The sequence below is a fragment of the Microcebus murinus genome, chromosome 1, assembly GCF_040939455.1.
Source record: "Microcebus murinus isolate Inina chromosome 1, M.murinus_Inina_mat1.0, whole genome shotgun sequence".
Lineage (NCBI taxonomy): Eukaryota > Metazoa > Chordata > Mammalia > Primates > Cheirogaleidae > Microcebus > Microcebus murinus.
Window position 1 is genome coordinate 50905023 of NC_134104.1, and position 72089 is coordinate 50977111.

The window sequence follows — 72089 nt, forward strand, 5'->3', positions numbered from 1 at the left end:
CTTGCAAGGTGCTTTGATGAAAATTCCAAACCTGCCATCAGCATGTGGCTAAAATAGCTATCAATTAAGAAATGCCAGAGACAACATTGACTCTTTGTATAGTTTCTAATTTCATCTTGCATGCAACCTGACATGGTTGCCAAAACAATACTGAAAAGACTCTTATTTTTATAGGCATCATGACTTTTATTTTATATGTGAGAATACTGAGTTTCAGGAAGTCTTTCTCAATATCCAGAGAGTAAGTGTCAGAATTGGCTGTAAAATTCAGGCGTGACTCATTTGACTCCAAAGCCACATTCTGCCAGTCTTCCTTATATCCTTAATCATTTTTAATAAGACCCATTGAAATGTCTCTTAGGCTTATTCTTTCTGTGTTCCCACTACCACCTCTTACTTCTATATCCTCGTCAATTCATATGTTGATCCCCAGATTATGTTCTTAAGCAACCTGCTTCCCCTCAAAATTTCCCTCACTATACACTATTTCCTATTCAACTGTTGCTTGACTAATTTATTTTAAATTTTTCTCCTCTCATCATATTTTTTGCCCAGTCAACAAGCTACAAAATAAGTTTGAATAATTTACTTAATGATCGATTTTGTCATCTTTAAAATAGGGATGATAACATAATCTATCTCATAAAGTTGCAAGTATAAAATGGATGCTTATAAAGCATGGCTCTGTTCACAGAGTAAGCATGTAACACATTTTATTTATTATTTCATTTAAAACATATTTTAGAACTAAAATAGCCATGTCTAATCTCATTTTACATAAAAAGGAAATGAGAGTTAGACAAGAAATTTGCTTCACATCAATGAAAGATTAGGATCAGATCTAAGAGTAAACCCTGACCCATTAAAACCAGCACTAATACTTTTTTTACCATAGAAAAATCATTTGATTTACCTTTCTTACCTACTTCTTTCCCACTATCTGTCATCATATATCATGATGACAAATACATGATGATACATGATGACAGATAGTGGGAAAGGCCATACTTCACCAAGGTCTGTTTTTTCACTGTCCACTCTAAGCAATGTGCACATTTGTACAACTTAATTTTTGCTTTTTCCACTTTGGAAAGCCTTCTAAACCCTTTCTAGTTATTCATGCTGTTCAACTTTCAGGTCCTGTTCAAATGACGCTTGCTTTAATATATTTTCCACAAAAGCCTTAGGTCATAACTACTCTTCCCTGTCTGACTTTCTCTCACGTTTATTTTCTATTTATACCTTGTTTGTCCTAGAAATGTCTCATAGTGTGCAGTACTGATTTTAATTTTACATAAGGAGCTGTTAACATACATATGTGATTAAAGCTTAAGTATCTATAGCTGTCCTGCTTTGCTGAGACTTTGTCATCATTATCATGGCAAGACTCAGTTTATTTTCCCACATGTCATTCCAGACAATTTTGGAACAGGCACATTTGTGCTTCTGGGCTTTTATACAAATGTATGAGAGAGATTTTTCAGGATTGTTTTTTGCAAGTGTTCAAAAGTCAGACTTTAAGTTCAGAGTTGTCATCAACTGTACTACTAAAACTCAATTTACTGCTTTTGCTAATTTGCTACTTCTCTAGAGATTTCTGTAATGCTGAAAATGTCCTTCAAAGTGTATTTTCCAAAGTGCCTAAGATAGCTGCCAGATTTCCTAGACTTTTTTTCTTTCTTGTTTCATTGTTCTGCCCCTATATTTTCTCTCTTCATTTTATCTTTGCCCGAAACAGTGGAAGAGTTACATAGACTTCTTGGAAGTTCAGGGGCAAATTCCAGCTCAAGTAGCTAAGAGAATACCGCCTTTCTGTGCGCAAGTCATCTCCCTGATACTTTCAACCAATGTCTTTCATTAAATCCCAGGGAAATTTGCTGCTCACTGTTTTATGCTGATCATGGGTCAGCCCAGGACTACATTGTTTTTAGAAGCCGAAGGAATGTGTAACTGAAAGTCATCTCTGTTAGTCTTTATGGTGCAACATATTCCATCTTCTATTCATAGATTCATTGTTTTAATTTGTAAACTGTTGTGAGAATTTGTTTACTTATTTTCATTTTCTGCCAATTCTAGATCTTGGAATAAGCAAATTTCAATATTTGAATAAGAGTCTGAAATATTAGCATTGGCTTTGAGTAGTGGTATTATGATTTTATAATATATTATATGATTTTTTAAAAATAAATATGAAGTACTCTTATAATCAGAAAAAAAGTATTTTAATTTTGATAAAAATAGACTTTTCAAAGTTATCTATTTAAAGTAGTATTTCATCTTATACATTTTAAATGTATCTCAACTGTTTCTCCTTGTTCCAATATTTTTAAAGGTATTCTTTGGTACAATGTTCAATATATTAACATTTGACAAAATTGTTCATTTTCATCACTTTTACTCATAGCAGGGTTAGAACTGGAAAATTTAAATAGAGACACTTTTATGGCTCCACTTTTTTTATGGTTTCAAGACACCCATTAATTGCTTCAGTGTCATCATTGACTCACAGGAAAAGCAGTTTAATGTTCAGAAGAAAAAAGCCATTGAGTTGCCCCATAGATATTTTTTCATTCATGGCAGAGACACATATTTTGAAATATGTGTCTTCACTTTCAATTCCTTCAAATGATAGGAATTACAATTGGGTTTGGCATCATGGGAAGCTAGCACTCACTTAACTCTTCGTGGAAGAGACAGTAAGCCACAAACCTGTATCTCATTAAACCGAGATGTAATGCATCCCCAATGCAGTTTCCACTTATCTGGTTTCCTCTGACGAGCTGGATTCCCTGACAAGAGGAGAAGTGTGCTGTAAAGCAAGTACGAGTGGAAGAAGATAGTTGTCTTAACCAATTGTGGCTAAATATCTTACTTTTCCAAATTTAAAAAAAAGCATCTGAACACTGCTAAAGTTCCTCTTAGAAACCTGGAAGAGTCCTGAGCAAGTGAATGGCTCTGAGACACAAAGTAGCTGAATAAGGCTATGTTGTATTTCCCTAGAGCTGATGTTTCCAAAAACATACAACATTAATCTTGCCAATTTAAGGTAAATTCAGTCACAGCAAGTTTATCACTTAATATCATTTGAGCAACAATTCAGTGAAGCTGCCATTTTCCTAGGTTAAACTCTCCAGAAGTGACTACATACGATCGTGGCATTAGAGGACTATGGATCCAGAATTGTCTTCTGTCCATACTAGCTGCCACTGAGGGGAGCATTCCACTTGCTTTCCATCATCATATGTTTGCACCTATTGTTGTTGCCCAAGTGTCCAAGATTGCATTATATTCACTATCCGAACCTGCTTTGGACCTACTGGCTGTCTTCAGCCATTTCCAAGGCTCTCACAAATGCTGTAGAAACATTCCAAATGTTCTTTTTCACCACAGTGAGTGGTGCTGGCAGTAACGTGCTGCTTGTGTGCCCACCCACAAAGCAGGTCTCTTGGCATTTGCAATTTTGTGAGATTTTTCTAGTTTTAAGTAAATATTCGATTAGATATCAAACTTTGCATTTGCTATTTCATATTCCTTGTCCTTAAATAATCCTCTCCCTAATAACATATGCTTCAAGCCCTCTATGCCTACCTATGACTAGTGATATCATCATAGCTTTTACAGATGGTTGAAGGCAAACTCTATGAGAGCAAGACTTCTTTTTCTCATTGCAAAAGCCTGTATATCAAAAGCCCATACAGGATCTGATATATAGAAAGAGCTGAATCAGTATCTATGGAAACAATGAAGGTCATTGTTTTAAATCTCTGTTTCCAAACTGAAGAATCCTAATGTTTTATTTGTTCCCATTCAGTAGACTTGCTCCACCCAGTTTCCTGTATTAGATTTCCCCACAAGATTTTATGGTGTTTACATGGAAAAAATGTAAAAAGAACAATTTCTTGGAAAACTCTGGTAATTTAAAAAGGCCTTATTTTCTGCAGTAGTGAGGATTCAGTTTAGAAAATACACAAATACAAGACATCCAGAAAAGAACATGGTGGGGTGGGGCAAACCTAAAGACAAAACAAGAAAGATATTATAAGTAAAAGAAAAGTAAGAAAGGGCAGGAGTTGAAGGGAAAGATGGCTGAACTCAATTTTCCTTTTCACCTTAAGAGAAACTCAAAGAGAATATAAAAAATCAGCTCTCACATTTATCCAAATAGTCAATTCTATGTTATTTCGACAGATAGATGTTTGAAAACCATCATCCTCATCTTTAGATAATATTTACTGAGTGACAAAAGCACCCTGAGGGATAAACAGTTAAAATGACAGGCTAGTGCATTTTATAGAGAGGTGAAAGGAAGCACAAACCATATGTTTTGGAACTGAAATACTAAGTTGAGCTGTGAGGGATGAGAAACAGGGCCACAGATGTTACTTGTTGAAGCTGAGCTCAATGGACCAGACTCAACAAACAATGAAAATTTAAAATTTGGGGCCACTGATATTAACAGTTTATGACTTAAGAGTTTTAAGCTTTTGAATTGTAGCTCCCATTTGTCCAACTTTAAATTCAGATCATGCTTTAGAATTTTTTTTGAGTGATAGTTATAATAGACACAAACTTATATAAATAACAAAACTGAAGCTTTAAAATTTCAAAAAGAAACCTTTTTAAAAAATCACTAGAGTAAATTGATTCCTCCCCCCTCTCCATCCCCAGACTCCTTGCAGTTTCTTGGCACTTTAGTATCTCTTTCTTGGTTCTAAAGGAGTTTTGTCCATATTGCTTAAGTAAACCATCATCTCCATTTGTGATTGTAGAAACATTCACAGGAAAAGAACTCTCTCCGCAAGTCCCTTTGTCTCTCGAATCCCATATTTATATGTATAAATGTGCATGTATCTATTTTGATGTATCTATATGTTTAATAGCCTTGTGAAGCTCAGGTTTTATTTAATTTTATAATTTTTCTAAATATACAGTATCTTTCTAATGATTTATTTTGTTCCTTTAGCTAGTTTATTTAACCCATTTATGATCAACAATTTCTTAAATTTTTATCAAATCAACCTTAAGTATACAAAAAAAAAAAATTGAAACAGAAGCATTCTAATCATGAGATGTTCAGAACCCATAGGTTAGCTTGGTTTTGTTTCAGTAAAATGCAGCTTAATAAAATGGAGATAACACTATCTAGTACTACAAGGTCTCAAGTGTAAATCAGGTAATGACAAAGAAAATGATGTATTTGGAGTTATTTGAGGATAAGGCTGCACAACATTTGAGACATCATTAATGATGATTAAGTTAGAAATAAGTGCTAACCTTTACTGAGTATCTACTGTGTTCTCAGGACACCGTGTGCTAAATTCTTTACAGGCATCCTTGTATTTAATCTTCAGAATTCTAAAACATAAGCACTATTAGTGGCCCTGTTTCACTGATAAGTAATTGAAGCAGAGATAGTTTAAATAATTTGTCCAAGGACATATTGTATGTACATTTTATATTCAGTAATTGAAACTTGGTCAACCTAATTTCAGAGAATAATTTCTTAAGTGCTAAACAAGTGTTTCCCAACTTGAGATATCCAAATGAATTCAATTATATTAGTAGTTATTTTTGTCATCTTAGTGCGCATTAGAAAACTATAGTACATTTAACCCATGATATCACAGATGATTTTTGAACCAAGATTATAACATTTATTTTTTAAAAGAGAACTAGTTTAAACATAAATATTCAATGACAGTACAAGTGACACTCACATATGGTAAAATCAGAAAGTGGTATATGATTGATTGAGTTTGGGGAAATTCTGTAGTAACCTATTGTGCATGTCTAACAAGTAGCATAGTTAAGTAGGTTCTATTCAGGACTGGGACAAGGGGATTGGCGAGTTTATTTTCAGTACCTTCAACATTTCAGGAATTCTTTATTAACTCTGTGTCCTCCTAATACTCTTTGGTTATAAAGGTACCATTCTCTATATATTTGGAATCTTCCCTCTCTAAATTTATTTGACCTATGTTCATTCTTTAAATGCTATGCTTCCTGGGAAACTATCTAATAGGTTTCCTCTGTAAGTTAAATTTTTTTGTAATAGCAATACATTTACTACTTAAACCACAGGAGTGAATAATTACAGTTATTTCAGGCATTGTGTCACAGCCAGAATGTTATTTCCAAGTAGAAGGGCTGGATCCTTTTGATGCTTCTTAAATTAGACCAGGTAATTGTGACTTCAAACTGGTTGTGAAGGTGACTCTCCTTTCATTACCAATAGGAGTCACATCATTTTGAAGTACAGTTGACCCTTTAGCAACACAAGTTTGAACTGCATGAGCCCACTTACATGTGGATTTTTAAAATAAATATATTAGAAAAATTTTTGGAGATTTGCACAATTTGAAAAACTCTCCGATGAAATATGTAGCCTAGAATTATTGAAAAAACTCTCAAAATATTGAAATATAGTAAAAAAGCATGACACAAATGCGTAAAATATTAATATATGTATATAGCAGGCTATGTTATCATTTACTACCATGAAAAATACGTGAATATTATAAAAAGTCAAAATTTATCAAAACTTATGCACACAAATACTGACTGTATGTGGTACCACTCATACTGGAGTGAAATGTAAACAAAGGTAAAGATGCAGCATTAAATCATAACTGTATCAAATTAACTATAGTACTAACTGTACTACTGTAGTAATTTCATAGCTACCTCCTGTTGCTATTGCAGTGAGCTCAGGTGTTGCAAGTATCCGCTTAAAAGGCTGTAACGCTAATCATCTCTGTGTGAGTAGTTCATCTCGCCAGTAAATTGTATATTTCAGTTAAAAAGTGATCTCACATGGTTCTTGGTATTTTTCACTGCATTTGGTGCAATACTGCAAATCTTGTATAACGCCATGGGACCCATATGAAGTGCCACTAGTGATGTTGGAAATGCTCCCAAGAAGCAAAGTCATGACATTACCAGAAAAAGGTTGAATTCCTTGCTACATACAGTAGAGTGAGATTGTAGCTGTGGTTACCCATCATTTTAGCCAGATGATTTATTTTGTAAACAAATGGTGTGAACTTACAGTATCAATAAATTCAGCACAGTACTGTAAATGTATTTTCTCTTTCTTATGATTTTCTTAACATTTTCTTTTCTCTAACTTACTTTATTGTGAGAAGACAGCATATAGTACCTATAACATAAAATATGTGTTAATCTACTGTTTATGTTATCAACAAGTCTTTGGGTCAACAGTAGGCCATTATCAGTTAAGTTAGGGGAAAGTCAAAAGTTATATTCAAATTTTTTATTGTGCAGAGGGTCAGCACCCCAACCCCCACATTGTTTCTTGTTCAATGGTCAACAGTATATGTTTGTTTAATCTCATGACAAAGAGAATTTTTCCACTTAAATTAGGAAATTGTTTCATGACAACTTCATTCAATTATTTAATTTTAAACCTTGTCTACAACTGTGAAGATGTATTGAGCATCAGTTGTGCACCAATCACTATTTTGGGCACTGAGGATACAAAGAATACAGGCATAGTCCTTACTCTTAGATATTTTATTGAAAGAGAGAGAGAGAGAGAGAGAGAGAGTTCTAGGATGAGATGGAGTGGGAGTAGCAACCAGGGCTAGGAGAGAGACAAATAAACAAGTGATTATGTTGTAACACAATAAGTTCTATGGTAGCATGCCTAGAGTGTCTCTTGTATAGGGAAGGAGCATTATCTTACCCAGGCCAAGGATGCTTGCAGAAGGGTTAGTCTTCAAGAAGTAAAGGTTAGCTAAACAAACATACAAACAAACAAAAGAGCATTCAGGGCAGAAGAAACAGAGTGGGCAAAGTCATGGAAGACAAAGAAAACTTGTCATCCTTCGAGAAGAGCAAATAAGTCATTATGTTAAAAATTATCTTGAGCTGGGATTTAAACTCACACACTTCCCTCTATGCCATGTGATGCTGCTTTCTCCTTTCAGGTTACAACCTCAGAGTATAGAGATGTAATCAGAAAGTGCACCCCTTGACATCGAAGTTAATAATCCTTAATAGAAAACTGATGAAACCAACTAGTACATTTAGTTAATGACTCACTATTTAAAATCCCCAAATCCCTCAGAAAGATGTTAATTTAAAATGTAATGAATGTAGCATAAGGTAAAATCCACATGCATTTAATTATTTATTCATATGTTCAGCAAATATTTATTAAGGACCTACTATGTGTTGGAATTGTGCTGGTGAGAAATGCAATTATGAGCAAGCTATGCCCTGTGAATCTGAACACATGGCAATTTTATGACACAGATGGTCTGCTTTGAGTCTAAACCACAAAAGACAAATGGCAAAACTTGTTTAGGGTAACCCCAGCCTTATGTCTATGAATGGTTTGCCTTGAGGTGCCCCAGTCTGCGCATGAGGTTTATCCCTATGGTTAAGGTGGGCACATATCACTCTTGATTAAGAATATTTTGTAAAATCATCCAGTATCTTTATTTTGACCCTTTGCTCATTAAAAAACTTTCTGATGATAATTTTGGTTTTCCATCTAGGAATTAGATATATTCACAAAACAAGCAAAAAGAGAGAGAGAGAGAGAGAGAGAGAGAGAGAGAGAGAGAGAGAGAAAGAGAGAGATTGAGATTTAGCCTGAGTCTATTTCAGGTTATAATAGATGTGCCTGATCAACCAGGCTCTTGTGGTTTAGTGCTTATGACTATTGTTTGAGGGCTCATCACCACAGTAGGAACTGATACAGGCCAAAGAAGATGAAACATCCAGTCCGAGGGAGTCAGCAAAAGGGGCAGGTAGTCTCTGTGGCTTATCCACTCAGGCACGGCCTTTCCCTTTATCTTATATTAGTTGCACTAGGAAGTTTGTTATGGACATTTATATAAAGAAAACAGAATAGCACATTAAACCAGCATGTACTCAGAATCTATCATTGATAAATACAGTAATATATATCTCTAAACGATATCTCTTTAAAATATAAAAACACAGCCTTAATGCCAGTTATTACATAAAAATTTGCATTAGTTCTTTAATACCATTGAATATTTACTTAAATGTTAACATTTCTAATTGTTTTATATATGTTATTTTTCTTACCACTTATTTGAAGCAGTATCAAAGTAAGCCTACACACTATAGTTGGTTGATATGGCCTTTAAGCCTTTTCTTAATCTATAAGAATTTCCTTCGATTTTATTTTCTCATTTGTACTTTAAATGTTGGGGGGGGGAACCTAGCTGCTGATTGCATCCCTGTAGTGTCATTTGACATGTTCATCAATCATCTTTATTTTCATTAAATTAGAACTTAGATCTAAAGGTTTCTTGGCAAAATCAAGTTTCTCTTTCATTTAATTTATGCTTTTGATAAGATTACTTAATAGACAAAATGCCATATCAAGAAATACATAAAGCCTGATCATCTCTCTTTTTTGCAATGTTAGAAGCTATAGATGCTTAATACCTAGATTTTAAATCACTTTTAGATGAATCAACCTATATTTTTAACTATTTTTCAAGGAAATTCTGTGTTCTTATACTACCATCAATTGAATACAGGGAAGAATATTTTTTAGTGGTATTTCTTCCACAAAGAAAGAAATTGAAAGAAAGAGAAAGAAAGAGGAGGGAAAGAGAACAGATAGAAATATAGTACAATTAAAAAAATAACCATTCTTAGAAATATTATTTACAGTAATATCTGGCAAATTATTTTATTGATGGTATAGAAATCCCAATGAATATAGGCCCTTATCTTGATACACATGGTAAAGTATACAGATATTTATATATGTTTAAGTCTCATAAGAACTCACTACTATGCAGATTATTTTGCTGGTTTGGAAATTGTTTCTATTTATATCTGCTTATGATGAGATAGAACAGCGGGGACCATGGAAATGTCCCGTTATTAAGGTCACACAAGGAGTCAGTAGTAGAAATGAGAATGTAGCTAATTTACTTACTTTGACACTATTTTACATAATATGTTAAAATCTTTCTTAAACTAAAGCAAGAAGTACAAAGAGGGATACAGGGAAGGAAGAGTTCAAATTGGGTCAAATGTTTTTGTAAAGAAGCTTTAAAGGATAGTTAGTACTGAAAAGTGACACACATGTTGAGAGGGAGATTGGAAGGCATTGAAAAATGGAAGGCAATGGAGTGGAAATGGATAGTGGTCTAGTTTGGATAGAATGTGGTGGACTAAAACTGGGTGAAAAGATTGAGAATGTGGATGGAAGCCATATATTAGTGACGAAGTATGCTGCCTTTGGATGTACATATTCTGGAGTGTATATTTTAGTCCAGCCTCTAAGTAGCATTGTGACTGCTAGTCTGAGTCCTCTGAGAAGCACATGCCAATACAGAATTAGAAGTGCAAGGGGTTGACTGGGGGAAATGCCTGTGAGGGAAAGTGGGAGGGGGCCAGGGAAGATCGGAAAAGCTGTCAAAACCATCATATACATCTGAAGCATGTGAGGGAGAAGGAAGGAAAGAAGGTGTTAGACTGCAGTGTAACTCAAGAACATTTCAACAAAGTTTACAGGGAGCCTTTGAGCCACAGTTGTTCATCAGAGGACTCTTGTTTCTCCCAGAAATGAGCCTGTATCAATATCTCTGCTGCACTGTGTCATTGGCTAAGGGCAACCATGGGCACTGTGACCTCATGCACACATGGGGGGGTGGATTTCAGAGCCAGTAGCTGAAAACATTTTCAATTAAACTCCCCACAGTGAAAGCCACGTTTTTATGGCTGCCAGAGTGTCCTTGAGAAACTGACTTTCTGAGTCGCAGTTCTATACCTTAGCAAGGGGAAATACAAATACTTATTTCATAGGGTTGTTGACACCATAAAATGGATAAAAAATTCTGATCTGACATCAGTGACTGATGATAATGGTAAATATAAGGGTAATAATTTGTATTTAATTGGATTAAAGATCATGGTGTGTATAAAGTCTTCTTAGCCCAAGGAGAAGGCACCGTTTCTTGTGGGATTTAGAGGTTAAGCAGTTTTAAATAAGGAGAGGTTATTATGAGTCTTGTATGGAATGTATTTAATAAGGAAACATCATCCAAAAACTGTCATATAAATAAGGTAATATAGTTGGAGGTATCATGAGCCTAAACTCCAATGTTGGCTATAATCAGGGAAAGGACTGGAAAAATAAGTGAAACACTGAAGAGAATTAATCTCTGGATAGGACATCTGAATAGATGTATGAGGCTAGAGGAAAGTAGCAAACTTCATAATGTAGATTTGTCTTGGGAATGTTGATAAGGTGGTTAAAAAGAAAAGGCTTAAAAAGATTAAAAAGTTTAAGTTTAGACATTTTCAAACCACTTAAATTTTAGATTTTTGGAATTGTGATATTAGCAATTTAATCATACCTAAAAATAAAGGTCAGCATCCTAGGCATAAGTTGGATTGGGAGTAAATAGACTTTGAGTCTAATCGAATATGGAATTAAATTGTGATTAAGGAAATACATACAGTTACCAAGAAAGCAAGTACAGAATAGAGTGAACCAACACAAAGCCAAGGCTTTCATACACTCCAGAATTTAGCTGGTGCATAGGGATAGGGCATTGGGAGTTAGCAAAAGTGAGTGGAAAGGGAAAGTTAGAGGAAAAAAGAGTGAATTTAGAAATATAGCAGGCAATCAATGGACACTGGCTAGGAAATATTTCAAATAAAACTTGGACTTTGGTATTGAAGAATTGAAGAAGAAATAAGTTTGCTAATGAAAAGTTATTTGGTGATCTTTGAGAGAAAAAATTCTGAGTATATAAAATGTCAGCTATGTGGAAGGGAAGACACCAGGGACATATTCATTTTTAAAATTTATGAAAGAAAATGCAATGTGATAGAACAGTAAGTAGTTTAGAGGCAGCAACATTCACAGAAAGTTGTTTGTTTTTCTTCTGGGGGTTGCTTGTTGTTCATTTTAAGCATATTTTCAGGCCAAAGGAGAGGAAGTGTAATAGTTGGATGTGACAAATTAAAGAAATATAAGTATATGTAATTTTAAAGAACTTGTTTTATAAATCAAAGCCCAAGAGAAGACAGAAAAATAAATAGGATTACAGCATAAGCAGAAGGATCAACCTTGGTTTAAGGAAGAATATTTCTTTCTGAGAGATAGTAAAATGGAAAAGAGCAAGAGAAACTGTGGAGTGATTTTGGAAATGAAAAAGATGGAAGATGAGTATTTTTATGTGGAAAGCCTTAAATTTCTCAGTCAATTAGGAAGCAATATCACCACCCCTCTTGTAACTGGTAATATAGTTTCTTTAACTTGGTAAATTCCACTGTCAAACATCCCATATCACGTTTACCCTGCTGGTGTTCTTAAAGTGTCTCGAAGATTTTCTACTAATTCCTGACAATATTAATGAAATTACTCCATTAAGATACCATTTAGGCTAATATTTTATTGATTTAATTTATTTAGATTGAGTCTGATTACTTAAGTATCATAGTAATCATCTTGGAAGCATTTGAAATAAGGAACCCAATTAATTTAATAAATCATTTATTTTCTCTTGCAGTCCAGATATAACAAAAGAATCAGTTTAACTCATTATTATGGACTTACTAGCTTACTGTCAAATGAAGAAATGGCAACAAATAAAACTATCACCAATAAAGCTTTTCTCTAGAAACAGTATTCTGGAAACATGATCATGTAATTCACATTCACAAATCGTAGAATAAGGATGCATAGTGATAGCATTATTGTTATTTTATATTTAGATTAATTCTTACTTTGAAAAGAAACTGATTTTTAAATAATTTAAACAGTTGATTTCAATCCCACATATTCATAAATGAATATTATTATGCATTAAGTCACTTTATCATCCCTAAGAGCTATATTTATTAAGAACAACTGTCAGGAAACGGGTACATTGATCATGTTCCTCTTAGTATATGCTCCCAGGAAAACTTAACAGCAGCTATGGGGTAGAGGCATAATAGAAAAAGGTATTTATAGAGACTTTGGTATAACTTTGACCTTTTCAAACAAGAGTCATCCATGCCAGTCTTCACTAAGGTTGAGATCCAACCAAGATAAAGTTCAAGTGAACAGAAGGAACACATCAGCTTGACAAGATTACCTTCAGTACATTTGTTGTCATAATTTGCAAACCGATTTGGCACATTTTCCACTGTCTATTTGACAAATTGGTGGCTTTTGCAAACTTCATTTCAAATGCCATACATGTGCCCAAAGTCATAAAGTATCACTGCTTTCCAATAGTTTTGAAATAAACACTTAAAACTGAATGACATGGGGAATGGAGTTCAAGTATTTTTTCCTAAAGACTTGAGAGAAATGATGCCTGGTAACCCACAAATGGTAATTCACATGTGAGAAGTCAGATCTAGAACCCAGGGGAAAAGGTAAGTGTAAATGCCGGAGGAGGTCAATGATGGGGACTGCCTTTCATTTTAGACCGATAATCTGGACATCACTGTTGTTGTTGGCAGCTGTCATCAACACTACTCCACATCTCTGCCACTACCCTCGGAGAGACTCCCCTTCACTCTTCTGGGACATGTCTTACAAGTATCCAAACAAGTAGTCATCTAATTAGAATGGGCATCAGAGTCACAAGAAAGGTGGATTCTGAATCATACTTCTGATATGCCCTAAGCTTCTTGGGAGAGGAAAAGAGATGTTTCACCTCAATTCTTTTTGTTTCTTTGCAGCGTTATCACAAATACCCACAAGAAAATGAAAATGAGTCTACAGCAGCACCTCATGGTCAGTAGTGTTTTGTCTAAGAAAAAGGTTAATCTTAATATTAACTTGTAAAAGACATTATGAGCATGTCCCCTTATAAGAGGACATTAGGAGTAGCTGGGCATATATTCTTACCTTGTCTGTTTGTGACGTTGACAGCTGGTTTCATAGTAACTCTCAATATCTGCCCAGGCCCTTCTTCCATGGAGCTAAGAAACTAAAGGCATCAAAAAATCAAAGACCAAAATGCAGTTTCTTATATTTGGGATATTATATGCTCCTTTTCCTTAAAATGAAAACACATCTGCAATAGTTCATAATTTGTTTTAAAAGAGATGCAGATGGCCTGCTTAATGGATAGCTGTTTGGAATACATCTGGACTATATTTTACACATGCATATGTACATGTGTATTATACACACACACACACGTGTGCACATACTTATATTTACACTACTGAACATGTCATCTTAGCTAACACTCTGTCATTAACTTTCTTTTTTTATAATTTCAGATTTAGTAACTAAGAACCAGTTGACACCCATAGGCAATATTTCTTTATGGTACTCTGGGGGAGTTAGATTTATTAAATTGCTTTTAAATTATTTTCATTCTTGTTAACATATTGAAAAAGAAAAAGGAGAATAAAAGCACACTGAGCTACACCAATTCCCACTTTATGGTCCAAATAGTTTGTTGCAAAGTTACTCTAAGACTGCTTGGTTTATTTTTAATTTGTTTTGTTTGCAATTATGTTTTTGGCCTTCATATGGTTTTATTAAGTGTAGTATTATCTGCTTTGCCTGGCTCCTTAAAGCAGAAGCTTGACCATAACAAAGTGAGTGTTGAGAAATATTGTTAATATCAAGATATATACACAAATATGTGCTGCCATCAGCTTTTCTCACCACAGGAAAGTATTTAGGAAAAAGAAGCAGAGTGCCTTGTTCAAAGCCACTACAAATCCATGGCCACAAATGTCATTATTATTGTTATTTTCAACTCTGTCATCTCTACCTTGCTTTTCCCTTTCTTTGATTCTCTTATATTGCTTTCTCTTTCTCTAATTCTATCACAAATTTCTGTTTTCCTTATGACTGCTTTTGTTTGTTTTTCTTTCTTTCCACATCTTCTTGTCAATTACAATCCTCTGCATTTTCTTCAACATACTATTATTTTTTATTGTCTTATCCTTTCTGCTCATCCTGTTCTTTTAGCCTAAGGAGATACTTCTTTGTATTTTTTTCCATAGGGGAGAGAGTTAACTGATTTGTGTTCAACTGGATAGAAAGGATAAGAGAGGAGAGGAAAGGAGAAGGGAGGGGAGGGCAGGGCAGAAGCATACGGTCCTTTCACAGTATTTAGCTTCTAATACACAAGAGCCAATCCAACAATATTTGAATCTCCCGGGAGAGATAGAACATCTTCATCATCAACTCAGTTCTCATGTGTCAGAAGCTCTCTGATGTACACAAAATTTTACCCAGTTATTCAATTCTAGGTGTCCCTGTGAATGGATTTTCCACATCAAACTACAGTCCCAAATCAACTGACTTTAAGATAAAGATCTTATCCAGTGAGTCTGACCTAATCATGTGAGCCCTTAGATCTGGGTCAAGAGGTCAGAGACATACAAAATCCAAGATTCAAAGTCAGAAAGACAGGCTGCTGCCATCCTGGAGGAAAGCAAACACTACTAAGGAACTGGGGGTGGTCTTTAGGAGCCAAGAGTGTTCCCTGGTCAACGTTTAGTAATAAAATGGGAAATTTCCTACAACTATAAGAAACTGAACTCTAGCAAAAACCTTAATGAGCTTGAATGTGGACATTGAGCCTCATAGCAGAATGACAATGTGACTGACACTTGGTTGCAGCCTTGATTGCAACCCCATGAAACCCTGAAGAGAAAACCCAGCTACACCATGGTCATGTTCCTGACCTACAGAAACTGCAAGATAATACATTTATATTGTTTTAAGCCATTACTTTTTTTGTTAGTTTATAGTACATTAATAGAAAATTAATGCATTCTTCATATACAGATTGTAACAGACCAAGAGCTTATTGGAAATAATTGCTGTTGTTTGGTCAGGCTTTCATCTGCTAAAATTATTTTTAAGAAAGAAAATTTGATTTTCATAATTCCAGAAAGAAAGGGAAAAAGGTCTCAAAAGACCTGCTCAGTTGCTTGCTAATATTTATATGCATAGGTATAGTCAATATAGATGCTGAAAATAATGTATTACAAGTCTCTTAAATAAAGAATTTAGAATACAGAAAACTATAATAAGCAATTTATTGTTATAATGTCATAAATATTCATTGATCTTAACTTTTGGATGCTCAACAAAGGCATTGGCATTGCATGTTTTAAAATTACTATTTCTAAGTGCTTTAATGGAGAGCTTCAAAATACTGTGAAAAGGAGAAAAGTTGGAATGGAATCACCAGAATCCCATCCCCTTATTTCTTATTTTTATCTTTAATGGGGGAAATACATGCCCACTATTTGATAATAAGGGACAGAATAATGAAACCTGGAAAGGGATTCCATTCTTTGAAGTTTTTTCTAGAGTAACATTTGCTGTTAACAATTGCCTTTCCATTGTATGATATGGATGACATCTCACACTCATTTTCCCCTTTCCTCTTCCTAACAGAAGCCTCTTTACTCAGAGATTAACAGTATATCTAGCCCTTAGGAGGGATGTGGATAAGTTTAAGACAGCTCATGGCATTCCCTAGATTGAAGGTGGACATGTGAACTAAGTTTTCCTAATTTGATGGAGAAGAAATATTATCTATGCTTAAGGGAGAAATTTCCCCTTTCTTTTCCTGATAGCAGTAAATGAGAATTAATGTCACTCTGATGGTCACTTACAGCCATCCTAAAAACCCAGGAAAACCAGCCTTGCAAGGTAGCTGATACTAAGGACAGCAGAGAGAAAGAAGAAAAGGACCTGGATGGTTGAATTAAATTGGGCCTCTTTTTTTTTTTTTTTTTTTTTTTGAGACAGAGTCTCGCTTTGTTGTCCAGGCTAGAGTGAGTGCCATAGCATCAGCCTAGCTCACAGCAACCTCAAACTCCTGGGCTCAAGCGATCCTCCTGCCTCAGCCTCCCGAGTAGCTGGGATTATAGGCATGTGCCACCATGCCCGGCTAATTTTTTCTATATATTTAGTTGGCCAATTAATTTGTTTCTAGGGTCTCTCACTTGCTCAGGCTGGTTTTGAACTCCTGACCTCAAGCAATCTGCCCTCCTCGGCCTCCCAGAGTGCTAGGATTACAGGCATGAGCCACTGTGCCTGGCCTTCACTGGGACTCTTTATTACAACACACCAGGACCCCATCCTGCCTCTGGACTTCCAGTTCTATTAGATAACACATTTCTTTATTGGTTAAGCCACTTTGGCAGGGGGTGGCAGTTCTGTTGTCTGAAGCTCCAATATCCTAAGAGATAATGTGTGGGATCAATGTTCACCATCAGTATGCTGTTTAAACATCAGCTGAGCTTTATTCTCAAATGTAAAGCATTTTGAAGGCCTGTAGAATTTTATCTCTAGTTTCCCAGGCAACTATCACATGTCACACGGATGTGCCGAAGCACACAGGTAATATTCCATCTCATCACCTCAATTTTAAACTCAGAGAAAGACAAATGAAATGGGTGCCAATAAATCCTTAAGGCTGCAGAGATAAAAGCAAAGCATGAAAATCCAGGAGACAACCATCTATTGTGCTATCTAATCTTTCCTTTTCCACTTTTTGTTTTCATTTCTCTTTGATAATGCTGCTGTGAGAGATCCAAGATTAGATATAAATTCTCTTGGAGGTTAAGTCCTTCCCTTTGCATTGGTTTCCTAGACACACTTGACCCTCACACACAAGAAACACTACCTCCTGCAGAGAAAAGATTCAACAATTCCAAGTCTGTCATACAAGAGCCTTTGTTCTCTTTTCCCTACATCATAAGAATAAAATTCAATCTTGGACCTAAATAGATATAATAGACTTTGATATAAGTCATTTAAATGCTAATACTCTTACTCTATAAACATATCTTCAATAGGGCTAAATGATGAAAATAAAACTGAAAGATTAATTTCTGTTATTATAGTACTGCTGTTCTTCATCATAGGCAGTAAGTTGGAGATGATTTCAGGCCAGAGATGGTAGCTTGGTTTCTTTGGATAGTAACTAAATGAGACTTTCATTTATGTCACAGAAGAATCCTCCTAAGACAAAATATCCAGAAAAACTGAAGATGTTTACATACCCAAGAGCTACTGAGCCAGAGCCAGTGAGTGAGAGTCACCATTCCTCACCTGGCCTGTTCATAAGCTCTGTACTGGTTTCTTGGATTGCATTCCTTGCCTGTCATAGTTGTTGTTCACACAGTAGCCAGAACAATCCTGTTACAAGGAGACAGAACATGTCATTTCTGCTCAAAAACCTCTAACCTTTCATCTCACTCAGAATATCATGGCCATCAATACCCCACATAATATGACCTCTTTCTATCTTGTTTGGCTTTATACCCTGCCTTTCTCCCCCTCTCAAAGTCCATCCTGTCTTTCCTGGCCACCATGCCAGTGAAAATGCCAAGCATGATTCCACTCACCCTCTGCACTTGCATGTCCTCTGTTTGTGAATCTCTTCCCATGCAGTCAGGTCTCTGTTGCAAAGTCCTCATCTGAGTGTCGCTCCTGACCAGTCTGTGTAAAACAGCACGCTTTACATCACTCTCCATCCCCTCACCATCATTTCTTAGCCTTTTCCCCTCACAGTATTTGTCATCACTGGATATATTACATAATGCTTTATTGTCTATCGCCCCCAACTGGAATGTGAGATCAGGAAATTCCCTTTGTTTATTGCTATATCCCAGCATCTAGAACAGTGCCTAACTCCTTTGTTTTGAGCATTCACAAAGAAGCACATACATTTTAGATCATCTCAATTAAAAGCAAACTGAAATATCCCTTTTGCAGAAAGCTCAAGACCCTACTCTTTCTTAAAAATATCATCTATGAATTACTTGCAATTTGATATATTATCAAATAAAAGAAGTTAAAATTTGCATGATAGCACTTCTGGACACCATGGCTACAGCTTTCAACTTTGATAGAATTGATTATACTGTGATCATTTTGGGTCTTTCTTGAAGCTCACTCATAGGACATATAGTTAGCATTTTCATAATGTCAATACTCTAGTTAAATTTTGATCATTGAATTCATCTACTTAAATAAGAAAATCTAATCTTTGAAATGAGTTAACCTCTGTTCACTTATCCAGCAAAATCAGTTCAAATTATCTATTGTCAAGTTACCTAATGTTATCATATTTTCAGAAGTTTGTTTCATTTGAATTTTCAGAGAATTTTAAATAGATGTTTCCAAATGACACAATTTATAAGTTGCCAGGTTTTGCTGTTGTTGGCACCTCCATTACTTCTATAGGTATGTGTATGTATGTAGATGTATGTATGTATGTGTATGTGGATAAATAGGTATAAATATATAGATATACTTATTTACTCTCTATAAAGTCCTCAGTTGGACTACTTAAATGTTATTGGGAAAAATTAAAAAGACATGACATGCCGGATTCAATGACTAGGGAAAGAATATCCCCATACTGGGGATACTGTGCTTAAACAGAATCACTTCAAGTGGAAAGTTGAACTATTTGGAGTGTTCTTTGACTTTTGTCAATTCAGAGAGTTTTATAATATTTTCCAAAATTTAATTGCAATCTCCATTTTACCAGTAGAAATTCATCATACAAAACAGGAAACTTCACAGAACACAGACTCTTTTGATCTATCTGAAATTAAAGTCCATGCCCAAAGCAAAAATTTGACCCTAGTCAGTGGGGAAGATATTCCAATAAAAAAACTGTCAACAGGAGCTACACTGTCAGGGGAGAAACACAGGCTTTATTTCACTTCTAGGATAAATAAATCCAGTAGTATAGATTTCTCTTAATATATATATATATATACATATATATACACACATATGTATATATATATATATATATTAAGCTATGGTCTAAGACTATAGAGCAAATGAATGAGAAACTTAAGGTTAAGGCTTGAGCCTTCTCTAAACACTTATACCATTACAAGAATATGTTGTGCCTCCAAGCCCCAAAATAGAAGTCACATAGAGAAGCTGGTGCTCAATGGAATCTAACGTTCAGTGATGATGTTGACTCTGAGTACGCATATTCTCATGCACTAAATTCGTATTTATAGATTGATGCCTGCTTCATGTTAAGCACTCTTCTAGAGGCAAGGAAACCAATGTCTTGTCACTCAAGGAATTGATATCCAATTATCTAACGAAACGCAAAGGTTTAACCAATAGTACATCAGGCGTCTCAGGGAAAACATACGTTAACAGGAGACTTAATCTCATAAGGAACCAACTAGAATATATCTACTTTTGTACCATTTAAAAAATTCTGTAAGGATCATGAGGCTGTGGGCAGAGGGCATGGGGGAGAGGCGGTGTGCTTATAAAAATGCAGATTCCTTGGCCCCACTTGCCACTGAATTAGAATTTGTCCAATTGGAGCTCAGATACACCCTCTAGTGTTGAGAATTGGAAAGGAGCAGAAAAGGGAATAAAAGGAATTTCCAAAACACTCCCCTCTGCCCTTTCCACTCTGTCAGTCTGAATCCAAGCCCCTCTGGAGCCTCTCCTCCCTCTAGTTCAGAGAGCTGAAAATGTGGTTCAGCTTGATGCAATAATGATAACTATAATCATACAAATTGCATATTCCACTCGGCATGGTGCCGCACGGAGAATTGATGGCCTTGTACAAGGCAGTCATGTATCAAAGCTTGCAGGACCTGTGTAGAATTCTGGAAATGCCAGTGCTCTCCTTCAGTTTATGTTCCCTGTAACCTTGTGGTCTCTCTCAGTCGCTGTACCAAAGAGCATGTAATCCATCAAAAGAGAAACATCATAAACTACCCCTCTACCCTCCAAAGTACCTTTCTCTCTCTCTCTCTCTCTCTCTCTCTCTCTCTCTCTCTCTCTCTCTCTCTCTCTCTCTCTTTCAACTTCTGATTTCAAAATCAAAGTTGGAAGGAGTTTTGAGATAGTGTGGAATGCTTGGGACTCTCATAATCCTGGCCCCTTTGTTTCTGGCCTCAGCCTGTCCCTGCCTAGTTTTTCTTATCAGAGTGATTTCCTCTCTTCTCAAGACACTGCAGCTGGTCCAGAGAGCAATCACAAATTACAAAGAAATTGCATTGCAGGTCAGGATGCTTTTCTATCAGATTTGTCAGTCCGGTTCAATTTACAGTGCCTGACAAGATCTGTACTCTAGCCTCTGAATATGCCAGCACTTTTGCAGCTTCCGTCTGTGTGTGAGAAGACACTGTGTATGTGTCTTCTCTTTAAGTTTGTGAGAGAGGAGCAGTAACAACCAAAGAGAGGCACAGGAAAAAAGAAGGGGAAAAAAATCTGTCGTGGAGATATGAAAATTTAGAAAATGTAATCAACATCTGATGTTCCTAGCAGTTTGAGAGCAAGCACAAATTTCATTATTTATGCAACTATTTCTGTTACCTCACAGTGGCTCTTAGAGTAGGATTAGCCACTGCCAGGGAGACAGGGTCTTGCACAGTTTCTGAGGATGACAAAGAGACCCTCATCATGACATTATTAGGATGTAAAGCCCAGCTATTTTACTGGACATGTTTTCATTTTTATGCATACTGAATCTGCTAATGGACTGTCATGAGTTCTTTGCTCCTTTTAATTCAATATTCTTTCACTTTCATTTTCAAGATCAATCTCAAAGTGAACTAAATTATTATATTGTTATTGACATTCAAGAATCAAAATGGACACTGAGCACTTACACACTAACACACCTTTACTTTTGGTGTTTGTGCATCAATGTTGTTTTTATAGGTAATTTCTCAAAATGAATCAAGTCCTAATTCCACTGTGATTCACATAAGAAAGTCATGGATACCATTTATATGCAAGCACTGTGAACCAAGGATATTTTTAATTTATTATGGAAACAAAGGCACTAATCATCCCTGTTGAAAAAACACTGTTTTACAGTCAACACATGCCAATTCTACACTATATGTAACTTATGTAAGGTATACATAATATTAAAAAAATGAGCGCAACTATACTTACTAGAAATTAATCATCAATGATTTTGAAAGCCACCAAATGTCTATCCCAAAGAGTGATTCCTCATTCAGAGGTAATTACTATTTTCAACTTTGTTTTTTATCATCCCATTACTTTTTTCTATAGTTTTGCCACTTAACGTGTGTATCTCTAAACAGTATAGTATTTAGATTTGTATGTTTATTAACTTTTCAATAAACAGAATTATACAATTATTTTGCCATTTACTTTTTTCATTAATATAATTCATGACATAATTGACAGAGTAAATTTCATTTTCACTACAGAATAGTATTATTATATAAAATCACCCTTTTTGTTTATTCCATTTTTAGTCAACTACCATTTGTAGTGCTTCCAGTTTTTTTATTTTGTTTTGTTATGTTTTTTGCTATTAAAAATACTTAGCTTTTTCATAAGACATTGTTTCATGTGAAACAAAATCTAGGTTGTAATTAACTCTTAAATTCACACAAAGGAATTAACTATACTGTGCAAGATTCATTGTTTGACTCTCCTTGGGAGGTAGGCCACAGATGTCTCTTTAGCTTTGTTTATTATTGGGGAAATTGTCATGGGGTTTTGTGAGGCAGGCCCCATTTGTTTCCTATTTACCCTCCACCCCTGCCATCACTGCAGTTTGGATCTAGCTTCTCATTCTTTCTTACTATGCCCCCTACCCTCAGACCTCGGAATTCCCAACATAGCCAAAATAAATTATTGCATATAAGAAATGAAAATATGACCTGGCAATCATAAAGAAAATAGTAAGGAAATCCTTCTGTAATCTCTGTGTCCAGCTTATTATTTCATAGCAGGTATATTAACATATATGCTTTTACTTGAAATACTTGTGAAATTTGCTGGGGAATTTCAGTTTAGAAAGCTTCAGTCAGTTTCTCAGCAGCAAGTGTCCACTTCTGATTTATTTAGCTCCAGCTCCTGTCTTGGATGTCTGCTGCGTCTCCATGTGGCTCATCTACTTTTTCCCCTTTGGCTACTGAGCTTTACGGACCATTTCAGGAGTTTTATTACTACAGCAAAGATCGAACATATTGCTTTATCAGTCAGCCTCTCAGTCAGACAATGCTATTACTTGTATGGTCCCCGCACTACTGAATCTCACAGATGAGGCAGTAATAGGATGCTCTCTATTCTCCTCTAACTCCATTTCACCAGTAAGAAAGAGGGAGAGGGAGAAGTCTTCACCTTGGTCATTCCATATGTAATTCTTCTACGTTGAGTTTAATGGCTTATAAAAGGCTCTCAAATTTGATTCCTGGTTACTAATCCATCCTATCTTTTCTACTTACTGGCTGTGCATTCTTAATCAAATTAGTTAACATAATATAGTCTCAATTTATTTATCTGTAAAGTGAGATATAAAATAATACTTAATCATTTAGTTTTTGGTGTGTAACAAAAGTTCAGCAAAAGTTCAGCAAACCCAAAAGTTCAGCAGCATAAAACAATAAATCATTTACTATTTCTCATGGCTTTGTGGGTTGTCTGGACTGATCTGTTTGGGGGAACTACTGATCTCAGATTGGCTTTTTTAGACATATACACTCACGTGGTAGACTAGCTGAGGACTAGCAGGTCTAGGGGAGTTTGGGTTGAGTTTTTCAGTTCTGATGCACATCTTCTTTCAGACTAGCCTCATGCCAGTGGCAGGGCTCAAAAAGTGTGAGGCTTTGGCTCAAAATTGGCCAATGTTACTTCTGCCAAAACAATTCACAAGACTAGCCCAGAATAAAAATGAATGGAGACTACAAAGTTACAGCACAAAGAGTACAGATAGGAAGCCATCACTTGGAGCCCTCAATACAATAATTCTACCCAATAATATCAATCTCTAAGCATTGCTGTGGGAATTAATCCACATAAACTTCTTTGTGTAGTGTCAGGTACATAATAAAAACTGGTGAGAAACTATCTTAGTATCAAGGACTGAAATACTTTGTCTTCTAGTTCAAAGGAGCTTTGTTAAATAAAAGAGTAATGACTATTTTCCTCTATTACTGGCATTTAAGGAAAAAATTTTGAAAACAATTATCATTGTAAGAAATGAAGGCTCCATTCCCAAGATCCTCTAAATTAGAAATCAGCAAATATTTTCTGTAAAAGGGTGAGTAGTAAATAGTGAGCTATACATGTCTGTCACAACTATGCAACTCTGCTATTGTAGCAATAAAGCAGTCATGAATGGTATTGCCAACAAACAGACACAACTATGTTCTAATAAAACTTTATTTAAAAAAATAGGTGGTAAGTCAGATTTGGTCCACAAGCCATAGTTTGCTGTCCCCTGATCCAAATGATCTAGTATATTAAAAACTGAGATTCTTATAAAGAGCATCACTGGTTAGTATGATTTACTTTGGAATTCACTAGTGTTCTATTTCTTTTTTTTTCCCTGAATGTTTTTAGGATGTCATTATTGAAATGAGTATTATTATGAAGCACATCACTCCAAATATCAAAAAAATCAATATCTAAAGCCTATCTGTTATATTATTTTATGGCTATATTTATGACTGAGTTATTATACAAACTTAACCCAACTTACTTTGATTATATAAGAAAACCCAAATAGCAAAATGCCTTTAGATTGTTTGCAAATAACTTCTTAATAATATAGCTTATTCAGATGAATGATAAAGTTATCCTGCATTAATACATATTATAAATCATGTGTTTTCATTTGTAACAGTAAATTATATTCATATTTTGATGTTATTATTTTGAAGTTGAGAATAATATGACTTTATAAGTATAAAGGTATAACAAAATGTGTGTTTTCAAAGTTATGAACATTGGCTATGGATAGTATTTGGTTTCTTAAAACACAGAAGTAATATTTTTAGATGCTTTAAATTAATTGATATTGATTTTAAGGCTATGACAACATAGGTCATCATAAAACATAACATTGGATATATTCATGCATCCATGTGGTAACAAATTTGCCTTTTCACATTTCTGAGAGCCATCCTTGGGACAAACACTGGGTTTCACCAGGCAATGACTCCTTGTTTATGGTGAAAATTGGATGTATATTCGGAGATGAAAAATCACTAACAAAATACTGAAAATCCTCAAATATGTGTTTGGATAAAACAAAACATAGTCATCTCATTACAAATATTTTTGCACATTCCATGGTAATTACTACTATTTCAGAAAAGTTGTCTTATATTTTCATTTATAAATGATCTCTAAATATCCCTTGCTTAACAACTCTTTGTATTCCTGATCATATTTACCACAAAATTATGTATATTCTTTGTTGTTTTCTTGGTATTTATAATCTGTGTGGTATCAGAACTAGATATCTTTTTATTGCTTTTAACTTGTTTATTTTTAATTTTCACCATGCCAACTGCACAAATGATTTTAGGATACAGAAATATATTGCTCTTAAAAACAACCCCTTATGTAATACTAGGGCACACAGGTCTTTGTGCTAATAAAAATAAATGGAGGAGAAAAAATAAAGAGGGATCATTCTTCCAAGAGTTTAATACAATGATTATTATATTTGAAACTTAGTTTTGTTTTGAACATAGTGGGAATTAAAGCAAAAATAGAACCATGGTGGTTTATGTATTTTTTCATCATAGATAAAAAGAAATGCCAAATTCTACAGTATAGACACATTTTCTTAGAATTGTATATTACAAGCAATTTGACAGATAGTTTTCAGAAGATAAAAACTTATTCATCTCTTAACTCTCTCCTACTAGTATTACTAAAAGCCAAGAAAATAATACAAAAACATGATTTGGTGAACTATGAACTTGACTAAGAGTGTCTAAACATAATTTCTGGTTATCTCAAATGATACAAGGATAGGACTTTGAAAGTATAACAAGATAAATGAATGGATAATAGCCCTTATACCTTATACCTAATATTTTATTCTTAATTAGTAAATTCTTTCCCAAATATCATTGATGGACACCTTGCCAAATATAAATAAGTTCATTATCACCATATGATTATGACAGTCTTTCCTATAATAGAAATCCAGAATTATCTGCTTATTATATAGTAACTTAAAACTATTAAGTTTAAAAACACCAACTAATTTTTAAGGTTTTTGTGTGATGCCAGAAGCTATTGAAAATAAAGCCAGTATATAAATTTGTGAGCTAAAGTGTCCTTTCTGTCAAAGGGGAATATTTTCTCAATAATTTGGGAAAGATTTTTGTTGTAAGCTGATCCTTCAGATTTATTTTAGGAGTTTCAATCCATGATGATATGCATTGTGTTTATCATATTTTTTAAAGATATCTGTGATGATTCTAGATGAAAATAAAATTCTTTGTACATGAGCAATAAGAATTTCTCATTTAAGTAAGCAGCTAAAATGGCAGAATTTTTACCACATTTTGAAAGATCTGAAACTCTACTTCTTTTTCCCTGTGTCTTTTAAAATAACCAGCCCTTTGCCTAGTTAATGGCATAGAAAGACACATTGTCAATGAATTTTACAGATCACCTATCTTTCACTTTCTCTCATTAATAGTAGCTGACATTTACTGAGCATTTAGTAAGGGCCAGCTCTGTGGTCTAAGTGCTATACATATTTTAACTGATTGAATCTGAGCTACATTCCTGGAAGGTGAGTACGATTAGGATCATCTTTTTTACAGATAAAGACAAAATAGTCAATAAGTCAGTTCAAGGCGATACAGCTAGTAAGTGGTAGAGCAAGAATTCTAACCTAGGCAGCCTCATTTCAGAACCTTCTCTGAAACCATTAATCTATTTGTTTCCCAATCATTTAAGAAACAATCAAGACAAACATCTGGTTCCACCACTTACTACTAGTTGTGTGATTTTAATATGGTCACAGGGACTAACTAAGCCTCAATTTTCTAATCTTTTAAAAAGATGCCTAATATCCTCACCAAAGAACTGTTTATGGGTGGAAGATAAGGACATACACATAACAGCCATTTGTAAAATTGAAATATAATTATATAAATGTAAGGAATGTAAGAACTTAGAAATAATTGTTGTAATGGCTGAGGGAAAAAACTCTGCCTCTTAACTCATGAAAGGTGGAGGGGGCCAGAAAGATAAATTTTTCCCAAGTGTCTTTTCTACATATGAGATGATAGACTCAAAGGAAGCAAACCAAAAGATAATTTAGTAAAATCATAAATAATTGATTTTTTCCTAGTTTTCTTGAAATAATAAATATTTGTGATTTGACCAATTATGCTTGCATGTCTGTATGTAAAATAATTATTAATAATATGGGAATGAAATATAAAATGCAAAATTCAAGTACAATGTTTTAGGAAAGTTGGTAGAAATAGTACTATTGAGTGCCTGGAGTTGGGTTGGCATTATGCTTAGAGAGCTTTATAGAGCAGATGCATCTTCATCTGAGGGATACGATTAGAAGAAGAAAGGAGGGAAAGACATTTGGGCATAAGAAATGACAGGTGGGTTGATTCAGAAGCTTGAGTGCATAAAGCATATTGACAAGCAAGTCATCTGGTAGACATGGATATGACATTAGTGGGAGAAGAGAGAGTTAAATGGAGAGAGTTCTCTAGAGAGTACTGCATTTTATGTTGTAGAGTATAAGACTATAGTCAAATATGTTAAAAAAATTAAACATAATTTTTAAAGAAAGGATATCCAAAAACGGAAATAATGAACCCAACTTTACTGTGCAGAATTGTCTTTGATGAAGAAGAGATGAAACTGTTCAAATTACTTTGTAATATGGTCATTAAAGCAGAATTTTCTTATTGAAAAACAAAAATAACAGATTTAGACCTGGACTTTATTCAAATGGAAAGACATGAAAAATGATATGTTTCGAATCATTTTCATTTTTAATCTACATATAAAAATTCAAAAAATATAGACAAGGGAAGTGAACTTAGTGTAGCATTTCCTTTTAGAAAAGTTATTAACTATTGATGATCTGAACTGTCTCCAAACAATATAATTTAAAATAATTTGTAAGAAAAAGGAAGATAAGCATTTCACAATTATTACTAAAGAATTTAAATACTACATTTCTTTAGAATTTGTTTCTTCAAAACATTATTATTACTCACAATAATTCTATAAGATAGACTTTATTATTCCTATTTTAAAGAAGAGAAAGCTAAGCCTTAACTAAACAAGTGATTCATTTAAAAGAAAAGCATAGAGTAGAACATGGATTTAACCTTAGTATTTTGACTTTAAATTTCCAAAGTCTACAACAATATTTCAGTGCCTATATTTGCGAATTAATGAAATTAATGAATCCTTTGAGGCCCTTGAATTTCTCAATTTCTGAAAGCAAAATAAATCACTAAGTAAACAAATAGTTTTCTTTTAAAAAAGGATGTTAAATTTAATTAAGCATTGATTGACATTGATTTTAAACAAAAACATCATTAACTGGTACTTAGATGCTGTTATTTAAAAAAAAATAAAACCTTCCTTTTCTGCCTATTAATTTTATTTTTATGTTCTTGAGTTGTTTATAAAATAAACAACTTGTTGCAGATCAAGGGAGAAAATGAGTTTCCTCTCCCCCACAAATGCATTGTAAGTAAGGCAAATATATAAGATTACCCTCAGATAGTTCATTTAGAAAAATCAATGAACCTAATGAATTGGTTGTCTGGTTTAAAATGGCTTCTGGCAAATAGCCTTATAAATTTCCATAAAATTATCTATGACATCAAGAAAGAGATGCACATTCATAAAACCTAAATATTATGATTATCATACAATGTACTATTGGTACATGAGAGTTATTTTTACTAATATAAATTAGGAGAAACTAGATTTTGGTGAGAAATGGTTTTCCATTCATATTTGCCTCATGAAACATAATGACACTCCCTAGCTGAACGAATGTGGAAATACACTGCAAGCTTCTCTCTGATGTATAGCATCTTGCTTAGAGAGCCAGGGTCTAATCCACCCAAAAAACTGCATAATCATCCCCTGCTGTACAACTTCTAGACAGCAAAATGAGACAAAGTAGACCTCTGAAATGCCACATCTTGAGTGGCAGAGTCTTAACAAATAGGGTGCCGCCGATGGGGCTAGAAAATGAAAAGTTCTTAAAGTAGAAAATGGCAGTGATTGTAATTTTCCATATACTCTCCTATACAGCATGCCAGAAGAATCGCTAGAAGGATAAGCAAAAATTCCCACTGAGAATGTGAGGCTTGCTAGATGAAATAACTGTTTGATATGAAAATTCAGTGAAGAACTATACTAACCTGTCTTCAAATTGTCTGTTTGAGAAGGGGTTTTAATCAGTCTCAAATATTCATCCCCAAAGTCTGCCTTGCAAACACAGGTTTGAATATATTTCTCCTTATTAGAGAAAAAAATCAATATTTAAAACACATCAATGAACAACATGGGACCTCTGAAGGAAAAATCACACCATTAAAGTCAGGGCATATTGTGCCTTTGTCTTCAAAACCAACCAACCAACCAATATAAATGATTTCCTGTAGTGGTTCTTCTACTCCTAACTGAAAACTTGGGCAAGTAACTTATCATTCTATGCCTCAGTTTTCTCATCTGTGAAATGTCAATGAGAATTGGCCTATATCATACTCTTAGGATTGAAGGTGCTAATACACACAGAATACATAGAACCTTCTAAATCCTTAATATATTCTTGTGCCCAATTGTCCTTCTCCCCATCCCTTTCTTCTCATAGGAAACAAATTATAAAACTTCTTATGATACTAAAAGATATAGCCACCCTAAAAATGAATCACAGATCTATGAGAAAAGAAGAAGCTATGATACAAAAATAATAGAATAACATGTAAAAAATTAAGAAAATTAAAGCTGGATAATAAGATATATAAATGTTGAAGGGACTTTAAGAATGCCATGGCAGAATTAAAATAATCAGATAAGAGAGTAAAGAGAAAAATTAATAATGTGGGAACTGAATCAGTAATTAATTTAACATTAATTCCATTTATATGTATGGAATATGTACTATGGGCTTAGCATTGTACCAAACTCTAGGGATGAATTTAGAAAAAAAAAGAAAAAAGGCAATTAAGACACATTCTTGCATTCAGGAAAATAGGGAAATCTCTCTCTCTCTCTCCCTCTCTCTCTCTCTCTCTCTCTCTCTTTCTCTTCCCTCTTTACTAATTTACCTACTGAGAAGAAATAGAGTGATTAGTTTCTGGATGAGCTGAAGACACAGATTAGTAACAATAGAGGGCTACAAGAAAAAAATGTCTTTCTCACTGATCTTGAAGCTGAGACAGCATGAGGTTGAACTCATTGTAACTATTTTTTGACCACAAGGAGAGAACCTTTCTGAGAATCAACCCAATACAGAGGATGGAGAGGAAAAAATCCAAAGAAACAAAAACAAACAAGGTACCCTGGATGTCATCATTGAATACTCATGCCTGAGCTACTTGAGACATTTTCGTTTGCTGGCCATTAGTCTGTCTTCCTTTGAAAAGTTTCTGTTCATGTCCTTTAACCACTTTTTAATGGGGTTGTTTGATTCTTTTCTTGCCGATTTTCCTGAGTTCTATAGAGATTCTAATTATCAACCCTTTAACGGATGTGTAGCATGTGAATATTTTCTCCCATTCTGTAGGTTGTCTGTCTCGTGATAGTTTCCTTGGTTGTGCAGAAGCTTTTTAATTTGATCAGGTCCCATTTATTAATTTATGTTGTTGCTGTGATTGCCTTTGGGGCTTTCTTCATAAGTTCTTTGCCTAGGCCAATGTCTGTAAGAGTTTTTTCAACATTTTCTTCTAGAATTCTTACAGCCTCATGCCTTAGGTTTAAGTCTGTTATCCACCGTGAGTTGATTTTTATGAGAGGTGAGAGATGTGGATACTGTTTCAGTCTTCTACATGTGGCTATCTCTAATCATTAGGGAAACGCAAATCAAAACCACAATGAGATATCATTTAACTCCAGTGAGAATGGCTTTGATCAAAAAATCACAAAACAATAAATGTTGGTGTGGATGTGGAGAGATAGGAACATTCATACACTGCTGGTGGGACTGCAAACTAGTACAACCTCTGTGGAAAGCACTATGGAGATACCTTAAAGAGCTACAAATAGAATGACCATTTGATCCAGCAATCCCATTACTGGGCATCTACTCAAAGGAAAAAAAAAGAAACATTCTATATAAAAGACATCTGCGCTAGAATGTTTATAGCAGCATGATTCACAATTGCAAAGATGTGGAAACAACCCAAGTGCCCATCAATACCTGAGTGGATTAATAAAATGTAGTATATGTATACCATGGAGTTCTACTCAGCTACAAAAGCAATGGTGATCTAGCACCTCTTATATTATCCTGGATAGAGTTGGAGCCCATTCTACTAATCGAAATATCCCAAGAATGGAAAAACAAGCACCACATGTACTTACCATCAAATTGATATTAACAGATCAACACTTACATGCACAAAGAGTAGTAACATTCATCGGGTATCAGGCAGGGGGTAGGGGGGAGGAGAGGATGGGTATATTTACATCTAATGAGTGAAGTGCACACCGTCTGGGGGATGGACACGCTTGAAGCTCTGACTCAAGTGAGGCAAAGGCAGTATTTGTAACCAAAACATTTGTATCCCTGTAATATGCTAAAATTAAAAAAAAGTTAAAAAAAAAGAAATATTCAGTTACATGAAACCATTAATACATTCTCTTTTTGCTTAAGCCAGTTTGGATTTTCTTTCTTTCTTTCTTTCTTTCTTTCTTTCTTTCTTTCTTTCTTTCTTTCTTTCTTTCTTTCTTTCTTTCTTTCTTTCTTTCCTTCCTTCCTTCCTTCCTTCCTTCCTTCCTTCCTTCCTTCCTTCCTTCCTTCCTTCCTTCCTTCCTTCCTTCCTTCCTTCCTTCCTTCCTTCCTTCCTTCCTTCCTTCCTTCCTTCCTTCTTTTTCTACTGGCAACTGAAAGGGTGATAGTGATGAAGTATGGTTAACCATGCATTTCCAAGATCATCGAGTTTTAACAAACATCACTAAAGCAACAAACAAAACATCTGATGTAAAATATAAACATACTCGTTTTAAAAGCCACAGGGGGAAAATGCATATGCTTTGTAGTCTACGAACATACAGTGAGATATTGAATTAATAATGTTATGATTCTTTAAGGGTAATTCAAAATTGCTACTTATTCCCCACCTACCAATCATTCATTTATTTAAGAACAATCCTATAAATTTTCTTCATACTTTGAGAAAGAAGACTCAGATGGAGCCAATTTATCAAGATTTATTTATCCCAAAGTACACCCATCCTGCTGAGTCTAACTGGCTCATTCTCCAGCAGGCTATATTTCTCCATTCTATCGCAGGCTGAATTTTCCCATTGAAAATGCTGTAGGACATGTACTTATCCCTACCTCCAGGATGGTTTGAGCACTGCCAGATTGCGATATGCTGAAGACCACAGTATAGGTTAGCAGAAGGAGGCTGGGTACAAGTGATTTGTTCAAATGGTCAATGAAGTTTAAGGTTTAAACAGAAACAGTAAGTTGATGCCATCCAAAGCATAAGCAGCAAAACTCCAGGGAAACCATTTGAAAAGTATTGGGAAGAACATCTTATCAAAATCTCTTTCCTAAACACTGAATTTTTACATTACTTATGTATCATTTTAAACCTTTTAAGTCCTCTAATAAAATGCAAATCCTTTTGGGAGATGTAGCAGTTCAATTCACTACAGCAAATATTGATAGGGTACACCAGGCATTTTGCTGGGCTTGCTCTGGGGATAGACACTAGTGAGAAAGGGGGCCTGAGAGAGAGGAGCTTGTTCTGGCAGACAGTCTAGTCCACATTGGTCATTGTTTGGATTACACTGACGAGGGAAATGGATTCAGGCTAGAGTGGGACCAAAAATGATAGGGGGGCCCAGAAGGGAGGGAAATGGTAAGCCATGGACTATACGGTTTTGCTAAAAGCTGCTCTTACACAGTGAAAAATAATTCTTCAAAGCATTATGCAATTCTTTCCTTTGATACGTTGAGGGAAATTTTCCAACACAAATTCCTCCTGACGTTGTGATTCTGGCCTCCTGTAAAGAGATCCCTCTGTACCCACTTAACCTCTCATGTTGCCTAATTTTCCTTTCATTTCTCCTGCAGATATTTATCAGGCACTGCTACATGCAAGTCAAAATATGCTGGCTTTATTATCAAAGATGGAGAGTCAGAAAACAATTTTCATGCCAAATAGCAAAATATGGTTGAAAAAATTTGTGTATGTATAATGTGAACAAAATGATTCCTCTGGAGAACCTATGAGGTAAGTTCAGCTTTGATTCACAACATCACTGTTTATTTTACACTGAAACAATTCCTCTATTCATATATTATTATGGATATAATCTAGGTTAAACTTCAAAAAATTATAGTATTTTCCCTATCAGTCTTATACTTTTTTAAAGGGTAGAACTATTTTATTAGTGGTAGTCATCAATCCAATTTCTAGTCTCTACAAGGTTTTCTAATCTTGAGATTTTAACAGATGAAAAACATAAATACTTATTGACAGTGGTAAGGGCCAGACATCATGCTGGGGGCTTTTAGGGATTATTACACAATATGCTTTATATATTTCTATCTTTGAAAATGTTACTCTGATATTAACACAACCAGAATATGATATAGTCTATGAATTTATCATTAGTTCTCACCTATCTTGTTCAATGTGGTATCAGAAGAGAGATCATCCAAGGTACTATTTGTGTACCTCATTATTAAGTAATATTTTAAAAAAATACTTTTAAATCTTGTGAAATGTGCTTAGTGTTATATTTTAGGCTTTTGTTATTTTAGCTATAAAATAATCCATAATAATGATATAAAAATTTAAAAATATAGGTAAATTATATAAATAGATATAGTTATAAGCAGGTATAAAAAGGCCCTAGTAATTTTCATATATATGAAGTGTCTCCAAAAATTCAGGAAAAATTTGTGCCATGAAAATATTATGCATGGATTTCAAAAATTTTTGGCACCAATACTAACTTGTTATAATACATCTGAACATGATCTATTTTGAGGCACTAAGAAGGATAAGAAAACAGTTTGAAAAAAGCCTCTATCAGAGCAACATGAATTCTGCTAAAACTGAAGCAAAAACAAATATCAAATTTATGATGAAACTTAGGTAAAAGAGTGGTGAAATCATTGATCCTTTACCAAAAGTTTATGGAAACAATGCCCCAAAGAAATCAGCAGTTTACAAATGGATAACTCGCTTTAAGACGGGGTGAGATGATGTCGAAGATTAAACCCACAGCGGAAGGCTATCCACATTAATTTGTGAAGAAAAATTCATCTTGCCTGTGCCCTAATTGAAGAGGACTGATGATTAGCAGGAGGAACAACAGGCAATACCATTGACATCTCAATTGGTTCAGCTTACACAATTCTCACTGAAAAATTAAAACTGAGCTAACTTTCCACTTGGTGAGTGCCAAAACCATTGACACCCGTACCCACTGTGGACAAGAGCAGAGCTTTCAATGGAAATTTTAAACAAGTGTGATTAAAAGCCCAAAGCTTTTTTTGAAGAATGGTAACAGAGGGTGAGATGTGGTTTTACCAGTACGATCCTGAAGACAAAGCACAGGCAAAGCAATGGCTCCCAGGGGAGGAGGGATCCAGTCAAACCAAAAGCAGACTGGTGGAGAGCAAAGGTCATGGTGACAGGGTTTTTGGGGGGTGCCCAAGCCATTCTGCTTGTTGACTCTCTGTAGGGCCAAAGAACCATAACATCTGCTTATTATGGGCGTGTTTTGAAAAAGTTAGCCAAAGCTTTAGCAGAAAAATGCCCAGAAAAGCTTTACCAGAGAGTCCTTCTCTACCAGGACATTGTTTCCTCTTTCTTCATTCAATAACAACAATTTTCCAATAGTTTTGATGGGCAGTCATTAGCCATCTACCTTACAGTCCTGATATGGCTCCTTTTGACTTCTTTTTGTTTTCTAATCTTAAAAAAAATATTTAAAGAGCTCCCAGTTTTCTTTAGTTAATAGAGTAAAAAAGAATGCATTGACATGGTTAACTTCCCAGGACCCCAAGTCCTTCAGAGATGGAACAAAGGGCTGATATCATTGCTTTTGAAAGTGTCTTGACTTGCATATACATTTATATGTTTGTATGTCTGTCTGTCTATCTATCTATCTACACAGATGAAAGCAAGAAGACTTTTATCCCATGCTCATTAATGTCTTTTGGGTCTTTAGCCAATTTATGAAACATAATTTTATTGAGTATTAGAAGGCCTATTGTCCTCTTCAGGCCATAATTAAGTCATATTAGTTTTAGTTGCTTTTTAACTTGATAACAGATTGGTCCAGTTGCTAGGAGCATTGTCCTGAAATCTTATTCTCCATATATCCTCAAAATAAAAGTTTTTTTTCATCTTAGGCATTACATACTCCTCCACATCTGCCCTGTCTCTCCTACTTCACTCACTACTGAGATGTGTGCACTCCTAGTGCACCCCTCACTACTGAGTCTCTTGATGATTCTGTTCAGGTTCAGCTAACTGGTGGATAAATGTTCAAGCAAGGTCTGTAAAATTCCACATTAGGAAACATCAGTTTTTTAGACAATTGGAGTGGAGCAGAGCTGTCCCAATGTCCAGCTGTTTCACTATAAGCCATTATCAACCTAACAGTCTGAGTTCCCAACAATCTCATTCATGACTCTGTTCTACCAGCTTCCCACAGGTTGTGCCGCGGGACTCTGTTTCCATGATGTGTCCTAGTACTGCCATTGCCATTAATTCAAGTACCTTCCAGATTGCTATAACCATGTTAGGCATAAATTAACAAGACATGGCCTCTAGCAGCTAGGTCACAGAAGGCGGCAGAAAAGACATTCAGTCCATACAGAAAAGTATATGCAAGATTTTGAGCATCTAGTAATAGCATTCTTTGACAAAAATTACCCCCATAATCATGCACATTCCTGTTCTAAAGTCATGTCCAAGGCTAATCATTTTCAGCTCATTAAATTGGTTCTAGCTTCTCACCGAAAACATCATTCCAGACTCTGCTAAAAAGTTATCTAGGCTTGCCACAAACTCAGTTTGGGGAAGAGTTGATTTCTGGAGTTGTGTTTGGACTATGGACCACAGGGAACCCCACAGTATCCCAGTTCTCTTGTTTCTAAAGCTTCCAACATCATGTTCTAGTGTACTATTCCTCTGAATATGTGTGGTGAGTCGAGGTGGTGGTAGTTACCACTAATTGTGAGCAAGATGACTTTAAATTGTATGATGTTAGGACACCAAATTAAATTATGTTCTTTTTCTTCCATCAATACTTTTGACCACTTAAGTTCATTTAATCACTTAGACCAGTGCCTAAATGCATTTGATACCACTCTAATTCATATTAGGAAATGAGAGGGGTTTCAGAGAATTAGACAAATAAGTACAACTTACCAGTATTATGATACATTTTTATTGTATTTTATGCATGGTTACATTTTACATTTAGCAATAATGCTGGCTTTCTATTCATAGTGTTGGTAAAAATTTACCTTTTCAATAAATTTAATTTTAAATGTGGATATATTCATACAATAGGATAGAATACTCAGTGATGAAAAATAAACTATTGACACATGCAGCAACATTGATGTGCACAATATTATGTTGTGTGAAAGAAGACAGATATATAAGCCAATTAGTGCATGTTCTGTTTATAGAGAACTCAAACAGAGGCAAACTACAATGAAAAAAATCAATAGTCTTTGCCTCTGAGAAAGAGGAGTTTGACTGGAAAGAAGCATAAGAGAAATTTATAGGGTGGTGGAAATGTTTTCTATCTTGATTTAGTGGTGTTTACATAGGTATATAAATTTCTCAAACGCATATAACTAGACACTTAAAATCCGTGCATTTTAAGACACATTTTAACTCAATGGAATTAAAATGAGAGAGAGAGAGAGAGAGAGAGAGAGAGAGAGAGAGAGAGAGAGGAAGAAGAAGAAGAAGAAGAAGAAGGAGGAGGAGGAGGAGGAGGAGGAGGAGGAAGAGGAGGAAGAGGAGGAGGAGGAGGAGGAGGAGGAGAAGGAGAAGAAGAAAGAGGAAAGAAGAAGAAGGGAGAGAAAGTTTTGGCCAAAAGAATAGTTGTACTACATTGTATTATTCCAATTTGACCAAGACTAGGAGCCATCTTTTCCAGACCCTCCTTCCGTGTGTGGTGGACAGAGGTCCTGCACAATTCAGAAGGCAGATGCAAAGTCATTGTTCCCCAAAGGTGGTTGTGGTTGGACAGCACATCTGTCTATCTCAGAGGTGCCCAGCAAGTCCCAGGATGCTGTCACTCTCCTTTGCTCCTTGCCCAGATCCTCTTCTTGAATGCCAGCCTTGGTGACCAACAGCAGCCCAGGCGCATGCCCAGGCACTTACCTGTGCAGCCCAGTAGCTATTTCCCACTACGTAGCTGTAGCTATGTCCATAGACTCTCCACAAACTTTCCCTTTGCAGAGCCACTTCAGAGGTGAATATATTTCACTTCTCACTTGTTCCTGCTATTATGTTCTAAGTAAGATACAGGACACCCAGTTAAATTTGAGTTTGAGACAAACAATAGAAAAAAATTTAGCATAAGTATATTCGCATTTTGCATGGGGCATGTTTATACAACAAAATGTGTTATTTATCTGAAATTCAAATTGAATGGGGGTGTTCTATACTTTTAGTTGCTAAATATGGCAATGTTATCCTGCAGGCTCTGACTGGATTCCTGTACTTGTGCATCTGGTGGGATGGTTAGTGCCTATATCTCTCCCCCTCAGACCTTCACTATCCCTGATTGTCACACATTATTGTAAGGTCTAATTAATATAAGGTCTAATTCATGTCAGAAATGCCTTATTTGTACAATTCTTGTTGTGGCTCAGTTCTTCTGACTGAACTCTGACAGGTGAGAGGAGGCCAATTTAAAGGGAAAGTTTAATTAAGTGCATCCTAAGAAATTTAGCTATGACTGACTTCCAACAAGTGATGCAGCAGCCCTAACTTTTCATATTTCACTTTCTTTGCCATCATAGTACACAGAGAGGTTAGTTCAGCATCATGTTTACATAGGCATAACTCCAGTTTGGTTTTCCTCAACTTTAAGCATATATAGCATTTCTAAGGTGCCTTGCCTACACCTAGAGGTGGCAACCTGCTATTGTCATGAAAAGACCATGGTTTTAGAGTCTAACAAGCTGGGGAGCAATTCACTTACTGTGTCATCTTGGACACATTAGATAACTTCTTTGAACTTTGCTTTACAAATCTTGATAATCCTACTTTATGTAGTTAGTATGAGAAATGTTTCATATATAAAGTTCCTAGCACAGTGACTACCACAAAGTAGATATTATTTTTCACAGGGTACTTTCCTTGGTGGAAGACTTTCTATTTCTATCTTCTAAAACATTTGATTTTCATAATCTGGAAGCTTGCACGTCTTGCATAACTACCTTTCAGCCTTCTGGCTCTAAGAAATATATTCAAATTACTGAAGCCTTTCATTCTGTCATGAACTTACAATGCCCTTTCCTCTCTTAGAAAGCAGGGACACTCTGGCATTTACTTTAAGACCTTGAACCTTAAGATATTAAGGTTTTTAATACCTTTGGGCTACATATATATGAGACATTTGATTTTGATGACATGTTTGCATTTTTAGGATCACAGAAACTGGTTGTTTCAGATGATTTCAGTTAGTGGTATTTTGTTTAAATCCCCAATGGAGTGGGAGAACCATTATAAAAACCCAAATTTTTGTCTTTTAATTTTGGCAGAAGGAAGAAAAGCAAGTCTGTAAATAATAAAAATTCAGGGTTGATATATTGCCAAAATAAGAAATAGATGAGTCACAATAGCAGAAGGAAGGTTGAATTAGCCAGACATTTGATGTCATTAAAGAATTATTATTTTTAAGTGACATAATGGTATTATGTTTATGTTAAAGCAAAGAATCCATACCTTTTACAACTTAAAAATAAAATGAAAGGCTAGAAAGCATTCTTTCATCTGAAGAAATACAAATATCTTGTTCAGATTAATGTAACATTGGTATAACCAGAGAAATTAAGATTCTTGGTTGCCTTTGGGAGCTGGAGATGAGCACCCTAGGTGAATCAGAAATAAAGGTATACAACTATTATGTACCCATAATAACTAAAAATAAAAATTAAAAAAGAAATAGTCATGATCCAGCAATCCCATTACTGGGCATCTACCCAAAGATCCAATGACACTCTACAAAAAAGACACCTGCACTCGAATGTTTATAGCAGCACAATTCATAATTGCAAGGCTGTGGAAACAGCCCAAGTCCCCATCAATCCAAGAATGGATTAATAAAATTTGGTATATGTATACCATGGAGTACTATTCAGCTCTAAGAAACAACGGTGATATAGCACATCTTATATTTTCCTGGTTAGAGCTGGAACCCATACTATTAAGTGAAGTTTCCCAAGAATGGAAACACAAGCAGCACATATACTCACCAGCAAATTGGTATTAACTGAGCAGCACCTAAGTGGACACATAGGTACTACAGTAATAGGGTATTGGGCAGGTGGGAGGGGGGCGGGTATATACATACATAATGAGTGAGATGTGCACCATCTGGGGGATGGTCATGATGGAGACTCAGACTTGTGGGGGGAGGGGGGATGGGCATTTATTGAAACCTTAAAATCTGTACCCCTATAATATGCTGAAATAAAATAAATAAAGAAAAAAAGAAAAAAAACCAGAAGTGATGACAGAAACAGTCTTGAAATGGGGAGAGACACCACCTTGTGAAAATACTTTGGAAATGTTCCTGATCTGTCCTTTCATTCTGCCTCTTCCCAGCTATGTCACGAGTCGAATCCTCATTTGTCTTATCATCCTAACCCCCCAATTTCTTTATTTTCCCAACTCATTTCTCTAGATAAAGTCACAGAGCTTCTGCTCCTACCACTTTCAGCAAAGTTTCAAGAACCATTTCATATTCCCCAACTCCTGCCTGCTCCCGATTCTGCGATGTTTTTCTCCCTGGGGTTTTGGGGAACATGCCAGTATCTTTAATCCCTCTCTCTACCTGTTCCTATTATAATCCCCTACTTAGTTAATTGAATGGCCATCCACCCAGTTCTATCTATTCTAATCCAGTAAATTCTCTCAGATGCATTTATTTCACTACTGCTATCATCTTTTGCCTGATATATTGAGGTAGTTTCTTAATAAACCATCTTGCTTTCCATATTTTACCCAATGAATCTATCATTATATTGCTGAAGTCATTAAGATGTGTTTTTAAAAGTTATTACTCTAACTTATTCTTTTTGTAGTTCTTCAATACCTCTAGAAAGAGATCAGATTTTCTTGAGCTAAAATATAGATGTAGGGATTGTCTGTTTATCATCTACCATGCTTAACCCTTTGCACTCGCTTGCCTTTTTCATTATCCACTTGACATTATCCACACACAACATCCAAGTAGAAAGGGTTAATATGCTATAATTTCATCAGTTCAGGGACCTTGTATGTGTCCTTGACTGATGTAATTCCAACACCTAACAATGATGACTAGCTTATAGTCATCACTTACTAAATATATTAATATGTTAAATAAAGGGTAATAGTAATATTAATAATACATTAATCATATGTTAGACACTACATTTAACATATTACATATAAAATCTCATTCAAATCTCCAAATAATAATTTAAAGCAGGGTATTTTTATTATCCCTATTTCACATATGAGAAAACTGAGCTATAGGGAAGTTAACCAACTTGCCCAAGTTAATAAGACTACCAAGTAATTGAATTGATTCAATTGATTTATTCTACAAATATTTGGGAAGCATTGACTCTTTTCCAGGCATTTTGTTGTTGTTATATTAGTGATAAAGAAGTAAATAAAACAAAGCCCCTGATTTCATGGAAGCTGGAATGTTAGGGTAGACTGAGCAGGAGGAAAATAAGAATGAGAGATAATGGGATTTGCAGACCATAGAATTTCAGTATTTTAAGTCTCATTTCTACAAGCAATTATTTAAAACAGTTATAAATAAGAGGTCTGTGGGAAGTATAGTTAGCAGGATCTATCAGAAACAATATCTCAATGAAGCTATTCCTTCTTATAGCTTTAGAAATAAATTACAGCCAGGTATTCCTTTGTACCTATGCTGTGAGAGAGAGCCTCAAAACACAGCAACCATACAAATAAAAGAAAGATGCAGCCACCAGAGCAGATCATGGCCCCCGTGATAAGAACACAGAGACAATCAGAAAGTTTTATTTCCTTATAAATGCAATCAGTTAGCAGAGAATTGTTCCTCCTTGATCAAACTTGTGTCTCCAGGATAACGTCCCTGTTGGCTTTTTAAAAAATAAAATTCAGTGGACATATACATTAGGAAACAAAATGACAACAACAACAAAAAACAGACTTTGAGACTAGAAGTTGGGTGTCAGGAGTTTATTTAGGAGGTGATCCCAGGAAGCACAGTAAGGAAGTACGGAAATTAGTTAGAAAAGGGAGACACGAGAGACAGAAAGTGTGTGTTCCCACTGGGTGCCCTCCGAGAGATTATACAGAGCACACCTCAGATTCTGGGACCCGGAGGGCTACAGTTGAATTTTATCTAACAATCTCCACCCTCGTTAGTTGAGAGTTGCTTATAAGGCATTAATTCCCCTTAATTCCCCAGCACCTTTGTCCTGCCCCACTCATGGGTCAGATTTGTCTCTCAGACATAAAGACACAGTGCTCAAGGGGGAAACAACAGTGTCCATGGGAACTTACCACTGAAGCCCCAGGTGATTTCCAGGGAATGCTGAAGAGATATGGGTGTGGCACCAACTGTGTCTGTGACAGACCAGAAAAAAAGTCAGTCACCAATGCTTCTCAGATCATGTTCACAGACCAGCAGACTGGTTCTAGAATCAATTTTAAATCTCCTTAAGTTTAGGGAATCTCTATAAAGGGATGCAAAGTGGGAAGAAGGCTTTGTTCCATATGGCACCGAGTTCTCACCACAGAACATCCAGCAGGGAGTTATTCCTAACCCTTCACCTGATTCCTCATGGTGAATGTAGAAATGTGCTATGCCACGGATAAACTTCATAAGTATAGATGGAGCTCTCACAAAAGAAAATTCAAAATAATCCGTGCCTCTTTTTTCCCTTAACATAATCTAAAACCCCTTATCAACACACTGCCTTCAAATCCTTTATACAGTAAAATAGCATTTTTTCCTTAGTGAGAAAGTATTGTGTGAGGTGAAAAGTTGTTATAAATCTATATGTATACATACACACATGCATATATACATATATATGGTATAAACATATATTCTAAAGATAATTTTCATCATCTTGTAAAATTAAAACATTATTTTAATTTTTTCTCCATTCATGGCATAGTAAAATGTCCAATGGTCAGCAACAGATTTGAAATTTTGTATAAAAAACTTTGTGTATATATATATATATATGCAAGAATAAAACACTATGAAAGTAAGATTAACTTTTAAGTTATTATGAAAGACTATAAATAGTTTTCAGGGTTTCATAAAGAATAAAAATATTCACTTTCTTCTGAAAATTGAAAAATCAGCCCATTGTTTATATAATTAACAAGAGATTTAGCCCATTTTCATAAATTACCCATATAATGTGCATTTGAAATAATTGCTATTATTTGACTAGAACTGATCATTTTCCTCCAGTTCACTAGTAGTTCAGCACTCTGTATAATTATAAAGGCATTTTTCTCTCCTTTTGTATTTCTTCTTTTTACCTTATCCTTGCCAGCTTCATTATTTGGCTTTCATTTCTACAGAAGCAATTTTTAGAGATACAGACTACCAGCTACAGCCGAGTTCCTATCACTATCTGTTAGCCAAGGTTGGTCTTCTACAGGGGTAATTAATGTAGAGTAGTGGCTATTCAAACTTGACAGGAAGTTTCTATGGTGGCTAGATGACCCTTTGCCTAAGTTTAATAAGAAAATTATATGTATGTAGCTCATTCCTGTATAATGGAATCTTGGTGGACCCTGGTTTTTACTATAAAATCTGGATTGCGCTAGGTGACCCCTTTTCAAACTCCAGCAGGTAGGGTGCAGACCCACAATAAAAATTCAAATGGTCGAATACTCTTAAAACTTGAGTTAGCCATGTGAAGGTGAAGTTTGGAATCCATTTCTGTGATATGGACCAGTAGTAGTGGTGAGCCACTAATGTAGGTGGAATAAGTGTGCTGGTAATGCCAAGGGTGGCGTGTTCACCAGACTATTCCTAGAATGTGTCCTTGGCTGGGTCTCCTACTTCCTAAACCCCTGAAATTCCTGAGTTCAATTCTTAAGCCAGGGGTCCTCAAACTTTTTAAATAGGGGGCCAGTTCACTGTCCCTCAGACTATTGGAAGGCCGGACTATAGTTTAAAAAAAAAAAACTATGAACAAATTCCTATGCACACTGCACATATCTTATTTTGAAGTAAAAAAACAAACGGGCAAAAACACCTCCATGTGGCCCACGGGCCATAGTTTGAGGACACCTTCTTAAGCCTTCCAATTGTTTCTACGACCTATCCATATCCTTCCAATAATTTACTCTTCTGCTTCAATCTAGCCTAATCATTTTTTTGCTTATAAACTAGTGACCTGACAGACACATATATTTTACTATAATATTAATAATGATGGTGATTTCTTAAATGTGTAAAATTTATCTCAGCTTTCAAAGTACTTTCACATGCATTATCTTATTAGCTCTATAATACAAGATGGAAATAATGAACCTCAAAGAGGTTAAATGATTTAACAAGGTCATGCAGCTAGGAAGTGACAGAGCTTGAATCTGGTCTCCTGGCCCATAGTCCAGTGTCTTTATTTTTTACACTAAACCATCCTTCTTTGTTTAAACATTCAAAGCCAGCCACTGATTTCATTCAAAATAAATCCTTTAATTACAAAATCTCATCCAACTCAAACCAGTACTAATTTGGACCAACCAGTAGATGATTAACCAAATGTTTTACATTTTTGCTGGTTTCTGTGGAATATATCTGACAAATACACAGTCTTTTCTTTCTCTGCACTTTAATTTTTCATCAAGGATAGACAATGAAATAAATGCTGATTTGGAATGTAACCTTCAGGAATTCTAGAATGAGATCACCTTAACTTTCCATAGACTAAAACTATGCCACAAGAAAATCAAAGGACTGTAGACTATCAGAAGGGCTCTCAGGAATGCTTATAAACTGATTAGGAATGTCTAACATCACTTAGTAATATTGGAGTGCAGAGTTAGTTCACATTTAAGTTATGCTTTTGAGACAAGTATTGAGAGCTTACTGTTTTATTCTGAAAAATATTGTTAAGAACAGTCAATCTCAAGTGCATTTTAAATGCTGGTTTTATTAGTTAGGGTTATCCAGGAAAACAACCAATAGGAGATATACAGGTACATAGGAGAAGATTTATTATGGGAATTGACTCAGGTAATTTTGGAGGCTGAGATCCACAATTGCTACCTGCAAACTGGAGAACTGGAAAAGCCAGTGGTATAATTCAGTCCAAGTCCAGAGGCCTAAGAACCAGAGGAAGGAGGACAGGAGCTGAGCACTGGAGTAAGTCTCGGATTCTGAAGAACTAAGAACCAGCAGCTCCAAAGTCTAAGAGCAGGAAAAGACGGACATTCCAGCTCATGCAGAGATCAATTTGCCTTCTTTCCAGTTTTTTGGTCTAGTCAGGTCTGAACAGAGTAGATGATATCCACCCACAGCTGTGAAGGCAGATCTTCTTTACTCAGTCTATTGATCCGAATGCTGATCTTTACAGGAAACAAGCTCAGAGATACACCAGAAATAATTAATTACCAGCTATCTGACCATTATTTAGCTCAGTCAAGTTGACGTAAAATTAACCATCATGTGAATGAAATAGAAAATATAATTACTTTCCATACAATTATTTTATATAATGTGTCTATTCTCCTTGATCTTCTCTACTTACTCCCAATACTGAGTGAAAATATAATGACTTTCTTATTCTGTTCATAAAAACTATTCCTGCAAGTTAGCCACAGTTGAGCAGCAGAATTACCAGACCTCTGAAGGTTGTATCCCTAAAGGAAAATTATTCGTGAAGTAACCTGATCATAGCTCACTATAACCTTAAACTCCTGGCTTCAAGCAATCCTCCCTCTTTGGCCTCCCAAAGTTCTGGGATACAAATGTGAGCTGCCACATCTGGCCACATTTCTGTTTTACACTGGGCTTTCTTCTAGGTGACATGTCTTGGTATAGATGATACATAGAAGTATTCACCACATAATGTGTTGACTGCTACTAAGAGGCAAAATAAGATCTGAGAATTGACCATTAAAATAGGCCTGATGGAAGTCACTGGTGTATTCTTTTTCTTAATGATGGATGCTAAACCATATTTGCAGAAGTTTCACACCATAGAAATGTGTATCTGTTCTTTCATAGTAGTGAAAAAATTGATTTCTAGATTTCCTCATTGGATCAACTGGATAAAAAACTATTTTCTCACTGAAGCCCGAGGAATGTCACCCACTAATTTCCTTTGTCCTGGTTTATTTCTCAATTTCAAAGTCAAGAGTGGATTTTGTTTACCTTAAAATATTTGAATTGCTTAGGGAAAATGTGGAAACCTAGCAAAGCATATATTGGGGAGGTATTAGCAGTGCTCCATGATGGATACTGCATGTTATAGTCTCTGTGGACATGTGGAATAAGTGATTTACTCATTTATGCAACAATCTCTATTGGTTGCAAAGGATTCAGGCACAAAGGATTCAGTGGTATGATAGATATACAATGTGTTTTCCTTATCTTATATTTTCAAGAGGGAGAAGAAAGAACAAGCAAATAAATAGGTTTACATAAAACATTGTGTTAAATTCAGTGAAGGAAGCAAAGAAGGCAATGTGATTGACATTAAGGATGCATACTTCGAAAATGTCACCAGAGAGAACCTCACTAGAAGGTGATATTCTTGACAATCCTGTATTATTCTTCATCATTTCTTGTTACAGAAAAGAAAGAGTAAAGCAGAGCCAAGAAAGAAGGAAGGATGAAGGAAGGAAAGGAGGAAAAAGAGGGAAGAAAGAAAGACTTACTAAAGATTGTACACTATGGATTAGTCTTTTATGCTGTTGTTGTCATTTTGAAGGAAATTAGAATACTCTAATCTGACATGAAAATCTAAAAATTTTACATCTGTCTTGGGGCAGGTCAGAAAAATTGCTATATATTAAATTACTATATTTACATGGTTAACACTGCTCTTAAAACTTTAATTAGCACTCAAAGACATGCAGCCAGGAAGGAAGATGGTGGGAAGGGAAGAGTGGATTATGTAGCTGTTTCAAGGGTATGCACTTCTACAAATATATTATGCAGAACACAGCATGAAATAGGTGCTTAGCACATGCCTATTGAGTAAATGTATGCATATTAATACATAATTTTCTATATAAATAGCAGCACCAATAAACATTAACTACCTACTCAGTGTAATACTTTCTTTCACATATTTGTAATTGAAGGGAAATTGTATGATTAAAAGTGATAACCAATTCTTATAGAATAAATATATAAGCACTGGGATTACATAAGAATACACAAGGAGCAGTGTATGAAATTATTAAATGAATAAGCATTGCCATAAAATTGCTTCTTTGGTGCTACAAAAAAACCAAACTTATTGGTTTGGGGAAATGGAAATGATATTATCTATTTTAATAGGTATCATTATGCATTATGAAACCCATTCCAATTTAGTAACATCTGCAAATCCATTACAATAAACTTTATGTACCCCACTATCTCAGATGAAAATTGTGTTTCAGGAAGTACACTTTGGGTAGAAAATTTTTAAAAAAGTGTAGTCTAGAAATCATTGAACACATGTTAACTAGTGGGAGATTGCATGAGAGCTAATTTCCACAAATATGGCTCCCAAATGAATCAAGGCTCTTGGTACTTGCATTCTTGCATGTTCTCCTTCCACAGTGAATCTAGGCTGGCTCTGTATAATCAACAGAACTGATATTGAATGACTTTTGAGATTAGGTCATATAAAGCCTTGCAACTTCCACTTGAGCTTCTTAAAATGCTCCTTCTGGAAGAAGTTAATGTCATGAAAAAATTCTAGCCACTGTAAGACTACCTTATAGTGGCTGGGAGAGCACTTCAGAGAGGCTACTTTGAGAAAACAAGATACTGACCAGACTCAGATATTCTAGCTGTCCCAATGCAGGTATCAGATGTGAGGAAAGAAGCTCTGTTAGTTTTTCCAACTCTAGTAGACCTCATGGAGGAGAACTGAAAAACCTAGCTAACAACTAGAACTAAAGCTCTAAACATATGTCCCCAGTGAAGCCCTGCTAGAAATCTTAAGCCATTTGAACCTCTCAGGTGAGGCCCAAACTTCCTAAATTGTGGTGAACCATCCCACCATACCTTGACAAAATACCTGACTCACAGGATGATTACACATACTAAATGGTTTCTGTTTTAATCTGCTAATAGTTTGGGACAGCTTGTTACTCAGGAATATATACCAGAACTGAAATTTGGTACTAGAAGTAAGGTTTTTTGTTCTAACAAAAATGCAAAACATGTGCCTTTGGATTTGGGACCATGTGTTGTGTAGAGGTGTGAAGGACCTCAAGTAGACTGCTTGTGAGGGTGAAAAATAATACAAAAAATGTTATTGGAGTTTGGACAAAGGATAAACTGCGTAATGCAGTGATAGAAAATTTAGCAAAACCACTGACTAAAGTAATGGAGATGTGGTAATTTTAGAATATTCTCCAAATTCTTTGATGCTCCCAATTTTAAGAAGTGAAGCCTAATTTCTTTCCTTGAGTGTGGACTGAATTTAGTGATTTGCTTCTAATGAACACAATATGATGGATGTGCATGACTTCAAAGAGTAGACCATAAAAGGAATTTCAGTTTCTTTCTTGCCCTCTCTTTTGGAAAATTCTAGTGGGAAACACCTATGATGCTGGGAGGACTTTCAGGCTACCCTGTGAAACCAAGGACTTCTGCTAGCAGCCAGTGCAGAATTGAAGCCATCTACCAATAGCCATGCAAGTGATCCATCATCAATGCTGATCCTCCAGCTTCAGTTGTACTTTCAAATGTCTGCAGCCACAACTGATATCTTGACTGCAACTTCATGAAAGACTCTGAGCCAGAACTATCTATCTAAGGCACTTCCAGATTCCTGATCCTCTGAAACTATGCAAGAAAATACATTTTTTGCCTTAATATGCTAAGTTTGGGGACAATTGTTTACACAACAATAATAATACAGAGAGGGATAAAAAGTAAAAATTCACCTATGAACTAGAGCACCTGGTTTAGTAGATGTTAAGGCAGAAAGTTGAAAGTGTGAACTAGTTCCTGTTAGTTGCGTATAATGGAGTATGGCTTTGGAAGAATGAGATAAAAAGGGAACTGGTGACTTTTCAATATGAATTTTAGGGATATATAAAAAAGCCAAGACTGTCTTCAGATAGAAAAAGATTCTCAGTTTAAGGAATGGCTGCAAAACAAGGATCAAATTCAGCACCCTTCCAGTAAAATGTGACCTCAGTGCCATAATGGGATGACATTTTAAGGGAGAAGATCAGTGTAACTTTTGTGTGGGTGGGCTGTGGGTTGTTTTGGTCAGAGGGCAGATTGTAAAGATTGCATTGTTCCAAAGATGGCAGCAAGAGTATCTCCAAACCCACAAGTTTCTTCTTGCAATGTAATTTTCCTAATTCCTGTTCCAGAGGTGATGTTTTTTTCTTTGGGTTGACTCTATGACTACCATAGCAAAACAAATACAGTGGAGATAATGCTGAGTTAGCCCTTGGCTGGCTAGGCAGCTTCCTTTTCCTGTCTTTTAGAACCCAGACACCACAAAAGAAATGTGGCTATCCTGAGACTACCACACAGTAAGAAATACAAGCCATATAGAGAAGTCCTGGAGGAAGCCACATCATGTGCAGAGAGGCAGAGAGGTCAAAGACCACTGAGGCACCAAACCATGTGAATGAGGAGCCTATCTTGGAAGTGGTTGCTCCAGCTCTGTTTTAGTCTGTTTTATGTTACCATAACAGAATATCACAGACTGAGTAGTACATAAATGACAGAAGTTTATTTGCCTCATGGTTTTGAGGCTGGGAAGTTCAATACTGAGAGGTCACTTCTGGTGCAGCCTTTCTTGTTGCATCATAACATGGAAGAAAGCATCACACAGGCAAGAGAATGTGTGAGAGAAGGGAAGGGGGTCAGACTCTCTTTTATAACATACCCACACCTTCAATAGCAACATTAATCCATTCATGAGGGCAGAAACCTCATAACCCGAACACACCCCACATCCCAACATTTTTGCTCTGGGGATTGAGTTTCCAATGCATGAACTTTGGGGAACACATTTAAACCATAGAAAGCCCCAATCCATCCAGCTGATATGTACCACTTATCTGAGCCTATTTCTATTTCCTGACTCCTAAAATGAGTAAAATAAAATGGTTCCTTTAAAATACTATGTTTGGAGTAATATGTTACATGCCAATAGATTTTAATTCTAATTCCACATGACTTACTTGAATGCTTACTTGAATTCTAATTCCACATGACTTACTTATCAGAAGCACAGAGCAAAACTAATGACTTGGTTATAACAAATAAAATACAGTAGAAGGGATGAGCTATCCTTTTGAACGTTAGCTTATAAAAAGACTATAGCTTCCATCTTGGTGTATTCTCTCTCTGTCACTCCCTCTCTTTAAGGGAGGCCAGCTGTCATGTTGCGAGGCTGCCTTGGAAAGAGGAAAGCCAACTTCCATATCATGGATGACCCTCAGGAAACCGGTGGAGTAGCCTACATTGCGAGGAAAGGAAACATAAGTCCACCATATTAAGCTTGAATAGTCATGTGAGGGAACTTGGAAATGGATCTTCTCCCAGTTGAGTCTTGATACAACTGGACTTCAGTGGACAGGTTGAAGGCAATCTCTTGAGAGATTTCAAGCCAAAACTACCCAGATACACTGCTTCCAGATTACTAACCCACAGAATCTATGAAATAATAAACATTTGTTGCTTTAATCCACTAATTTCACAGTAATTTTTTATGTACCAGTAGAGAACTAATGTAATCCCCTTCTTAGATTTTTTTTTTGTTAAGAAGCCTGTTCTCCAATTGTTTCTCTTTTTATTTTAATCTATCTTTTTCTCTGCCTGCTTTTAAGATTTTTCTATTATCTGCAGTTTTACAATGATGTGCCATTTTCTTTGTTTATAAAATGCATGAGGTTCACAGTTATTATAGAATTGGTGTTTTCATAGCTTCCTAATGATTTGGAAAATTGCAGTCCTATTTTTCCACATATTGCTTCTATGTCATTCTTTCTTCTTTTTCTAAGATTCCAATTACATTTACAGTAAACCTTCTCAGTATATCCCTTAGGTTTCTTGTACTGTCTTGTGATTCCTTCATTATTTTAATTCTCTATTCTTCTTCTTTTTTTTTAACACAGTGTTCTGACTTACCTTCTATTTTACTAATGCTTTCTTTGGATATTTGTAATCTATAGTAAAACCTATCCACTGAATACTTAATTTTGTTTACTATGTTTTTCCAGTGTCTAGTTGCCATATTTTTAAATCCAAAGCTTTCAATTATATCTACTTTTTTGAAAATGTTCAGAATAGTTATAGAAAAGTCATTGTGTACCTTTACTATCTGAAAAATATTCAGAATACTTTTTAAAGTCATTGTATAACTTACTTAGCTGAATCCTTCATGTATCTTATCCATATTTTCCTTTCCTAAAATAATAATTTTACTTCATGCAAACCTGATTGTTTTAGGTTTAGTAACATAAATTGTATATAATTAAGCCCAGTATTATACCTTTTCTTCCTCCAAAGGGATATATGTGTAGGGGAACTAATATCCTTTCATTAATTTGATCAAATTATAGTAAGTAAAATAATTTTAAGTTGTACTTCATTGCACTGAGAGACACAAACCATTTCCAGCTCATATTTACCATTAGAGTATAGCCCTAATTGTGTGGTGTTTACCAGCACTACTTTCTTGGCAGGCCCCGGACCCCAATTTTATTACTCCTAGCCTCACAAGATAATCAAAGCCCTGCTTAGCTTCTCAATCTCTCACCTGCCTTTTGGCATTTTTCAAATACCAGGCTCCTCTTTTTGTGTTCTTCAAGACCTCATATTAATACTTTTTCAGTGTCTTCTTAGCTTCATGATACCTTCAAACAGATTTATAAAAAAAAATTTTAAATGGATTTTTCTATTTGTTCATGATAGGAGGATAGTTAATATTTTTTAGTCCACCAAGCCAGAAGTGGACATCTCACATAGATTTTTTTTTGCCTCTCAAGTGAGATAGTATTTATTTATGTATAGGGGAACGGCTATTTTGTTTTAGGAGAAAGAAAAATACAAAAACACAACAAAATGTGTGTGTGTATTTGGTTTTAGCAAAGATTCTCTTTTGAAAAGGAGAGACTCTATGCATATCTTTTATCCTTATATTTATTTTTATCTCTTGTGTTATATCACCATCTTCATTAAAATTTTGTTGAACTATGTCTTAACTACATTTGGTGAAAAAGATGAGGTAGATCCAATTTCTATATAGAATAAAGATAACAGTAGCCATTAATGGCACAGTAAGTGGTGACCTACTATAGGAAAATAAATTTGTAATGATGTTTTTCTGTTCAAATTCAGAATCATGCATATAAAGGATATTAAGTCAGAAGCACTGGGAACAGAGGGGAATGGGCTTTATAAGATGCTAAAAAGCTATAAACAGACACATATTATTTGGGATCACCTTAGTATTATTTTTGCTTATTTGTTTTTCTGGGTAAGGATGTGGACTTTTTTTTTTTTTTTTTTTTTTTTTTTTTGGCATATTATGGGGGTACAGATTTTAAGGTTTCAATAAATGCCCATTTCCCCCCTCCCCCCAAAAGTCTGAGTCTCCATCATGACCATCCCCCAGATGGTGCACAACTCACTCATTATGTATGTATATACCCACCCCCCTCCCCCCTCCCCCCTCCCACCTGCCCAATACCCTATTACTGTAGTACCTATGTGTCCACTTAGGTGCTAGTCAGTTAATACCAGTTTTCTGGAGAATATATCTGGTGCTTGTTTTTCCATTCTTGGGATACTTCACTTAGTAGTATGGGTTCCAGCTCTAACCAGGAAAATATAAGATGTGCTATATCACCATTGTTTCTTAGAGCTGAATAGTACTCCATGGTATACATATACCACATTTTATTAATCCATTCTTGGATTGATGGGCACTTGGGCTGTTTCCACAGCCTTGCAATTATGAATTGTGCTGCTATAAACATTCGAGTGCAGGTGTCTTTTTTGTAGAGTGTCACTGGATCATTTGGGTAGATGCCCAGCAATGGGATTGCTGGATCAAATGGTAGATTCAGTTGTATCGCTTTAAGGTATCTCCATATTGCTTTCCACAGAGGTTGAACTAGTTTGCAGTCCCACCAGCAGTGTAGGAGTGTTCCTCTCTCTCCGCAACCACGCCAGCATTTATTGTTTGGAGATTTTTTGATAAAGGCCATTCTCACTGGGGTTAAGTGATATCTCATTGTGGTTTTGATTTGCATTTCCCTGATGATTAGAGATGTTGAGCATTTCTTCATATGTTTGTTGGCCATTCTTCTGTCTTCTTTAGAAAAATTTCTGTTCAAGTCTTTTGCCCACTTTTTAATGGGGTTATTTGATTTTTTCTTCCTAATTTTCGTGAGTTCTAAGTATATTCTAGTTATCAGTCCCTTATCAGATGCATAGGATGCAAAAATTTTCTCCCATTCTGTAGGGTGTCTGTTTGCTTTCATGACTATTTCTTTGGCTGTGCAGAAGCTTTGTAGCTTGATCATGTCCCATTTATTTATTTTTGTTGCTGCTGTGATTGCCTTTGGGGACTTCTTCATAAACTCTTTGCCCAGGCCGATGTCTAGGAGAGTGTTTCCAACTTTTTCCTCTAGAGTTCTAATAGTTTCATATCTTAGGTTTAAGTCTGTTATCCAGCGTGAGTTGGTTTTTGTGAGAGGTGAAAGGTGTGGGTCCTGTTTTAGCCTTCTACAGGTGGCTATCCAGTTTTCCCAGCACCATTTATTGAAGAGGGATTCTTTTCCCCAGCGTATGTTTTTGTCTGCTTTGTCAAAGATGAGATGGCTATATGAGGATGGTTTTATATCAGGATTCTCACATCTGTTCCACTGGTCAATATTCCTGTTTTTGTGCCAATATCATATTGTTTTAATTACTACAGCTTTGTAGTATAGTTTGATATCTGGCATATTAATGGCTCCCATTTTGTTTTTGTTGCCTAGAATTGCTCTTGATATTCGGGGTCTTCTTTGGTTCCATACGAAGCGTAAAATTATTTTTTCTATATCTGTGAAGAATGCTGATGGGATTTTAATAGGTATTGCATTGAATCTGTAGATCAGTTTGGGTAGTATAGACATTTTGATGATATTGAGTCTGCCGATCCACGAGCATGGTATGGATTTCCATCTGTTTACATCCTCTGCTATTTCCTTCCTCAGTGTTTCATAGTTCTCCCTGTAGAGGTCTTTTACCTCTTTGGTTAAATATATTCCTAGGTACTTTAATTTCTTTGTTGCTATTGTGAAGGGAATTGAGTCTTTGATTTGGTTCTCAATTAGATTGTTGTTGGCGTATATGAATGCCTCTGATTTCTGTGTATTGATTTTGTATCCTGAGACTTTACTAAATTCATTGATCAGTTCCAGGAGTTTCTTGGTTGAATCCTTGGGGTTTTCTAGATACAATATCATATCATCAGCAAACAGTGAAAGTTTGATCTCTTCTGCCCCTATTTGGATACCTTTGATTCCATTTTCCTGTCTGATTGCTGTAGCCAAGACTTCCAGCACTATGTTGAACAGAAGTGAAGATAGTGGGCAGCCTTGTCTGGTTCCAGTTCTAAGTGGGAATGATTTCAATCTTTCCCCATTCAGTATGATGTTGGCTATGGGTCTGTCATATATGGCTTGTATCATTTTTAGGTATGTCCCTTCTATGCCTATTTTCTTAAGTGTTCGTATCATGAAAGGGTGTTGAATTTTGTCAAAAGCTTTTTCTGCATCTATTGAAAGAATCATGTGGTCTTTGTTTTTGCTTCTGTTGATGTGGTGAATTGCATTTATAGATTTACGTATGTTGAACCATCCCTGCATCCCTGGGATGAAGCCCACTTGGTCGTGGTGGATTATTTTTTTGATAAGTGTCTGGATTCGGTTAGCTAAGATTTTGTTGAAAATTTTTGCATCTATATTCATTAGGGATATTGGTCTGTAGTTTTCTTTTTTTGTTGCATCCTTTCCTGGTTTTGCTATCAGAGTAATATTCGCTTCATAAAAGGTGTCGGGGAGGTTTCCATTCTTCTCGATGTTGTGGAATAGTTTCTGCAAGATAGGTACTAGTTCTTCTTTGTAAGTATGGTAAAATTCGGGTGTGAAGCCATCTGGACCGGGACTTTTCTTTTTAGGGAGATTTTTAATTGCTGTTTCTATTTCAGCTGTTGAGATTGGTCTGTTCAGGGAATCTATTTCTTCCTGGTTGAGCCTAGGGAGGCTGTGTGTTTCTAGAAATTTGTCCATTTCCTCCACATTTTCCAGTTTGTGTGCATAAAGATTTTTGGAGTATTCATAAATTGTATCTTGTATCTCTTTGGGATCAGTTGTGATATCTCCTTTTTTATTCCTGATGGAGCTTATTAGAGATTTCTCTTTTCTGCTTTTCGTTAGCTTAGCCAATGGTGTGTCAATTTTGTTTATTTTTTCAAAGAACCAACTTTTTGTTTTATTAATCTCCTGAATAGCTTTCCTGTTTTCAATTTCGTTTAGTTCTGATTTGATCTTGTTGATTTCACTTCTTCTGCTGGGTTTGGGGTTGGACTGTTCTTCTTTTTCCAGCTCTTTGAGTCGTTTCATTAAATTGTCTATTTGTGATCTTCTTGTCTTTTGGTTATAGGCATTTATGGAGATAAACTTTCCTCTCAGAACTGCTTTAGCTGTGTCCCAGAGGAGTTGATAACTTGTCTCTCCATTGTCATTTTCTTCATAGAAGTTTTTTATTTCTGTCTTGATTTCTTCATTTACGAAGTAATCATTTAGTAGGAGGTTGTTTAATTTCCACGTTTTTGTGTAGAAATGTGAGTTTCTGTTAGGGTTGATTTCTAGCTTTATTCCACTGTGATCTGAGAAGGTACATGGTATGATTTCTATTTTTTTAAATTTCTTGAGATTTTCTTTGTGTCCTAGGATATGGTCAATCTTAGAGAATGTCCCGTGAGCTGATGAGAAGAACGTATATTCAGTGGATTTTGGGTAGAATGTTCTGTAGATGTCTGTCAGACCCAATTGTTCTAGAGTTTTGTTTAAGTCCATTATTTCTTTATTAATTTTCTGTTTGGAGGATCTGTCTCGTGCCGTCAGTGGGGTGTTGAAATCTCCGGCGATTATGGAGTTGCTATTAATCCATTTGCTTAGCTCCAGTAAGGTTTGCTTTATGAATCTGGGTGCACCTAAGTTGGGTGCATAGATATTTAAAATTGTTATCTCTTCTTGTTGGACTGTGCCCTTCACCATTATATAATGACCCTCTTTGTCTTTTACTACTTTTGTTGGTTTAAAAACTAAATCGTCTGAAATTAGAACTGCCACACCAGCCTTCTTTTGGCTTCTATTTGCTTGGAATATTGATCTCCACCCTTTTATTTTTAGTCTATATGCATCCTTGCAGGTTAGATGTGTTTCCTGAAGACAGCATATACTTGGCCTGTATTTTCTTATCCATTCGGCCAGCCTATGTCTCTTGAGTGGAGAGTTTAAGCCATTCACATTTATTGAGAGAACTGATAGGTAAGGTAGATTACTGATCATTCTGTTGGGTTGGATGTTGTTGCTATGATTTCTGTCTTGAGCCATTGTAATATCTGGCCTTTAATATCTTTGGGTTTTGGTTGTTTTTATATTCGTGGGTTATTATTATGATGTTCCGTGCATAACGCTGTTTTAAGTACTTCTTGTAGGGCTGGTCTTGTCTTGGTGAATTCTCTGAGCCTTTGCTTGTCTGAGAATGTTTTTATTTCTCCTTCATATACGAAGCTTAGTTTTGCAGGGAATAATATTCTAGGCTGGGCATTGTTTTGTTTCAAAAGAGTGAGAATGGGGCCCCAGTCTCTCCTTGCTTGTAAAGTCTCATTAGAGAAGTCTGATGTTATTCGAATTGGCTTTCCCTTGTATGTTACTTGCTTCTTTTGTCTTACAGCTCTTAGAAGGGCCTCTTTAGTTGATACTTTGGTCAGTCTGATGACTGCATGTCGTGATGTCTTCCTGTTTGCGTTGAATCTCCCAGGGGTCCTCTGAGCTTCTTGAACTTGTATATCAAGATTTTGAGCAAGGCCTGGGAAATTTTCCTCTATTATATCTTCAAACAGCTTGTCCAACCCTTGAATGTTGTCTTCTTCCCCTTCCTGTAACCCTATGACCCTCACATTAGGTTTCTTCACATAATCCCACAGCTCTTGTAGGCTTTGCTCTTTTCTCTTGTTTCTCTGCTCTATTTCTGTGACTGATTTATTTAATTGGAGGGTGTTATCTTCAAGCTCTGAGATTCTTTCTTCTGCTTCATCTACCCTGTTCTTGAGACTTTCCACTGTATTTTGTAGTTCCTTGAATTGATTCTTCATCTCCAGGACTTTGGTTAAAGTTTTCTTCACTGTGTCAATCTCTTTGTTGAACCTTTGTTCCATTTCTTGGAGGTTTTTTGTGTTTTCTTGGTGTTGGTTGTTGAGTTGTTGTTGCAGCTGGGTGAGTGTTCTTATGATCCACATACGAAATTCCTCTTCTGTCATATTGGTTGCCTGATTTTGGTCGGTGTCCGTTTCTAGGGGGCTGGTGTTCCTCTTTGGGGGTGTGTTTTCCGTTTGGTTCTTCATATTTCCTGAGTTCTTTCGCTGATTTCTTCCAATGTCGATCAGTTGTTGTTTCTTTCCTTAGGTTATTGTTTGGGTATTCACACACCTTGTTTAGTTTCTGAGGCGTTAGGTGGTGCCTGTGGGTGAAATTGGACCACTCCCTGTATATTGAGTCAGTGGGTGCCGTGGAAAGGCTGTGCAAGATGCCGTCCCTGTCAGTAGGTGGCGTTTGTTTGGAGGAACAGGCTATGGTGTTGATTTCGAGTCCTGTTATCAGCTCTCGTTCTGGGCGGAGCTGGGTTGGGTAAGCCTGCCCTCAGGCCATTAGCAGGGGTCAAAGTTCTGTTCTCTGCTGTCAGGGCGGGGCTGGAATGGTCCCGCTCAGCCAGAAAGCCTGGGGGTGGGGGTGGGGCTGTCTGAGACCCGCAGTCTGCAGCAGGCCTCGCTTCTTTCCACCCTCCCCAACTCCGCAGCTACTCCTGGGCCTCTGCCAGCAGGCCAGACCACAAGCTACCAGGCCTCCCCGGACTGTGATGCCGGCGGGGAGGTTCCCTGCACAGGAACGCCACCTGGGTTGGGCGCTCGGCCTCCTCCTGGGAGGAGGGTTGCCCTCTATGACGCCGATCCGCCCCTGGAGGCACACAGACCTCAGTAGGCTGTTCACGTATAACCCTTCTGTGCCCCGGGTGCAGGGGATCTGGTCTGCAGGTCCGACCTCTGGGTCCCAGAGTTCAAACTGTATTCCCACCAGGGAGAGGATTTCCGGTCCTAATTCACCCACAGGGAGCCCAGGCTGGGTCTATGTCTCTCAGCCTCTGAGTCGGCACCGTTTTCCTGGGAACACGGTGCCAGCAGCACCTGGGAGGGCGGGCGGGGTCCCAAACGGGAAGGTCCCGTTCCCTGGAGGTGCCTCCGGCTGGTGGCTGTATTGTCTCTCTGGGCAGCCGCGGGTAGGGTCGGCGGAGGGGGGGAGGAGGCAATATGGCGCCTGCTGCGCGGCTCGGGTCTGTGCACAGGGAGGTGCCCGGAGGAAGTTGGGAACCTGGTGCCACGTCTGCTACAGGCTCACCGTTGGCAGGCGGCGGCAGTCTCTGGGCTGGTGTCCGCAGGTCTCTCCACCTGCTGGGGAGCCCACCAGCAGTCCCGAATGCAGGGGAGGGGAAATAGCAGATCCACCTACCCTTGCCGCTGGTCTCTGGGCTGCTCCAGTGGTCTCAGCCTCCAGTTCTCCTCCGCAGCCTCCTCCCGTGGAGTCTCCCGGGGTCTCAGGTACCCCTCCTTCCGGCCCTTGTCCGCTGTATGCTCGTCTTCTTGCTTCTTTCCTCTAGTTTCTGCTAGAATCGGTCTTTTCTGCAGAGACCCTCTGTCTGGCGGTGTTATTTGTCCGCCATCTTGCTCCGCCCCCCTAGGATGTGGACTTTTGATACTGAGTATGGTCCAAGAACTAGAAGAACAGAAAGTTTGTAAATATCCGCATAAAAAGAGGTCCGTGGATTATTTATAAATTCTTCCTTAATAATTCAATCAATAGATTAAGAAATTTTGGACTAACAAAAAGCGTGCCAAAAATATCTATCTTATCAAATCCTGTGGTCAATTTCCAACCTTTTTGTCTTTTCAGAATCTCTCTGATACTGAGTCTGAAAGAGATTCTTTCACTTGGTTTTTATTATATCTGATTCTGTTATATTTCTCTCTACTCCTTCTGAATCTCCCTTGTTAGTTTGTACTCTTCTGCTGCCATGTCTCAAGGTTTGTATTTCAGTGTTCTTTTTTAACTTCTGTCACATAAAAAAAACCTCTAGACTTTTATCACCCAGCAATCTATATTTTCGATTTCATAATTTACATGTTTTCATATTGTATATTCCTTAACAACTCATTTTAGCTTTAGTTATTTTGACCATCTTGACTTCAACCTAAATATCACAGATATATATGATTTACATATCACCATTAAAATATTAGAGTATTCTGAATTTGACTATGTATATGCCTTTACCAGTGAGTTTTATACTTTCATATGTATTAGTGATACTTTTCATTTCTGCTTGAAGAACTCTCTTAAAAATTTCTTATAAAGCAAGTATAGTGGTAATGAATTCTCTCAGATTTTGCTTGTCTGGGAAAGACTTTTTTTCCTCCTTCATTTTTGAAGGATAGATTTGTGGGGTGTAGTGTTCTTGATTGGCAGTTTCGATTTTTCAGCACTGAATATATAATTCCATTCTCTCCCAGCTTGCAAGGTTTCTGATAATAAATCCACTTACACTTTAACAGGGAGTATTGATGCTTGTTTTCTTGATGCTCTAAATTTTTTCTTTGTGTTTGACTTTTCATAACTTGATTATAATGTGCCTTGGAGAGAACCTCTTTGGGTTGAATACATTTAGGACTCTGAGCTTTATGAATCTTAATGTCCATATTGCTCTCAAAACTTGGGAAATTTTCAAGAATTATTTTATTAAATATATTTCCATCCTTTTCTCTGTCTCTTCTCCTTCTATAACACCAATAATGTTAACATTTGTACACTTAATGGTGAACAAATCCCATTACTCCTGAAGGTTGTCTTTACTCTTTTTCGTTGTTTCTTCTTATTGTTCCTCCGAGTCATTTCAAAAGTCCTATCTTCATGTTCACAGATTCTTGCTTTTGTTTTATCTAGTCTGCAATTGAATCTCTCAATTATATCTTTCATTTAATTGATTGAATTCTTCAGCTCTAAGATTTGTTTGTTCTTTGTTATGATATCTATCTGAATTTCTCATTCAAATCATTAATTGTTTTTGTGATGTCATTGAATTCTCTATTTGTGTTTGCTTATATCTGTCTGGTTTTCCTTAGGATCATTATTTTGAATTTCTTTTAAGGTAATTCATACATTTCTATTTCTCTGAGGCCATTTATTGGAGAATTATTGTATTCCTTTGATGATGTCATTTTTCCTTGCTTTTTCACATTTCTTGTGTCCCTGAGTTGATGTCTCTGCATCTGTTGGTTCAGTCACCTCCTCTAAACTTTAAAAAGTGGCTTTGTTAGGCAAATATTTTAACCTGAAAATGGGTCTGAGGATGTTAGTTGGGCAGGGTGTGATGGCTCCAGGTCTGTGTGGGCTCAGTGGTGTAGTTTCTGTGTAGCTTTTACAGTTATGATCAAAGTTAGTGATGACTTCAAGTGCCTCAGTGGCCTATGCTGCAGAGTTTGTGGCAGTGATAATGGCTACATAGATTATTAGGATAAGGGCTTTAGGGATCCTCCTGTTCTTATATTCCTCACATGAGACATCTCAGTTCAGGGATCTGTTGGGTCTGACATGGCTCACAGGCAGCTATATTGGCACTGGGATCCAGGCCAAATGGCTGTTGAGTCAGGTTCCTGGGCTCAGGGACCCGTGAAACTACTGTAGTACTTTTTCTTTTAGGTGTAAGTTGACTCTTCAAGGCATGAATGGGTAGTATTATCCTACATAGCTTGGGTCTGTTGCTCTGAAGCACACCTCAGCATCTTGGTTCAGGGTGATGGGATTTAACTGTGATTCCGACCCTGGGGGCAAGGCACACCACTGGCACAGTTCTAGGAAGCAAGGAGTGCTCAGGTCGCTTAGGATCTGAGGATCAGAGCCCATTTGCAACTCAGGACCCAGAACCAACAGGGTATAGTAACAGCTTGGGGATCAGGTACTAGTAGTGGTGACTCTGGACTCTGGGACACACAGTAGCCCAGGCCTGCGAGGCCAAGTGCAGCAGCAGCAAGGACCCAGAAATGGTAAGATGCTGCTGTGGCTTGGGCATCAGGAGGCTGGGAGCAGTGCAGCAATAACTTCATTCCCCCCAAAGACAAAGTACCTCAGGAGTTTGGATTGCAGAGGGCTAGTCCAGTTCCAGGTATGCAAGGTGCTATGACTGTATGGCTTGAAGGCAGGGTAACATAGCTTAGGCAAGGCTCTTGCATCCTGGGATGCAAGGTACCACATCTGCTTGGCCCTGGCAAGTACAGTTATGTAGGTAGTGGTGGCTCTGAATCCTTCGGGGTGGGGTGACATGTCAGATGTGGTGCAGGAAGGTGCAACATCTCTAGTATATTTGAGTGTCATACTCTCGAGAGGTGAGGTGCTGCCTCACCTGTGGTATGAGATGGTTGGTATGACTTCTCAGGTGTGCCAGAGGCCTAAGATCCTGAAGGTCATGGTACTACCTCAGCTATGCCACCAGCATGACTTCTCTAGTACTGAGGAGTCTGGGGTTCTCAGGGGGTGGAGTACTATGTCTGCTCTGGAGCGAAGGGCACTTTTGCTCCAGTAGTTCAAGGCTCCAGGTTCCCAGGGGGAGGGCACCACTTCAGCTCAGCTCTAAGGGAAAGGTGCACCAGCAACTGGGGTGGGAGTGATGGAGCAGCTCTGCAGTAGCTTAACTCTAGGGGTTAGGACACAATAGCATCTCTGCTTGGAGATGGCATGCTATGGGTAGTTATGGTGCAGCAGTAGCTGAGCCTCTGGGATGGAGGATGAAATGACTGCTCACCCCCTAGAGCAGGATGCTCTCTAGCAGTGGCTCTGGTTCCAAGATGGTACAAAGCAGTACAACAGGCCATGGTGGTGGAGGACAGGCACAGCATTAACTCATTCTCTGGGGGTAGTTCAGTGTGTAGACCTCAGGGAACTTTGTAAGCTGGGTTCAGAGCCTGTGAAGATTGAGGAAACTCCAGTAGCAAAGACTGCAAGTGTTTGTAGTCATTATGGGGGCTTTTGGAGTGTTCTTCCTGACTTTTTCTCTGCAGGTACAAGTCTCTCCTGGTTCTGAGCTAATCTCAACTGGAGGATGGAGTGGCATAGGCAAAGTATTTCCTTCTCTTCTCTGTGGCCATCCTGGGTTTCTATGCCCTACAGGATTTCTCCTGCTTCTTTGCTGTTCTCTGGTGCTTTCCCAGTTATTTGGATTGAAATATAATTGCTTATTCATTGTTTTGGGTTTTGTTGTGGGACGAGCACTAGAAGCTTCTAGTCAGCCATCTTGCTGGTGTCACTCAAAATAGAAGTTTCTTAGAATGTCATATAAGGGATGGCTTTCTGCTGCCTACACGTTCTCCCACCACCACCTCACCAATAACATGTAGCCCAGAATATATCACTCTCACTCTATGTTTATAGGATGCTGCATATGCATAGAGCACTGATACTCCCCTCTGTCCACTTAAATTATTCATTTTATCCTTCAAGATGTAATTCAAATGTTACCTCCTCAGGAAATTTCTCCCTGACTACCTAATTCAATCAGGTCTTCTTATGCTAAGCTGAAGTACTCTTTGGCAAGACACTGTCATTGGCCTGCCTATCTGTTAGAATTTTTTTTTTTTTTCCGATTTAACCATGATATTGTGACCCTTTCATCAGAAAAGAGACTCTGGCTTGTTTACCTCCCTATCCCTAGTACTCAGCAGAGTGGTAATTATGGTAGTTTGGCACAAAAACCTTTCTATTAAGCAAGTAAATGAATGGATGGATGGTAGCTATGTTGATGAGTAAATAATATATAATACGTTCATTTGAGAGGATACCTAGGATTCTTTATTTTTTTAAGAAAAAGTATGAGGATTTTATCCTTGGGAACTTACTGCCACTGTTTCTTACATTCATTGTGACAAATAGGAAGTAATATATCTGGGTGATGAAAATATACTGTGAGGGAGAGTCGACTGAACATGAATGAACCGAGACTAAATAATTAGCTTAGGGGCTCTGGGAGATGAATGTTTAATACACTCAATTGCTTAGTCATTCTTTTTTCATTGTCATTTATCATTGACAATCCTGTATCTGGTAGATATTACAGATGCAAAGGAAAAGAGAGAGGCATAGTGGCATGCTCAATGTAAAAAGCATATCTTGAGCTCATGTTACTGTCTCAGCAAAAGCATTTTCAGATATTGGGTATTCTGCAACAAGAATGCTCCCCAAACCAGAAAGCCTCTGCTTTTCTTGGGCAGGATGCCAGTTTGACTTGAGCCATAGTAGAAATCTGTAGCACTGAAAGTTATTCAGGGCATTGCCCCTGAGTGTCCTACCTGCTATCTCCTGGGCTTGCATGACATTACACTGGGGCATTCCAGAGAACAGAACTATTACAGCTGGCCTACAGTCTAGAAGAAGATGACTTATTCATAATAATATTTCAAGGGGAACTTATTTTGCCAGAGAATACAAAGAAACACATGGCCAACCATTTTCTAAGTGACAACTTCTCTCAGAGCTTTGATATCTAGCAGTCTTTAGGCAGAAATTCTCTTTAAGAAATTGCTTGAGTAAATGTTCTAGGATATCAGAAACAAAAGATTATAGTATAAAATATAATTAAATGCTAAATTAATGATGCCAAAAGTGTCTAAAATCTAATAGCAATCTAAGTGAGCATCTTGAGGCAAGAATAACGAAGGAAACAGCAGAAAGTGTATGAAGGTGAAAAATAGATCAATTCATAAGTGGGAAGCCATTGCCCCAGGATTTTCCTTTTTTATCATTGGGATGGATTTTCTTTAAGTCCCGAAAGCCATTTCATGAGGGAATGCTCCCAATAACATTTAAGAAAAGAAAAAATTATCCCAATTCCAGCTGTGGATTAATTACTGTACTTTTAGTCCATAATATTTGAAGCATCAATTATCTCTTTTGTGAGAAAAAGAGTGAATTTATGACCCATGACAGCAGAGACAATCGTTTTCCTTTCACAGCCATCTGCACAATTTATTTCCCTTACTGGATCCTTTAATTGTACTTTTTAATCAAATGTTCCAACCCTTCAATTCTCTCAAGTCCCCCGTTCTGTTTCTCACTTCCACCTTCCCTGCCCCAACAGGCAATCAATAACCACTACAGTATGTGCCTTTCCTTTGTAAAAACATTAATGCTAAAAATCTCCATGTAAGAACTTCTGATTATTGTGCTCTGCAGGAGGTCTTTCCTATTTCCCTTCCTCTCACAAAACATCCTCTAAGCAACTTATGCTAATTAACTATAACTGAAAATATAAAACTTCAAATTGTGTTTTACAAAAAAGAATTTCATCATTGTCCAAAGCTGAAAAACAGTGTTGTTATGAAGTTTCTTTCAGAATTAATTTTTTCAAATAAACATTATATTCATAATGTTAAGTTATAAATCATTTAGTGATTTAGGAACTTCCTATAATGCTAATGGGATTAATAGTTAAAATCCTGATCTTGTAGTTTTTTGAGGTTTTTTTCCCTAAAATAATTAGATGAAGAAATATGTTTCAAGGTGGATTATACATATTCTAGGACATCTACAGCCAATGCATTGAGATGCAGGAAGAAAATCATGGAACTTCTCTCTCTACTCATTCTTTGATTTAAAAAAATGCATTTTAAAATTATTCTTAATATACAAACTGGAAATCATTTCTTCACTCAATCTATTCATCTACAGATGATATATGCATAATTCTGAAGCAAACATGAAAATAATTGACCCTTAACTATGAATGTGGTTAATTTTATACAAACAAGATCTTTAAGTAGTAAAATCTTTATAAAACTTTTTAATAAGATCTAATGTGACTATGCAAATATTTTGCAGCTCATGAATTTTCATAAGCTAACTCAGAGGAAAAAGCTTAGAAGGGTTGTTGAACTTAAATGAGGTAATTTTTTTTCTTTTACAAAAAAACAACAGTTTCTATTTCCTGACCTTTACTGTAGCAAGTGGGTATGAATATATTGAAAATGCACTTAATTTGTCCCTATAAGGTAAAGGGACATATCTCTGTATCACAAAATGTTAAACCAAAATTTTCAAAATTATAGAAAAATATTCCATCACTAACAGTATAATGAAAACAAAGAGCTCTCTTATTACTTTAGTAAACAAAATTTTTAAAAGTATTGTTTGAACTAGTATTTACTTGACTTTATCTTTTTAAGATTAATATTTTATGTCTATTTTTAATAAATATGAAAATCAGATTTTAAATGGATAGATAGCAAGGGGGTAATTATTTTGATAAATTTATATAATCATAAAATGTGGTGAAAAATCTAACTGGAAGAATTATAAAGTAATGAAAAAACTATAATATTTATCAATTCTAGATCTTCCCTTTTCATATATGTAAACTGTGGCACAGAGAGTCAATTCACCAACCCAACTCCACAACGCTTCTTAAGTGCAGGCTGGTCTGAACGAATGTATCTGACATCTAAATCTGTTTAAACTCCAAATGCCAACGGTGAGCCTGTACATGTGGCTTTTCTTCCTTTCTAGCCTAACCACTTAATATTTTAGGCATTCTGAACTGTTTGAATTATCTAGTACACTCCATGAATTCTCTTCCCATGTATTTACATCTGCCCTTTTGTTTTTTCCAATCTCATTTGCACTTCTCCAAAATCCTTGCTGTTCTTTTTAATTTATCCTTCAGGGACTCAGCTCAGGCATCAATACTTTCAGAACATAAAAGTATCAAAATGATGATAAAATTAAATGAAACTTTAGCATTATTATCAAAACTGTCATTTTATAAACAAAGACCCAGATAAGTAATGCATCCAACATCACTCAGTATCCTAGTACCATAAGCCAGGGATTTTTATACTGGCCCTCCATAATTCCCAATTGTGATAATATTGGCAACCGATAAAAGATTACTATTTTATATCTGGTTACTCATTACAAATGCTTTAACATTTTTTGTACCTAAAACTAATTACAGATGAGAAAATAAATTAGGTTGTTTTTCACTTAGTTATTAAAGTATCAATAACAAGATATATTTTACTTTCATGAGTTATTAAATGTTTCTTACAGCATTTTTAAAAGGTGATTTACATCTTTCCTATTGTTAATATTATACAGGATCAAAGCAAAGACAATGAAAGGATATATGTACGAATGCAGGCCAAACCTGAATAAATACAAGAGGCATTTTATAAATTAATTTGGGCTTAATTCACCCATCATGAGGCTAGTTTTCTTCTATTGAGCAGATCAGAAACATTGTTACTGGTTAGGATTTTGCAATAGAATATTTCAAAATGAAAATATATCTTAGAGTTAGATTTGCCAAGATGAGAAAACTTCTAGTTTTAAGTTCCAGGTAATTAAGTGTGTTCTTCTCAACTCTACATTCTTCTGCTTCCTCTGTAATTGTTAGTCACTTGGAGTTTGAGCCTGCATAGGTTATAACTAATAATTTGATTAAACCATGACCTTTGTGAAAGTTCCAATTTAATGTTTTACTTTGTTAGGCAAATATGTTTTAAAATTGTCATTTTTAAAATAATAATATTTGGATAGTAAGCAAAAATTTTAGCCACACAATCATATTGTGCTTAGGTGTGAATTTTTATCCATGTAATTGAACTCAACTTATTTCAGAACTCTCCTTTTTGTTCAATATCTCAAATGTAATCTCATCTTAATTTTTTAGGTAGCTAAAAATTTTGGCTGAGTTCTTAGGTTAGACACTTACATAACTTTTCAATCAATTATGGATCTTTCTTAAGAACCTTCTCTGTTTTTTTGCCTTTTCTCCAGAGTAACCTAAGGTTTGGGATGGGGGTATAGGGTGGGTTATTTATTGACCTGGCATCACAGGAAAATTCTTTTTGCCATTATTTCTTTTCACTGGCCTCCACCAAGAGTAACTTCATCTACTTGGTCTTCATCGTTGTATGCTGGAGTCTACTGCTAACGTTAATGACCCTCCCCTGACCTCTGGTATCCAGGTCTATGCCTCACTGTGCAGCCAATATCCTTGTTCTGTTTGCTAATTCTCAGCCAATGCTGCCCTTTCTAACTGAGCCTAGGAAACTTTCATAGACACTCTCACATAGTGATGGGAGACAGGGACCCTCTGAATCTGCTTTTGGGTCCATTCTCTTTGGCTTCTCCCTTAAAATTTTTAGCATAGTCACTCAGGGTTTAGTCTGGACATAGGTCTCTTACTTTGAGAGACCTCAGGGTTTAGTCACTCAGGGTTTAGTCTGGAAATAGGTCTCTTACTTTGAGTAAAGTCTCTTACTTTGAAAGAGTCTAATTTCTCCACGCTACAAGCTAGGAAGAAAGGTACAAGAGTCTCTGTTTCCAATCCCAGTAAACCTACTTTCACATCCACCTTTTGCAATTCTTTTCTGGAAAGAGTGCTAGATCCTTTCTAAGCATCTATAGTTCTAGCCACATCCCTTCCAAATCTGTCTTTCTCACTCCATCCAATTTGCTGTACTAATTTCTCCATTTACTCTGGTAGGAAATGAGCCCTTGTATAATTTCTATTTTATTTCTGATATAGTTCAGGTATATCTCTCAGCTCTGAGATCTCTAATCTTTTAATTTTATGCTGCCCCAAATTCCTGTGTCTATACAAATTTTAGTATTTTCCATACAGATTCTCCTCTATCCCAATCAACTCTATTTTTGAAAAATACATTCAGGTTTTCAATTGGCTTTTTGGTTTTAGTCTGCGTTAATCCTTTTCCTCAAGCGATAGGTGCCACTGATACACTGGGCAAATGACCTTAGTATGATGAGAAAATTTTGGTTTCTAAAAACAACAACAACAACAACAACAACAAAAAGCTAGGTTATTATCTCAAAATATTATTATGTTGTTAAACCTTGGATTAATTTGCAAACTTAGAGTTCCATTTTTTAAGTAAAATATATATTTTCTGGGTGGAAACAGATTCTATCCAAATATCTTAATTATTAATATTGTTAGAAATAATGATAATGACCTTTAATCCCAAACACTCTTTAGACCTTGTTGTGTTCACATAATTAATACAGAATCTTTATAATCTTACCATAGTGAGACCTGGCTAAACCATTTATAAATCGACTGAATTATTGGGCAAGGTTTTTAACATTTCACAGACACATTCTGATCTGCAATTTATCCATATCTAGGTAATAATAAGCTTGACAATGTATGTGAGACTTCTACATTTAACATTTTTAGGAAATATAGGTCAAATCTCGTGAACAACAAATTCTATTACAGCCAAACACTATAGCATGAAACTTTTTAAAGTGTACTTATTTCAAAGGATATTAAATAGAATTGAATTCCAGTGTAGTAAAAGAATCCAATAAGTCTCCCAATACAATGATTGGATTTGAAATAAAACCAAGTTCTTTAACAGTATAACATTTCATCTCATGCCCCTGCCTTGTGTCTACATTTTAAGATTTAAATGGAATCAGCATGAACAACTCTCTAGGTAAGTTGCTTTTAATTTTTAAAGAGTATACAATGTCATTAAACTGACCTTTCATTTGTGGTACACTGTCAATTGATTATTCATTCAGCCCATTCCCCACATCTTTTAACAACAACAAAAAGTTTGCTCTGATCTGAACATGTTTTCGCACGGATTGATAATCTTGCTATAGATATCAAAATTTCCCTCACAGACTCTTTGATATACCTTTTAATAGTACTGTGTGGCCATCAGTTATGGTGTCTGTCTTAGTGAAAATCAATCTGAATTGGGAATGAGCTAGCTTTCTTATCACCATTAAGAGACCCCTTAATTAACCTGCAGCTGCTGTCAATAATGGCATTTACATTTTTTTAAAGAACTATTTATGAAACTTTATTCCCACAGTTTTACTTTAAATACTTAACAATAACAAGATGAGATCTGTAACTCATCTAACTTCTTAGAGTAAATAAAAATGTGACAACAACCATAAGATACAGTCTTATTGTTTAAATTTGTTTCTCTCTTTTATATCTCTCCTTAATGACTCCCTTTCTTGCTAATAACTCTACTGCATTTCCCACTCATTCTAAAACTGTCCTTTTGTTCTTGTGAATTGCTTTATCCTCATTATGAGAGAGAAGCACAGTCATTTATGAGAACTTTCATTATTTTATTTTCAGTATGTTGGAAGTGTAAGTGGCAGCCTTTGTTCTTTTCCATCTGTAACACATATGCCGTCACTCACTCATGCCTGCAATGCCTTCCCTAAAGCATGACTTTATTAAAGCACATGCTAAGCCTTAAGATAAAGCCACCAATTGTGATTTTTAATGAGTTTAATTTTTTGAGAATTTCTTTCTTTCTACTCAACCAAGAAAATTCAAATTAAAATATTAAATTTGTTTGTACAGTGCATGAAGCACTACACTAATTACCAGAGGAGACACGAAAATGAGTAACACTCAGTTTTTACCCTCAGAGAGCTTTCATCTGTTCTAACAGGAAAGACAAACTCAGTACAAAACAAACAAACATCCCAACTTTTTTAAGTAAAATGAAATAGATGATTTGATGGGTCTATTGACAAGGAAACTTAGTAGAACTAAGGGGAATCAGGAAAATTTTTATGAAAGTGATGTTTCTTACTATGGACTTTGGTAGCAGGTATGGCAGGGATTGCTATTCACCTAAATCCACGGTCTCATCTTATTCCTGGGAACACATCAGACTGTATTTCCAAATTCCCTTGCAATTAGATTTGGTTGTATGACTGAGTTCTATTAATTGGATGGGTACAGAAGTAAGAAGTGTCACTTTCAGGGCTGGCCTATTAGAAAATCTCCTCTTTAATGTTTTTTTCCCCTTTTGCCTAACTGAAATAAAAAAGAACCCTTCGGGGTGATTTGGAAACCCTATGTGGAAGATAGTAGAGCATTCAAGCTCCTGAATGACTATGTGAAAAGGGCCACCCAGCCAACAGATTGCCTACTGAATCCTGTTAACAAAAGCAAGCAACTAATGTGTGTTTGAACTATACTATATACACTTGGGGTCTATCTGTGACAGCAGCTAGTTTATCATAATTAATACAGATTGGTAACATTTTAATAAAGTTGCATTATACCTGGGGATAAATGGCGCTATTCTTGTACAGGAAATAGTATACATAAAGAAATGAAACTAGAAAAATGTGACACTTAACTTTTGATGGTCCAACAGTCCAATTGAACTTCAATATAGGTTATAAATAGGGAAAATGTAAAAAGATTCAAAAGAGGTATTAGGTTGATTGAGAAAGATGCTCAGCTATACTAAAGTACATATTTTTCCTACTCAAATTGCATTTCTTTTTCTGTTGTCATGAATGTATCTTTTCATTTGCCCTTGGTTTCTACAGTACTTATAACTAAGTGCGTATGTCTTTCTAGTTTGACTGGTTTTGACTGTTTTCATTTGCATCACTGTATCCCCTCCTTCCTTTTCCAGTTTGATTTATAATGCTAAGTCCAACAAACATGATCTAGAGGAACATTTGTACATAATGTTTGCATGAATACCCAAAGGTTTCCAGGGTAGAACAAGAAGGTGATTAAAGGAATAGAGCCAGAATGATTCCCATTTTATTTTTCTTCCTTAATTTTTTCTTCTCATTTTCACTTATAAACTTGATCTATAAGCATTTTTTCCTAGTTCCTAGTGGGATTTTATTTTCCTAAAGGTGTTCTTCTCATTTATATTGGAGGATCATATAAGCTTCAATAGTATTTGCATGAAATACTTATACATAATAGCAATTAGAAACTATTCCTCTCAATTTTCCTGCAGCAAATTATAAGTATCAATGGTAAAAATATTAATTAAAACTAATATTAGCTCCTTAGAGCCATACTACAATCTTATTGTCAGGGCGCTCCACCAAAACCCGCCTGTTTCGTTTATCCTGCTCTTAAATTGAGCCGCTACTAATACTCACAGCTGATGACGTGATTTGGGGACATACTTCTGATTGGCTGACTACTATGTAAATGAAGTAACTTTTGGGACATACTTCTGATTGGCTGACTACTATGTAAGTGAGGTGACTTTTGTGAAAACTTGCGATTGGCTAACTGTAAGCCCCCAAAAGGTATAAAACTAAAAGAAAACGAAAAAGGGGTGCTCAGAATTTGGGGGCAGATATGCCTCTCTGAGGCCTCCAGAGAAATAAAGCTGACTCTCCAACTCTCTGTGTGCCGCTCAGGTTTTTCTTCGGCCAAGAGCTGTTCACACCTGCCAGAACATTATGAGATAGATACAATCATTTGCCCTATTTTACTGATGAACAAATTAAGGCTTTGAGGGAAGGTTAACTTACAGTAGGTTTCAGATCTGATAAATAGTAGAGTCAGGTATTGAGCTCAAGCAGTTAGACTACAGAACCCCAGCTCGGTTCATAAACACAACACTGTGGTAGAAACCAGTTACATATACAATAATAGTCTCCCTCTATTTGTGCTGCTAAAACAAAACACCACATAAATTATAATTCTGTTGTAATTTATAAACAACAGAAATTTACTTCTTATGGGTCTGGAGGCTAGGAAGTCCAAGATCAAGGCAATAACTTTTGGTGTGTCATGAAGGCCTTCTTCCTACTTCCTCACATGGTGGAAGAGCAGAAAGGCAAACAAGGACCTAGCTAGTTTCCTCTAGACATTTTATAAGGTACTAACCCATTTATCCCATCAGAGTCCTCATGATCTAATCAACTCCCAAAGACCACACCTCTTAAACTATTAGTACCTCGATGCCACTATGTTGGGGATTAAGTTTCAACATGAATTATGGAAGTGACACATTCAAACCACAGCAGCAATTGATTTTCTTCTTTTGACCACACATGAAGACTGCATTTCCCAGTACCCTTGAAGTTAGGTTAGGATCTATTGACTGTCTCTGGGCAGAAATCAAGAAAGTCATAAAATGCCAAGAGAGTCATAAAATGCCATGCATATTTTTTTTATTCCATGCTCTCCTAACTGGCTGAATAAAAAGGATCCAGTGGCAAGACAAACTGCAAGGATCCATGATCCCTGAATTACGTGGAAGATCACCTGCCAAACACCAATGGGCCTGTGAGAAAAGCAAGAAATAAACCTTTATTGTGTTAAGCACTGGTGATTTTTAGTTTTGTTGTTACAACAGCTAACATTTAATTACTTGAATAATGTTCACTGCTTATAGTAAATGAAAATAACTTAAAAATGGAGATGTTTAATCTTTACCATGTTGTGTTTAGCTTTCTAATATATATTTTTGGGGGTCTAAGTAATTTTTTTCAGTTATTTCCTTGTTCATATCTCTCACTAATATTTTTTTTCCCAAAAAAGT